This window comes from Pecten maximus, chromosome 3, assembly GCF_902652985.1.
Source record: "Pecten maximus chromosome 3, xPecMax1.1, whole genome shotgun sequence".
NCBI lineage: Eukaryota > Metazoa > Mollusca > Bivalvia > Pectinida > Pectinidae > Pecten > Pecten maximus.
Genome location: NC_047017.1, coordinates 3,633,512 through 3,705,600, shown reverse-complemented (window position 1 = coordinate 3,705,600; position 72,089 = coordinate 3,633,512).

The window sequence follows — 72,089 nt, the reverse complement described above, 5'->3', positions numbered from 1 at the left end:
AACGTCAACATAATGGGCAAAAGAGGTCACAACGTCAACATAATGGGCAAAAGACATCACAACGTCAACATAATGGGCAAAAGACATCACAACGTCAACATAATGGGCAAAAGAGGTCACAACGTCAACATAATGGGCAAAAGACATCACAACGTCAACATAATGGGCAAAAGAGGTCACAACGTCAACATAATGGGCAAAAGAGGTCACAACGTCAACATAATGGGCAAAAGAGGTCACAACGTCAACATAATGGGCAAAAGAGGTCACAACGTCAACATAATGGGCAAAATAGTTCACAACGTCAACATAATGGACAAAAGAGGTCACAACGTCAACATAATGGACAAAATAGATCACAACGTCAACATAATTGGCAAAAGAGGTCACAACGTCAACATAATTGGCAAAAGAGGTCACAACGTCAACATAATGGGCAAAAGAGGTCACAACGTCAACATAATGGGCAAAAGAGGTCACAACGACAATATAAAAAGAAAAAAATAGTTCACAGCGTCAACATGAAAAAAAAAACAAAATGGACCACACTGTCAACATAAAAAGACAAATTATACATCATGGCGACAACAAAAAAGGCAAATTCTACCATGTTTGCTATGCAACGCCAGTTTTGATTGGTTTAAAACCATGTATTATTTTCCAATAACCTACGCTCGTGCCAATAATACACGGTCGGGAGTCACGGCTGTAACAATTTTATATATCTAATATTCACCCGTTTTTTTAAGGTTGTCATAGCCGAGTGGGCTAATGGGTTAGTCTTTCATAAATTTTTATCACGACGCGAGTTCGAATCCTGCGGAGGCCCACCTTTTTTCTTTTTTTCTTTTTTTTTATCCTTTTTTTATTTTAAAAATCAATGCCATATGAAAGATGCTCTTGATCGTAGTACTGTATTGCCTGTATATTTTATCAACAAATAATGCAATACTCAAGAAATAAATTACAAGATTTTCTCGGGGTTTCTTTGCTGTTTTTCTATTAGAAAGAGGTCGATTTTGGTTTGTTTTTGTTTAACGTCCTATTAACAGCCAGGGTCATTTAAGGACGTGCCAGGTTTTGGTGGTGGAGGAAAGCCGGAGTACCCGGAGAAAAACCACCGGCCTACGGTCAGTACCTGGCAACTGCCCCACGTAGGTTTCGAACTCGCAACCCAGTGGTGGAGGGCTAGTGTTAAAGTGTTAAAGAAAGAGGTCGATCTAAGAACTAAACAGGACATGGTAGAATAGAAATAATCAACTTTGACTCGTGTATTGTTGCAGGATATACAACGAGGACGAGGATATTTTGCAATTGAATTAATAACGAAGGCCGTAGGCCTGAATTATTAATTAAAATTGCAAAATATCCGAGTCCTCGTTGTATATCCTGCAATGATAGACGAATCATCGTTAATTATTTCTTAAATATATCACAGCGTCGGCATAAAAAGACAAACTATATCACATCATTCCGATAAACAAGAAAAAATCATCACGGCGTCTACATACAAAGACAACATAAAACACATCACTTCGATAAACAACAAGTATATCATATCATCAACAAAAAACAATTGCAACACACAATGACAAATTAAACATCACAGTTCTAACAATAGATACAAGTGAGCTACGATCATATGTTTCGGAAGAGTGAGCGAAAATTAAACATACCCCAGGATTAAAGAAAGAAAAACGCTATTTTGAATCACCTATTTAATATCTATATACAAAATAATTAATAACTGATATTTTATTATGATCATCCTCAAATTTCTTTTTTCTCTAGCTTTATGTTGGTATCGTCTTATTACCCCCGTATTTCTTTATTAAATATTTTCCCAGTCTAATTAGCTTTTAAGCAAATGATCTTAATACCTGAATTGGTATATGTAATGGTTAATATATTTTGTTCAAGCATACATTCAAGTATCTAAAAATTAGAAAAAGTCAATTTATAATTATCTATGAAAATAAAAACCTCCTCAAATAGTTTTAAATCATTTATCTCAGCCCTGCTGGCGGGCTTCTGTCCAATGTCATAGCCATTAACCTGTCAGCCACTTTTAAATTCTTTGTACAAGTATATAATTCACAGTCGCATTTCATGTTCCTTTTAAAGAAATCCAATATTTGAAAAATAAGACATGGTTTAAATAATGACATTACATGAATATGTTATACGCCTCTCCTATAACCGAACACTTTTTTTGACACTAGATATATTACAATCGGACTAAATTGCTTCGATAGACCTGTCGATTTGTTTATTTGATATAGTCATTTAGGAAATATTGGTATACCACACATTGTCCTGTAGCTCTACCCGATAATTATGAGACCTTACATTAATCTTTTTCACACGAACTTACGAATGAAATTCAGCAATACCTTCACTCTTGCGCAAAGAAATATTCGTGTATACATCGATATGATATTGATTTCACATGTCGATTACACAGAAATAAACATAAATGATTACTCGATGACATACATAGCTTGACTTAAGATAAGAATTTTCTAGTATATTTATTTATCTAGAAATCCAATGAAATAATCTAAACATATATACAATTCAGCAATCTGTCTTACACAATTTTACTGTTTATAATCAAAACGCTAATCGACAGATGTGTCGAACTTTTAGATGCATTTTATTGATAGTGGTTGACTGTTAAATGTTCTAGGTGGCAAAAAGAACAATAGCTTCTATTATTATCGAGTTTGACCTGACATTCGATCTATGACGTATCAACGAGGTTGGTATTTACCTGGCCTCCGTTAATTACACTAGATGGCAATGCAATACCTGTACATTTTTACGGAAAAGAATCCGTGGGACCTTTTATCTGGTATTTCAGTTTAACCTCGCCACACTGTGGGAGTCTCATTTGACACTTCTATATAAACAAATATGTTATAAATGACACCTTTTTGTCACTTAACTTTTTTTTTTTAATTTTATTTTCTAATTTTACATCCTGATTTTCGGTATCGTATCGAAGTATCTTCAGTGGTTTTTTTAATTATTATTAAATAAGGCATTTTATTGTTAAATAAAAGAAATATTTAAATAACACTTAAAGATAAGTATCACATTTTTTTTCTTTATTAGAAAACAAAAAACAGAATCTTGTTTACGCACGCTGATCAGCTGTAACTTGGCGGGCGATTATTGTGAATATGGGCGGAGAAGCGTCTTTGGTGGTCTTTGGTTCTCTTAATCACCCTAGAATCAGTCACGCTTACCATCCGTTTTTTTGCGCTAGCTGAGTACCACATAGTGACCAGGAGAACTCTCTAATGTTTTAGCCACGTGAACCATGGTGGGAAAAATACCAACATCGCTTGGGGAACTCTTTAGTAAAGGAGGCGAGTATTGATGATGCAGACAGAAAACAGACGTTTTTCATGAAAGGTGCTTCATTGACAGTACTAATTCGTACATCTCTGTAAGACGATTGGCTTGATCTTGTTAAAAAGAAAAGAATGTAAATTTGAATGAAAGATGAGTCTTCTTTGAAAGGGGAAATTATATACAAGCCGATTTCTAAACGATAACCAAGAGAGTGTCATAATTAAAGATCTGAGGTCTGGATAATGTCTGATGGGTCCTACCCTACATCATTATCACCAATATAGTTTATAGTCTTTAAACCAGAAAACAGTACGTAAAGTTTAAATATCGCCTGCTAGAAGTTCTCCATCAAAACTAAGAAAATGAAAATACTGGTATACCAAAAAAATAATGAGAATGGTCTTTTGTACTCAAGGAAAAAATCGAGAGATATGCAATTAAGTTTTATACCAAATTAGTGTAATTAGCTTAAAATTATACGTAATTCATTTATTTATTTACATTAATTTTTTGAAAATTGCCAGGCAAAAAAAGTTTTTTTTTCTTGCAGCACATGTTTTGGTGATGGTATGGAGAGTCGCAAGCCCTTCTAGTTGTATCAAAAAGCGAAAATAATTTCCCGAAGAATATTGTTTACCAATCATTTAAATGTCAACGGCATGCTTTTTTTTTTAAACAAATTGCGAATACGTCAAAATTGTCAACAAAAACGACATGAAATGTAATCATAAAAGCAAATACCAACTGTTTACCTGAGCAATGAGATAAAAGGACATCGGTATTTATGTAATATTAAAATTTGTTTCCTGCAAATCCATGTGTTTAATATCAACTTTATGCAGAACATGGATGTTTACCTACGAAAATTTGTGTGAGCGTTTACTTCACTCATCTTTTTTATTTCCATTTACGAAATTTATATTCAAACAGCTGTAACAAATGATACAATGATACAATTTTTTAATGAATATGAAAATATGAAGGTACATAGAAATTGATTCATTGTAACTGTTGATATCAAATAGAAGTTAACGTTTACTTTGGCTTTGATGCATGCATAGAATTGAAGGATACTCTAATTTTGATGTAATTTAAATATTATACAGGTGAATAGTTCCATCAGGACTTTCGTGAAATTATTACAACTAACTTTTAGCATACCTGTTTACACGACGACTTATTCAATTAGGTTTTTTGACGACGATGCATATATTATCGCCCAACTGTTTATGGATTATTATCTCTGCAAAATAGATGTTTTGTCATTAAATTGTTAATAAAAAGCTGTTTAAAACGTTGTATGTAGATTGATTTTCTTTAAGCCTTGTTGTGAGCTGGGCAGTTACGAACCCACAAACATAACATTTTTGAATATGATTTCCTCAATGGAGATGAGATGGAGTGGAGTCGCCTTTCTGAGCACACAAACTTGTTTCAAATTGATATTTGCGAAATGATATCCACGTATTGTATAAATTCTAAACAAAACGGACAATAGCTAAACTTAAAAACAATAAACAAAAACAAGAGAATCAGACCAGGTGGTCCGGGAGAGAAAGCGCCTTCTGCTCAATCAGCGACAACCGGCATGCGAATCTAGGTCAAATCTGGATTAAGCCACAATTTCAAAATGAGAACAAAGAAATGAAATATTTCAATATTTAATCATGATGTTGATCATAAAACGTTCCCATGGTCTTCACCAAATAATTGTATTTCCTTGTGGACATTTTTATGAGTTTGATGCCCATCAATATGTGAGGTTGCCACTAATCCGGTTTTCACTTTGATAACGCAGCACCACTTGAGCTGGGCCTAAGTTTACAGAACGCTCATGCTTTCTGATCGCCTGGTCCTGATACCTAGTCTCCGTATAAACCGCTATTCTGATGATGATTTGCGCTCTCTAGCTTTCCAGTTTAATTGTCGTTTTGTCTAAGCGTTGGTATTCTGTCATTATATTTGAACGTTTAGATCTGAAGCTTTGTCCACACTCCCTACGAAATCAGTGTCAAGGTACACAAAGCTGAAAAGAAAAAGTAACAAAGTAAATGTATGTCCAAGTGAGTTAAAAATACTATGCTCATTATATATATATATATATATAAGATTGTGTCGGATGTAGGTAACATATTCAGATTATTTATCTTTGATCTTTTTATCTATTTATCTTTATTTATTTATTCATTCATTTTAATTTCTATTTTTTTTCAGGGTTTATATTTCATTTGGCGCACTGAGAAGTAAACTAATATTTAAAACAAGTTGTGGATGAGTTATTCTTCAAATTTGTATATCTTAGCCACAACAATAAACATTTTAGCGTATACATCGCCATATTGACTCCTCTTTTGATTAACAGGATATTAGTTACTTTATTTTGTGTCCTGGCTACAGTGCAAAAAAATATGGGTCTGTGAAGTAAATCAACATCCCATTTATTGATGGTAACATTACTTGTTACTTATCTAATTTGTTTGTAGTAGTGAATAGTACAGACGCGTATATATTCAGCATCTCTATATATTCGTAAACGTTAAATCACATTGCAGTGATTTCATAGAAAATAACGTTAAATCACATTGCAATAATTTCATAGACATTTTTTCACACAATGTCACAACATAAAAACAAATATCTTAAGCATAAGCCTGAAATTAATGTGTTAATTGGTAGGTACATATATGATCAGATAGTCCACGTTTTGACTTTATGACATTGTAAGATACATTAAAAAAAAAAAAAACAATCGGAAAGTTTACCTAATGTAGTCATCTTGTCACATTCTTTGTAATTAAAATGAAAGTAGACAATTTTAAATAAACCAAAATACACATTGATTTATTTTCCACACGCTTATACATATAAATTAGTATGAAAACGAGATATGCATAGTTAATTTTGAAAATATTACATTTGTAAGCTAGTAATACAGATATACCTTCTCATGACGTAAAACAGCACTGTATGAGGTTGGAAGGGGATTTCAATTCTTTGCTTTGACAAGTCGGCAAATTCGGATATATATTTCATGGCCTGGGTTTTACCTAAGATGCTTGGTACTACAATATGTGCTGATTGGTGAGATAAGATGCGTGAGAGTGGTAGCACTCGGACAACTTCTTTTTTACTTTCAGCCCGTAATGCCAGGGCAATGTCGTGCAAGGCGATCTCACCGTGCTAACTGTTTGATAATTGATCAATATTACAGCGGATTCTTGACAGTTTACAGACAAAAATGTAGCCATGCGCAAAGGCCAAAGTGACAAACCCCGAGTCTTATCTTTCATCCATCTTAAATTCATTATCCTACACGGAATGCGTTGCACCAATGATAACGAATCTCAGACGAAAATAGTGCAGGGCCTTGTCACAAAATTCAAGATACGCAAAATTCTCATCCTCCCAGCTTCCAATCGCATACTAAAGTCTTTTTTAGCATCCAATTTAAAAAGAAATAATAAATTGAACTTTGTATTAACCTTTTTGTCTCGTCTTTACTGTGATCGGAATTTCAAATAAATTCCGAATGACGCGGGATTGATGCTATGATTTAATGACTGTTCTGAAATGTAAATATAATCAGGATTTTTGTTATAAAATTCGTCACCTGGAAACTTTCTTGATGTTTTAAACTTGAAAAACAACTGAAACCTAAAACAGATGTATTTAAGAATGGATTTGTTTAAATCCTTGTGGATATTTTCCTATCAATTAATATAATATATGATTATATATATATATATCATTGCATTCGCAAGCAAGAACATTTCAAGTTTCCATGAGGATATATGAGGGTATACCTTTAAGATAAAAGGATATACTGATAGCCTAAATATTAAGTATCTCGATAAAGAGTTATGAGGACATTCATTGATCATATGGCAGATTTTATCAGCAGCAAAAATTATGATATCAAAAACATAATCAATATCTTCTAAATGAAGTATACTACCTACTGTTTGATTAATGTTGATTTCACGTGTCAAATCTACCTGTTTTCCTAACAAAAGCATAGGGATATATACATACATGTAAGATAATCCAGATATTTGTATCTCCGGTGAATTCAACCCGCTGATGTTTGCAATTTTACCTATATTGTGACATCTGGTAAAACGCAGATGGGACGCGTGGCTGGTGTAAGGTAAACACAAAGCCACGTCACCGTAACCAGCTTTCCGGATGAGGTTGTATTATTTGTAATGGAGAATCTTCGAACATCACTATTTTGGATACATGATTACATTTCCCCTGTCAATAAGGTAACGGAAGGGTGGTTTTGGGTATCATTTAGTAATAAACATTGTCAATAATATATCTTGTATACAAAAAAAACATTTACAAAAACACACACATATGCATATCTGACACTTGTTTTATAAAGCAATGTTCAAACATCCGTACTACATATGTTCAGTAGAAAATATGTTTTCTGATACAATGTACCTTAATCTACCTAAAAAGATGTGTCAGTTATGCGATATGGTATTTAGAAATTAATTATAATTCTGTACACAACGATTTTTCGTTCTGGTGCAGTTTATTTATGACATAAGTAAAAACATCTAATATGTTCAAATGGTGAATAGCTTTAATTATACTTTGTTTTAAAACTCGTAACAAACTAAGGAGCTATGGGAATCTTATTAGATATTATATAAATTCAAAACCATCGCTTATTATTGTTCTCTCCTCCGCATATTCCGAATTGTTTAGAAGAATAAAGAGTTCACTGGCCGGCGGTCATATCTGAAATCATATCACGAATCAATGTAAAATAATAGTTTTGTCTATTTTGTTCATTTTTTGAAAAAAATAAAATGATAAGGCATGATTTTGTTCGAAGAAATGTGTGATAAGAGAAGTATGATATCTAAGATAGCCTCATTGTCTTTCAAGAAAAAAACAATAGTTGTAAACAAACAATATTAGAGAATAGAGGGGGAATGGAGAACTGTACAATTTAATGATAATTGTCTTTCCGTGAAAATATTTCTGATTTATGAATCAGCCCGACAAGAGAATTATAACTGATTTCTATCACATCAATTTCAAAATGTTTATGTTTTATTTCTCCGATACTTTTAAAATGTAATTACTTCAAAACAATAACTCATTTTCAATGTTTACGATGATGTCGTCGATTTCAAAAGAAGATAAGATACTTTTGGCTTTATTTGATTTTAAGTAAAAACACCCCTTGTTAAAGAATTGTATAGATAGAAAGACGAATACAATCTTTTAAATGATTAAATTAAAATATACAATATTCGGAAATAATTTTCAACTATACTGGGAATATTAAGCTTTTTCCTGTATGAGAGCCAACATTTGGCGATCGTGTGTCAAACACATTTATTTTCTGTTATTTATATATTTTCTCGATAATGATTATTTGATATAGTTTCGACCGAATTTGTCAATCTACATACACTGACAAGAAAGAAGACATTACTTACCTTAATATATATATTAAACTCGATGTCAAACACAATCATGGCTGATCCCACAGAACCATATGGTTTCGTTTAATTTGATATCTCCTAATCAAATGGCTGACATTTTGAATCCGGTGATACATTGAATACACTGGATAAATCCATTTCTATAATATCAAGCGCATAAGTGTTCGTTTTATTGGGGGGGGGGGGGTGTGTGCAATATTCTATCAAATCATCGTCTCGCCTTGAGGAAATGAAGATAATCTCATAATAGTTGTTGGAAATGTAATTGTTTAATAAGTAATTCTTCCCTGTGAAATTTTATATCAAAACAAACGTTTGTCATGCGCAAGTTTCGGAGCAATATAATTGTATTTGCTTTAATGTCTGCAATGTATTTTTATAATAATACGAGATGTTTAATACTATTGATAAGTATTAAAGTGATATACATTTCACTGACTCAGCGTCTGTCCAGTATCATCAAAACAGATTAATTTCAATATTTTTACAACAGCTGGCTTATGTCAGCGTTCTTTTCCAGTAATTCACCGTTCAATCAGTTTTCATTTTAACTTACGAGGCTAGCCCTTACAGCTTCGATAGATTGAAATAGAATATAAATTGTCAAGATAAATAACGCTTATTGTCATACAAATATAACTTAAACTTGGGAATAATAGTCGTTTTCATCTCTCTGACCTTACTCTGGTGGTATTTAATGCAGTGCTGCAGTATAAAAGAAAATATATTTATATGTGTTTTAGTATTTCTAGTATATTCATTTCAGAACTCAAAAATAGATAGCTGAGTGCTAAAATTATCACCCTATATATTAAGACAACGCAAACATAGGAATCAATATATGCTTCATATATAAAACGACTTAACTTACATATTCTCCAATTAAACTGCATCAATGCAAAACGTATATTATCAATTTGACATATCCTTTTCCACAATGGGAAATTCCAATTGTTACGTAATGTTTAGAGGGACACAAATAGTTTTAGAAAATAGAGGCCGAACTCACCATTAACAATGCGTGACTCTCTAAATTGTAGGCTCTAGACCTTATGACCCTCCTAGGCTGTGCATCGTGTTTTCTACAGATACTTTTATATTCAGCTATATCCAATTCAACCTAGAATACAATGGAAAATGTCTTTCAAATGCAACAAGACAAAATGAAGAATACAATTACAACGAGGTTTAAAGCGAATTAAGATTGATATATACTAATATATGGTCGTTATAGAAACCAATACAAAGGACTTCACGGGTGATCTTATTTGCTATAATGTCAGGTTTTCAATGTGTGGTGCTATACATTTTTAAGATTTTGAATCTCAGTCAGGTTAATTTGCTTATAAACATTAAACTGGTTATATTAAAATGTATTTCATTTGGAATATATTTTGACCTGTCCCCTTTTGAGCCTTCCGGAAGCCTTCGATGACAATTGCCTATCTTGGTCACTCTAGTGGTTGACGTGACGTTAGGTACCGTGAGTCCAGCAGGGGCCGAGGTGGCCGAGAGGTTTAGGTGTCCTAAATTACCCTGGCTGTTAATAGGACGTTAAATAAAAATAATGGTACAGCATTCGAAGGACTGACACAACTGCAAATGAGTCTGCCGTAGATTGGGGGGGGGGGGGAGGGGGGGGGGAGGGGAGGGGACAGATTGGTTCTGATTTATATAGTTGCTCTCAAATCGCTGGACTATTCTTGTCCCAATATGATGTTGTTCCATGTTGGCGTTTGAGTTGTATCGTGTCGGCTTTGTCTCATTTATGACTGTTGCCTTGCTATTAGTGTCATCAGCGAGCTTTGACAATATTGCAGTCACGCTATTATTTCTATATTTACATTGACATCGATCTAAAATGTTCTCTTGCAGTTTTAAGTCAGATTATATCCGAAATGTCACGTCCCAGACGTGATATTCGAGAACTTCAATCTAAGCGATGTTGTTATAATTGATCATGTAATCTAATCTATTTTGATAGCAAGTAAAACGTATTGGGGAGGGCTATATATATCTATATAGAATGTCCATCTACCCCTTCCATCCGGAGGCAAAACAGTGCATATATGCTGAATTCAAAATACCTTCTTCGTGTGTGCTACCGGCTGGACATAATTAAGGCATAAACGAATTTGATCTCGTTTTATATTTGTATGTGAAAACTATTTCTAGATGCATGATATGCTGTTTTTTGCTTTTGTTTTTGTGTTTGTTTGTTTTTTGGCATTTGTCATGGATTGTCTAACGAGGTGTTGTAACTTGCAGAACTCCATATTCTACCTGTAACGACCTGTATGTAGGATTCAATGCTTTCGCAACAAACGACCAGTTAGACAATACATGTGTCCTTCACCTGAAATAGCATAGATGTTTAAGGTGTTATTGAACGGTAAACGTTTGATCAAATTACGAGAAAAACCTTGTTTAAAGCATTTTCTTGTTTGTTTTGTCGCAGATGTAAAATAATTGAACTGCGATTCATTTTTATTGAATATATGCTGATTTCAAACATCTTCTTCGTGTGTGCTACCGGCTGGACACCATTAAGGCATTAAACAAATTTGATCTCGTTTTATATTTGTATGTGAAAAAATATTCATAGATGCATGATATGTCGTTTTTTGTTTTTGTTTTTTTTTTTGGTTTTTTTTTTGGTTTTTTTTTTAGGTTTTGTGTTTGTTTGGGTTGGGGTTTTTTTCGGGTTTTTTTTTCATGGATTGTCTAACGAGGCGTTGTAACTTGCAGAACTCCGTATTCTACCATATCCCTTGTAACGACTTATATGTAGGATTCAATGTTTTCTCAACAAACGACCAGTTTGACCATACACGTGTACTTCACCTGAGATAGAGTAGAATTTTAAGATTTTATTGAACGGTAAACATTTGATTAAATCATCAGAAAAACCTTTGTTTAAAGCATTTACTCATTTGTTTTGTCGCAGATGTAGAATAAATAAACAGGGAATCATTTTTGCTTTCGGCATTCCCATACAAACCTCACTGATTTAACTTAAACCCATCAAATATATTTCAATAAAACATTTTGTTCAACAAGGTAAACAACAAAGAAAAGGTAGCACATATGTCGTTGCTGAAGTCATTTATTTAACAGAGGCGTTTAGGTGTTTGTCATCAGAGGTGGGCAAAGGGAGATAACTCCAACTTTAAATTTAATATTGACAGTGATTTTATTTATGAATCGTTTTTGTTTTTGTTTTTGTTTTTATTTTTTATTCAAATAGTCCTTAAATAACCATAAAGGCTTGAGAAGAAGCATATTCCGCCGGTTAGCATATTGCTATATCCCTATAACTAAATTATGCATATAGAGTTTCATTGGGACGATAAGACTCTGGGTTTGACTACCGCGGATGATTTAGTTTTATGTCCAGTGCAGTAAACGGAAGAAAAGATACATATGGAGTAAAAACATAATAAACAACGGCGACGCAATCATAATATAATGTCGAAAACAGAGTTTTAATTCGAATAGATAATTTCTGGTACTTGGAAGACTCACCAAAATTGATGGCGCGGTGATTAAGCTCCTCTTATCGCTGCAATCTCCTATAGTTTATGGTGGCATAATTCTGCTTTGGTGGCATTGCAGCGGAACGTTGAACAGTATATACCACGTGATGTAATGTTAATATATACCCATAACCTTTCCAGACGTCTATTATCGTCATCAGCAAACTTATTAAACGGAACAGCCACTCCATACTGTTTCACTGGTCAATTTAGAGAGTTGAGTCCCCTTAAATGTTTATAACAATATTTAAGAGATTTGTACAAGCTAACGCCACAAAGACTCATAATTCTCTTTGTCTTCAAACCGTACTTAGTATATATCATCATATTTCTGACCTGATATATTGTAATACGTCATACAATTTGTAAATCGCTTTGATACATCTATGTTGCTATGGTATAGCGGTGCCCTTTGATTATATAGTTAAATAAGTGTTAATTATGAAGCAAATGCAAGTGTATCATCGCTATATCATCTTGCATACTTGATATTAATAATCAACCCTTAGTAATATGTACAGTGAGATGCTATATATTTCGGCTACTCATATGATACAATCTATTTCGATTTCTGTATTTTGGATGTATCATTGTATCTTTACTCTGTTACCCTGGCTGCTATCTACAATATATTCAGTTTTCTGTATTTTGTATGTACCATTGCATCTTAATTTACCCTGTCTACTATCTACAATGTATTTAGTTTTCTGTATTTTGGATGTATTATTGTATCTTTACTCTGATACCTGTCTGCTATCTACAATGTATTTCGTTTTCTGTATTGTGTATGTATCATTGTATCTTAAAAAAGAATATAAAATCTTGAATCTTGGTATATAAAACTCTTAATTATTATCAATTAGTTATAGTACTGAAGCTATTCGATACTTGACAACTCAGATCACCAATAACATACATGTAACCCGATTGTTATTGAAAAATTTCTTCATGTTTTTGAAATATTTTTCATCCTCATTAGCAGTACCAAGACACCATCACATGATCGCCACGAAAATCAACAACAAACGTGCCCATTTGAAATTACAGTCCTAAACAGCTTTCGCTAGAAAAACAGTTCTCTACTAACCCTCAAATGTTCTTAACAAACTTGTTCCAAAATTTTAACATGTACATGTCATACTGTTGTTTCCGGTGTAATATTTCGACAGAATGTGCCTTGATGAATTTTATTTGTGATTTTATTATCAAATATGATTCATATGTAAAAATATTTATGATAATCCTTCCATTTAGAAGCTCAGATTAGCAACATCATTACAATTTCTACATGTGCCTCTATTTTCCTGAATTATGTGGGTCTCCTTTAAGCATTACATGATTAATCTTTAACATTTAGTTGATGAAAGAACAATATTCATTTGGGACACCATATTTATTAAACTGATGAAGTTATTTATCAGAATAATGTAAGTTCTTAAAAAAAACATGAATTACTTTATATTTCGCTTTGTGTCGATATATCACGATGTAGATGTACGCATGCTTCATCTTCCTTAAAGAATGTTTCCTTTATAAGAAAAACAGAACTTTTTTGCTTATTGATAAAACTCTGTCTGTTCAGTGAACGGCGTTGTCGGTCAAATTTTGAAATACACCAGATAAGGTTTCATATACTGCAACAATAAATGTATCAGATGTTCTCTTCAATCATATATACCTCCTAGATATACTGACATGTTACTAGATAGGGCCGGTGTGAGTTTCTCCTGTATGCTTCCTATATCAAAGGGATGTTTAATAGTTGTTTATTCGCTATTTTTTAATATATCATGAACATGTTTACAAAATTTATAACAGCAAACATCCACCGGGCTTCTTTTTATCTAAATTTATTTCTACATCACTAAGAGATAAGAAACTACTGCAAAAATATGTTATTGACTTCCTACATGTATGTCTTTAAAAATGAAAAACGAAAGAATGAATGTTTGTAGCTTGACTATAAAACATAACATTCCTAGCACAATTAAGAGGTACGTATGCTCATCTTCCTGAATTGAATTAAACATTTTGGCAGTTAGGAGAACACATATGCATGAATATGTAAAATATGTCCATGCTTGTAGGTTTAGTAAGCTTGTTTATTTGAATTACATTTCCATCTACAATGGAATATCACTTTTCTATATATATCATAAATGTATATTGTGTAAAATGCACGAGAATGTGAAAGCATCTCAATCTCAGATAATTTAACCTGTTAGAAAAAATTTAACTGGCTATCGAAATTAAACTGATCAGAGAAATCTAATTGGCCAGAGAAATTTAACTGGCCACCGAAATTCAACTGGCAGTAAAATTAAACTGGCGGAGAAATGGACAGAGCAATTTAACTGGCAAGAGAATTTAAACTGGCTAGATAAATCTAACTGGACAGAGAAATTAAACTGGCCCGATAAGTTTAACAGGGCAGAGAAATTTAATAGGAGGAGACATTCAAGTGTCCAGATAAATTTAACTGGACAGAGGAGTTTAACTGGACAGAGAAAATGCTTGGTCATTGTCTGCCATTCATCCAAAAATTATATAATCATCTCTCCTAAATATTGCTGCACGTTTTGAACTTCCAGAAGTATTAAATGAATTTAAATAACGCTTCCAACAGTTTGATATTTGCCGGTAACATCTGTCATTTACGTCCCAATTTGGACAATCGGAAACAACATTGGAATGGAAATTGCAACACTCTGTATTCTGTATGTAAATTTGGAAGTAATTTGAATTCTGTATACAAATTGTCTTTTCATGTAAATGGAAATTATACATTTATAATATACATGAGCGGTGACACGTCCTCAATATACATGTATGGATATTGACACTCTTGACACCAGACGTGTGTTACAGACAGCTGAAAATGACTTAGGTAACTACATGTGACTTAAATGGACCAATCAAATGACCTGTGACATTCTCGTATGACATATACGTATGCGTAAACGTTATCAATTGGTTATCAGATCCGGCTTGAAAGGGAAAGTCTGTATAATATATACCATGGAATGTTAGACCAAATGGTCTGTCAAATTCATTTCAACAAATTCATTTCATTGTTGTGATTTGTGATGACAGAAAAACATATATTTGTAGACCTCTTTATGTGTGGTAGAAACGTGCAATAGAACTAAATCTGTTATCATAACAAATATGAATATTAAGCCTTTTTTCATTGCTAATATTAAAGTCAAAATAAAAAAATAATCAAATTAATAATGTATTTTCGACATGGATTTTTCAAAAATATTTTATGTAGATAATATATTCAATTATTGAAGAGACAACCGTAATCACTGTTAAAAAGAATACTTAGGGATTCTTATTATATCTTGATACAAAAACTCCCTTACGAATGAAGTTCGAAATATTTACATATATATGTATTCATTTATTTATTTTTGATGCAAGGTTTTGAAATTGTAATGCTAAGTGTAAAATTGTATCGGGAGATATTAGTTGTATAACTTGTGTCCTAGTCTTTTGTATATTTAAGTTACAGATAAAAATATGTTTAAATCAAATCAAATAGAAGGAATAATTATCAAAGCGCGATGTATATTATCGAAATTATCTTTTACATCATTATTCTTACCACGGTTTCGTTGTGGGGCATTTAAGATTATGAAAATACAAAAAAGTGTCTGAAAACAACGTTGGAACTGGATAATGCGGAAATAAAACGGAAAAAGAGAGAAGAAAACGCCATTAATCAGTAACGTATTTGCGTTTCATATAAAAAAGTGTTATAAGTCATTTTCATTGTAATAGTAAACTTATTCCATTAATATTCATCAAATGCTACTAGTCGTGGTTGTTTATTAGTTGCCCGTATTGCATGACATTTTGGCTGACGTTGTTTTTGTTTCTAACATTTATTCCTATGGCCCATTTGAAAATAATGAGAGAATAGCGTGTCGCTGCCGCAGGATCTATGATAGACTCCCAAAGGTATGGAAAAACGTTACGTGATACCTAGTAAAGATCCAATAAAAGTATCATCAAGGTAGCCAAGTCTTTGAAGTATGCACTGTTTGACCAGCTGTAAAGAAAGAAGTGTTTGGATTAACTAGATGTGACAAACGGAAGAGATACAGAAACCAGTCCTGGTAACACAATATACTATTATCGCATAAGTAGACTTTCTCTTCAGAAAATTCCAAATGAGGGTTTCCTAATATTTCATTTCTCCTAAGTGTATGACGGGTTCATGTTTTTAACAATTTAGTTTTAGTTTAAATTTTGTTTTATTTGTCAATTTTCATTTAATGATATATATACAACATATAAATGATACGAAAAGGAATCAGAAACAAGTGTCAAGACACTTTATATATCTGATTTATATGGGCTGACGTTACATAACAGCATAGACATGATAAAACACAACATCGTATCATAATGACAATATAGTCTTATGTGAAAACTTCAGTTGGAATTTGATAAAATAAGTAAATATATTGTAGTTAATAAAAAGAGAGAATAACATGAATATGGTAATCAAATTTATTTGTTATTTTATTACAAATTCTACACGTCGGATTGAAATTGATCTGTATACTTTGTCAGTCTTCTCTTCTGTTTTTGATCAAATTGATTTACGTTTTGGCTACTTTGTTTCTATTTAACAATAGATAAAAAATATATAATATTATGCATAAATGTTTCGAAGGAATATGTAGCTTACATTTATTACATTCGGATAGAGTAACATAAGTTAGTTATTTTTGTGATGTGATTGTGTCCATATTCTGTCACTTTCCTTAGGCAAAAGGACATTAACCGAAGCATGGAACTACAGATGTTAAATTCGAAGAAAGATAATCATAGTGTAATATTATTTTATTATTCGACATGTTTCAATGTCAATATTCCATTTACAAATGTATTCCGCACGAATGAAAAGCCATCGCTCCATACAACATATGAAAAGAATACTAAAATTACGCAAAGATAGAATATCATTTTTGCAATACATAGATAATCAAATGAAAATGAGTCTTTGTTGTACATTAACTTCACATTTTACTCACAAACGAAAGGAAATGCACATTTTTGCCACAGTCAAAAAATAATTTTTTTGTACGTGGGAATTTTTTTTTCTTTTCTTTTTTTAAATTTTATTTATTTATCTTTCTTTTTTTTTTTTATTAATGTTTGTTTCAGAATACATTTACAACAAAACATGATAATATGTATGAATATTACAGCATTGCAACGTGGGATAAGCATGTGTTTATCAATTTTCAACTACAATATAAGACTCAATCGCATGAATTATCCATAACCAAAATGTTTTCATAAATATTTAAAGAAATAGTGATTGTTTGTTACAGAAATGCAAACAAACAAATAGACCATCTTAGGCGATTGGACTAGATCTCATTGGCGATTGAGTGATTTGTGTGGGAAAAGAGCATTCTGTTTACGTAAAATAACGTTTGAAGACATGATATTTGACAAGGGTTGAACCAATCACAGATAAGGGAATAAAAGTGAGAAAACGTAAATATAGCAAACATGCACGCGCATTTTATTGGGGACTTGACGAACTCTGTATTTAAAAGAATTTGATTTTATTTTGTTAATTTATTTAAACGGTTTTTGAGATAGAAATAGAAATAGAAATGCTGAACGTATTGATAAAGAAAATCTCTTCTATCTTTTAACTTTTTTAGATGTTTATAATTATAATTATCGCTTAAATTAATGTACCAAAGACTTTATTGAAATGTGTTTTTAAATGGTCCTAGTATGAAGTTATCTATCAGGATGAACCCTTTTAATTGCTACAGAACGCTTTATACTAGGGCAACATCTAGTTTTTATATGTGATAGCCGCTGTATGACTGAGTGATAAGATGAAGTTTTGAAGAAAATTACTAAATGTTTATCGTTGAGCATCTTTTCACAGCCTAAGATATGAAGAAAATAGTTCAAACCCTACGTCATTCTGTCTTTAAATATATGAGGTTTATAGCAACTAAAACACATTAAATGAGTTTTAGAATTTTACAACGTATAGATACTAAATGCAAATAATAAAATGTAGACTAAAATTGTTGTGAAATATTATCTTTTCAATTTCAGTTTATTTTGTTTATTATATCTAATAGTTAAAGATTATTTCAAACTAACAATTCTTTACAAGACTTGTCTCATATTGAAATTTTGACCACCCAGAAGTTGTAACGATTAAGCAGATTCTTGATTAATCTGCTGTGTGCCTCTCGAGGCAAATTAAGAGTAAATCTCTTTAAAATACACTTGTTTATCCTCCAATCCAACTTATAAAGATGATTCGTTGGTATTATATTGGTTCCATTGAAATATACGCCAAAAACAACTCTTCGATAATCTTCAGCAATAGTGGAATAGACGAAATGATTAAATCCTTACGTAAGTGGGTGAATGAAGATTATGAATTAATCAACATTCCTACAATCTATGTAAACGTAAATAATAACATACACACAAATACATATGATAAGGAAATAAACCAACTAACAAGGAAAACGAGATGACATACTTTTCTGTAATGGGAATTTTTGAAGTACGGTAATTTCAAAATTATTACTGTAAATTGTATACGTTTTGAATTGCAATTAATCCAGCGGTATGTATATGTACATATGTTTGTATATATATTATATTGGATATAAAGTAGGGCCGGGGATATGTCATTTATATATAAAATTTAATAATATATTTCAAAATAAAATTGCTGTTCTTGTAGTTTGATAAAGTCATTGAGTTTAGTTTAGTAATATATATATATGTGGCAAGATTTCAAAATATAATCAACTTGAAATATAAAGTGTTTCTACATTTTTGGCGAAATGACTCGCTCTAGATAATAATGATTTGTTACAAATTTCAAACATACCTCCCATTTAAGGTAAACTTGGATTTGTATAATAATAATTTGGAATATATTTGTGTCTAAACTCTGTCACTGAAGCATTATTACATTGAAATGAATAGTAGTATTCATCGTTAACACAGTTATGACATAATAAACAATCGCAATAATAAAGGATGCAGAAACTCGTTGTTCTATAATAAATCATGAATACAACTATTTCAACAAAAAGTATAATAAATTGATTAGAAATTCACAAAACAATGTACTTCATGAAATGTTACTTAACTAGTACAAATATACTAAATTGTAAAATATCTACCTATTTCATTTTCCCTTTGATCTGCTTTTTAAAAATATCGATTTTTTGTTCGTGTGTTGATTACTGATTTGTTATTTTTATTGATATTATCATTATTATGAATATAATATAAAAGTTTTTAACTTGTAAATGTCTATCAGAGGTTGAGGATGATGAAATTTACATCAAAACCGAACATCAAACGTCATAACCGTTTTCATTTGGTAGCTTACTAATTACTGCGATAAGGTAAACTTCGTTATTGCTATAAAACGTAAATAATTTGTATGCAGAGTTTGCAGAAAATATGCAGATCATTAATATGTGGAGAACATCCTTATCTCAAAATATACGAAATGCCTTTTGTATCAATTACCTGACTCTGATACAACGTAAGCTCATAATGCAAGCAGCAAACATTTGCTAATCGCTCATGTACTTGTTCGGTTTGGAGATATCTATATCAAAAAATTCGGATCGGTTCTGATCTCCCCTGAAATCCGTCCCGTTGTAGTTGTTTTGAATTTATCGCATGATCTAACAGAGGGAAAGGCGATAAAGTTATTTTATTGTTAATTAGCATTAAAGGTTTTGACTCGACCTGCATATTCGCACACTATAGATGTGAATTTGCAATATCATCTTCAACGAGCGTATAATATGATACTTTCACCGCAGTCTTTGTATTTTATCTTTGTTAAACAGATAAAGCACTACGTTTCCAAATTGACTTTCTTTAGAGTGTTTATCTTTTTTTCGTTTTTACCTCTACCCTCGAAAATAGCTTAATGTAAATCCCCTTGTAAAAACACCTTTACAATTCACAAACAAGTGTTCTCGCAAAAATGTAATGCGCTGTAAAATAATCTATTTGGCATTTTGTGAGACTTTTTGGCCTGATGTATTTTATGACAAGGTGACCATATTTTCCTACCATTGCTTCAACATTATTAGATTATGGTATTAATTTTCCTGATACTCCTTATATCTGGCGGAGTAGAACATATTGAGATTCAAAGATTTCATTTTAACTTACGGGAGGATAACAGTATTGTACATGTATATCTTTAAAAGCTAACAAACGACTTTCCTATATTGCTCTTTTACATTCTATAGAATTCAAGTTGGGGACAATTTTGAAAGTTTTCGTGACATTATGAGAAATATATCACATTTTTCTATTCCTTCACGCCAATACGACGAATGTGTTCAGTAGTTCCGCCGAGCCTTCCAAGTCGGTTTCCTTTACAGGATCCCGTCAAGGCAAATAGGGGAGATCTTAAGAGGCTGCTTCTGGCGTTACCTCAAGAATCTTGTCGTTTGGATTATGAGGTGATTCCTGTAAATAATACACAAAAATATGGATTATTTCTATTTCAACATCCATATAGGTATATTTAAGTAATGGATTCCTCATTTAGGCGATCTCTGTAGGTTATGTTATCTGGAGACGTCTCTTTGATGTAAACTCCTAAACACAGATGGTTCCCCAACATTACTTATTAGTAGGGATTGCGCAAAAGACACAAGATATTAACACATTTCAAAACCAATTGACAGTTACATTCAGCCAAACATAGAGCCAAACTTTATTTTGTATGATACGTTATGAGGCCGCTTACCTTAAATCTTACAACGTAGCAAGCAGTGACAACTAACAACTGCATAATATGATGTTAATGGGTTTTTTTCGTTTTCTTTTTTTTTGGGGGGGGGGGGTTTGGGGGGGGGATATATATTTATATATTAATTTGTTTATTTATATATTTGTTTATATATATATTTTTTTTAATTATTGATTTTTAATTTCATTATTTATCTTTTTATCAATTCCCTACTTGCTAATACTCCATCTCTGGATAGCGACACGCCTGCTCTACATTCCAACATTTCCAAATTTCCAAGTTAATTCGATATTCACCGACTTTTTCCGATTAATATGATTTTCGTGGTATATGTCGATCTACTGACTGAATTGATAGTCACATAGCACGATCGCATTAGGAAATCTTATATTCCCTGATACGAAGTCAGGCGCGTTCGATGGTCGTTATAATGCCATAACGTTCCGTTGTTGTCAGCACTCCAATTCTCATTTAGGGTATTCTGGGTCTCCGAAGCCGATGTCGTGGGTCTCCATGCAGAATATGTTTTTGTTCGTATTTTAAGTTAAATTTTCGGTTTCATTTGCATGTTGGTAATTTGTCCTTTTCTTAAAATAAATCTATCTTGTGTTATGTGATATTGATAGAAATGAGTTCAATGAAACGAGTGATTTTGTATATGACATTTTCTAATGAATAAATGGTAGTGTTTCATTTATAGAATAGTGTATTTAGTACAAAACATAGTGTTTTTGTCTTGTCTATAAATAGAACACGATTTTGTATGTACATATCAACGCGTTTTATGTATGCAATAAGCGGTTAATGGATGCACTTGTATATGCATTAAATGATTTTTGATGTTTATGTCAAAACGTTACATGAACACAATATAGTGTTATAGTGTTTTAAAATACTATGTTTCATCTTGACACCATAGTGCTTTATATTACGAAATTGTGTAATATATATAGTAATGTCAAGAAGTGTATCTGATCACCTTTGAAATTTTGATAGTCTTGGTTTTCTGTTGTTGTTGTTTTTTTGGGGGGGGGGGGGGGGGGGGGGGGTTCTTAGTTTTTAGGGGAGTTTTTGGCGTTTTTTGTGTTAATTTTTTTTTTTTTTTTTTTTTCTTGTGTGTTTTGTTTTAGGTTGAGCAGGTTCCAGACATGACCAGATACGACATGGATGGAGGAAGAATAAAATGATCCCTCTGAGAGGTCTGCTCAGTCTAATGTTCCCCCGGCCAGCCAACCTGATCGACATCTCTGACCAAACGAGTTGCAGGCACCACATTGAACCACGAAAAACTTAACTTGACATGCACATAAAAAAATCAAATTCATCACAACATAGCCCTTAATACAATTTTTTTTTTTTTTTTTTTTTTGTATATCTTGGTAAGATTGTAATGGCTGTATATATATATATCACTCTCTTTATGGTTTCTGGCTCCGTGTGCTATCTCGTTAAACAGTATGGCTTTGCCTTCAGGATCTAACCAGCTAGTGATTGGGATCTTGGTATATACACCACCGAAAGCGTTAACATCAGGATATGTATTGTATGTGAATGAGGCTGTAGAGACTGTACCATCACATGAACATACTTGTCCTAATTCTAATGGGCAGAGACTATTACAGCAATGAACGAAATGGCTCGTTCGTGTACCTGGCATAATGCATTTACTTAATATTTCACATTTGGAAAAAATGCTATTTGGTTAAGATCGCAATATGCTTCACATCTGCCGTCACATCGCTTCAGTCAAAAAACCCGGAGCATGTAATATCATTAAATACGCATTTTTTGAAAATGAACACACAATATCCGTCAAATTGAAAGAATAATATTTGTAAATTATCTCAACTGTTTTGTTAATTATAATTTTTGTATCATTGTCTTAAAATCACCGACGTATCACGTCATGTATTTTGATGACAAGCATTCTTTGTACAGTTCCGAGAGTACAGTGATCCAGTGAGGAATTGCTTTGCACTAAGAAGGCGGGGTGAGCAATACGTTTATAATAACCAATTCTAACAACGGAAGAACAATAACTATTGTCACCACATGCGAGCAGACGTAAATGATAGACACCGCTGTTCCAACACGCTGTTGGGTTTAAAAAGTGACAGATTTATTGGAAATTGCAACAGTTTCACCATCTGACTTCATGACGTAGCGTGCATAGTAACCAAGATTCTACTTATCCCGAGATTTCGAAAGGAGATATGCATTAGCGCGACAGACATATCGGTGCGGGAGATTGTATTGCTAAAGTATGATGTGTTTCTGATAGCAAGCACACTTGTATATAATGGGTATAGGTATTAATATGTTTTAATTGCTTTTCAAACACACAACTTCAGAATTAATATTAAAGACACGCGGGACATCAATGACAATTAATGGACAATAGAGCTGCACTTTAATTCAGGAAAAAAAACATTCAGGATGTAAACAATACAGAAAGGTCTAAAGCATTGATCCGCCATATGAGGTTCGTCACATCATATGAAATGCTATCTTTCAGGTATATGTATTGTGTCCAAGGGGGCGAAAGTCCGAAACGTATTAAGTTGCAGCATCCAATAGCTGACGGTTAAACTTTAATATTGTTTTCTATTAACCCACATTTGCAAGAAACCAACCCCAATAAAATAAAAGGCAACGCAAACAAGACGTCGGAAATTGGACGAGTAGACGAGAAAAGAAGAAGTTGATTTGTATTTTAAAAACGGGAATGTAAAGACATATGTATGGACGCCACTTTTTAATATATGACTGTATTTAGATACAAGACTTGTCGAACAATGATTATATCAAAAAAATAGCACAATATAATAGTGTTTTTTGTCCTTTTCAGGCTTGTCAGTTTGTCGGTGATACTAGGTGAACACAATGAAAAAAAAAATGTCTAGTGCGATTATAAATGGAGGTGGAGGTAGTGTGTATTGGCCGCATAATGTAACTATTACGTTAATCGCCCCCTCAACAGGCAGGGCCATGTTAAGGCGGAGTCTGCTTGTAGTAGTCGGTGACTACCTCACTGAACAACATACTGGAGGTATGTTGCATGCTATCCAGAGCAATTAAGGGTATAGTGTCTTGACCAAGGACACAACCATGACAAAACAGATCAGTCCATTCCTCAGCTTCCCTAAGAAACACAAATCACAAGGGTGTAGGGAGCTTTTGAACAATGCTCCTCGGATCTTCACACTGGGGTTACGTGGTCGGCGCTCTAACCGTCTGGGCTCTCTACATGTAAGTTCCCATAAAGAAATCCATTAGTTTTTGAAGTTGAATATCTTAATCATCATGAATACGAATACAATCTAATTAAAATCTAGATGGTCATTCTCAATACGTTACATGAACATCTAACAACATCCCATAAGGGGTCACGTCGGGGTGACCTTTTGGATTAGTCAATCAAATGACTACTTCCAGAATCTTGGAAGTGAACTTTATTTGTCCGAATTAGCCCGGCTAGAATTCATAGCTTGCATAATCTGTCAATTTGTTTCAAGACATTTCGTCCCAGAAAGCACATACTACATTTATATACATGCTGTAACGAAAGTGTTTGCTTCAGATGCATACTGTGACGAAATGGTTTGCGTCGTTGACATCGATAAATTGACGATTCGCGCTGAAAGTGAAATACATATCTCAAAGGTTATCAGAACGTGACCCATTATGCGATGTCGTTAGATGTGCATGTAACGTAGTGAGAATGACCATCTAGATTTTAATCAGATTGATACGAATATATATTCTGAGCTTCTGTTGATTAGAAATGTTCAACATTACATTTACAGATGAGCATTCCGAGCCATGGGTATAAATATTAACTATAAAGATAGTTTGACGATGGTTCAAAATGTACAAGATTTTACCAACATAAGTATACAATGTAGGCCAAGCACCATGGCTTTACAATAGCGCTTAATTGCTAATGGATTTGCCTTGTCATAGCTGGCCGCTTAGCTAAGATTTTTGCATTATACATCAATTTCTCCTAGACACTTGTCAACCTTTACATGACACAACCAGTGTTGTTTATACAAATGCCTCCATCTATACTTGATTAGTAAATGTTGTAATATTCACGATAACTCTATTTCAAATCGAGTAATTTCAGTTTTTACCATGGTACTTGTTTAGACACATGGGCATAAGTCACTTGATTTCAAGGGAAGACGAGTGCAACTTTTGGTATAAGAAACGCTAGCCCTTCCGGAACTCCTTGCTTTTTTCCTTAGATTGTTTATCTTAAAGTGTCCCTAGGGCCTGTTGTTTCGGGGTCCTTACAACTCTTTGTATCGTACCAAAATGAGTGTAAACAAATTCATCAAATTGCAAAGTATAAATAAATGAATCTGATTCAATATTTTGTCACTGTCCTCATCACAAGGATTAAAATGATGCGTGTCACTATTTCGCTGTGAAATCACAAACGATTAGAACTGGTGTAGGCTCGGCTGTCGTTGTCAAGACTACCACGGATCGGATGTCACAACGGATACGGGCATGGTTGAAATATTATGGTCCTTTTAACTGGCGTCTGTCAACGTCTGTAAAATACACATCTTAGAATGCCATGCTACATTAACATAAACATAACAATAAGTCAAACTTTATTATTATAAGTATCATTGATACATCTTTACGAGTAAAGAGTAAACAAGTTAATTGCTTATAGTATTTTACTCTTTGCTGTCGTTAATGGGAAATTTGGTTTAGTTTGTTTTGTTAAACGTCCTATTAACAGCCAGGGTCATTTAAGGACGAGCCAGCTTTTGGAGGTGGAGGAAAGCCTGAGTACCCGGGGGAAAACCACCGGCCTACGGTTAGTACCTGGCAACTGCCCCACGTAGGTTTCGAACTCGTAACCCTGAGGTGGAGGGCTAGTGATAAAGTGTCGGGACATCTTGACCATTCGGCCACCGCGGCAAATGGGAAAGGGCGTTGTTGTGTAGAGTTACAGTACATAAAAAGCCGATTTTCTTTTTAAAAACAACAACAACAACAACAACAACAACAACACAACAGAAATGGCGTTGGAAATGTTTCTCATTGACTGTCTTCTAAACAACTAAATCTTCTTTATATTAATTGAAAATGGTATATTCTTAATTTGGCTTTGGCAACTAGCGCGTCCAGCAATAACTGCATCCAAATAAACAATTAATGCAATTAGTCAAAAACTCTTGTGTAGAGATCCGAAAAGAGTTCTCCTCCATATTGTGAATCAGGCCCCAATCTAAAAGGCTAAATGTATATTTGGTATTATCAAGAAACACATGAACGGTCTTTTTTTTTTATCTTAGCTGTGCTTCCACAAAGAGTAGGCCATCTGTAGGAATGAGATCATATGGCGAAGTGATTACTGGAATTTCTCTTCCATCTTTATCAAATTATGTAGAAATTTTTAAAACCTGGTCAGAATATAAACGTGCCATCATTTGAAATTTTTGTTGAAGCTATAAATTTTCTTGATTCTTTCAGTACTAGTGACGTTGTGAATAAACTTTGGACGGCGTACAGAGCCTACCGCACAGCTTTGGAAACAAGAAGCTCAAAGCACAGCAGAGGTCAACTTGAAGACCATTCCAAACAGTTTGAGACGAGGGTAATGTTTCAATTTACGTATCCCAACAGATGCTCTGAAACTTTATATATCAAATGATATATCTTAAACCCATCAAACGTGTGCTAACCAGCTGTATAGGAACTTCAGTTTCTGACTTGTTTTCATGGTGAGATTCAGTTTTTATTACCAATATGTGTTTCTTGTTAAATTAATGGCCAAAATAAGATACGAGCGACATATCTAATCTAAACCACATTTCCATAAACCAATCGTACGAAATTTCAAATACGACATGTTATGGCCCTCACGTCAATTCTAAAAGCAAAAATATCTCTGGAAAACCATAGATCCGGATTTAAGATCCCGAAGTGGCAGAAAAGCATTTCAGACGAGGTGGTCATCAACTTGAATCTTTGGCAATTCGTTGTTTGTAAATTAGATTTTTTGTTTGTTGTCATTATGCAAAGACAATAAACAATTATAAAGCTTGATTGATATATAAAACCTCAACAAACAGAGCCTTATTTTCAAGTATGATATGAGTGAGATCTTTCAAAACATTGCCTTTTTACTGGTAAGCTCATAATACTTTCAATGCCCTGTTTCCTGTAACTCGTGGTATGTATCAAATTCCCCTATAAGTACATGGTAGAACGAATTCGGATATTTTCTTCCTTCTTTTCCTGCTTTCTCCTTTCGATGAGTTTAATTTTGACAATATAAGTTGTCAAGGAAGCGACTGATATTATTTTTTTTCGCTTAACATATTAATTTTGAACAAGGCAATATATCTCCCTTATTTTTGAACGAATATAAAAATAGCATAAACCGATGAATAAGTTTAAATCAGACTATTTGCATGAACCACCTGTTTCATCAACATTAGTTTGAAATATCCCTGCTATTGGGAATTAACAATTGTCCCACAAATGTCACAATACATTCAAATATCCCTGGTTAAGGATTTACTCCGACTTTCAAATCACAATACAATCAAATATCCCTGGTCTAGAAATACATGTCTCTTCAATATCAGAATAAAATAAATTTTTAATGGTTTAGAAACAATCAAATTTTCCTGGTTTGGGATTATCTGCCGAATCAATATCACAAAACAATACATTTTTTTCTGGTTTAGGATTATTGGTCTCATCAAGATCACAATACAGTCAGATGTCTCTAGTTTGGGAATACTTGTTTCATTGATATCAAATTACGGTCAAATATCACAGATTTAAAACATACATTGATATTCAGACGATTTGCACATGGATATATTTGGAATACATTTCGAGGAATTTTATCTAAAACTCATACAACTTGTGCAACCTGTGTCGCCTGGGTATAAATACTACAATACTATACTTTACATTAAGCATTATACAAATTATTAAGAGATCAGTATGTGGGTGGCCGAGTGGTTAAGGTGTCCCGACACTTTATCACTAGCCCTCCACCTCCGGGTTGCGAGTTCGAAACCTACGTGGGGCAGTTGCCAGGTACTGGCCCTAGGTCGGTGGTTTTTCTCCGGGTAGTCCGGCTTTCCTCGATCCACCTCCAAACGTGGCACGTCCTTAAATGACCCTGGCGGCTGTTTATAGGACTTTAAACAAAATAAACCAAACCAAACATAAACCAAGATTATCATTACATGCTATTTACACATACAACACATTTAACTCTTTCTAACATGAAATGAATACCAAGGTTTGTTCGTGTAATACGTCTCCTGGATACGAATAAAATATCTTTTATACCTTCTTGTTTTCTTAAAAAAAAAACTCTGCAGCACTTATGTATCATAAACATATTTCATACTAACGTGGTAAATTCAAACCAGGATACAAACTACCTGGAATAGAATACTATAAAGAGTTATTCAACCAGAGCTTGTTGTAAGGGAAACAACTCGTGCTTCACTAATAGTTTTACCAGACGAAGGGAAATAATACGTTCGAATTTGAATTCAAAATAAATTGTATGGAATAGATAAAATAAAATAAATTGAAAATCATGAAATCTTGTCAATGTCCTCACCAAAATTGTATGTTTATAAAATATAGACAAAAGCAACGTCACATATGTTCTATTTTAACTATGTATTTAAATAACAGAACACACACAGTATAAAAGGCGTCAAGGAAATTACAACCACTACATGACAGTTTTATTAACACTTTGAGGAACGCAACTGAATAGATAGAATGTTTTAAACGAGAATGAAAATATAATGTTAACTTTATTTTCCTGATAATCAATAATGGTAATGTAGTTTTCGGTCATTTATTACGATATCTAACACAAATTGTATTTAACGCAGGCTTAAAGTCTCAATGTTAACACCATCACATGCTACTTCTGAAATCATAAATTATAGATAGTTCGTATATTCGTTTGTTTGTTTGTTCCTTTTGTTGTTGTTGTTGTTGTTGTTGTTGTTGTTGTTGTTGTTGTTTTTTGTTGTTGTTGTTTTTTGTTTTATTTATTGCTGTTATTTATTTGTTTTTATTATTATTTATTTAGTTATTCATTATCTTTATTATTTTTTCTTCGTCAATGTTTAGAGGAGGGAGGCGTGGTGGTAGAGAAAGAAGGAAGTAGATCCTCTTGTTTTGTTGCCAATCCAAACAAATATGAAGGGATTCCACCATAATATAGGCCTATATTATTATTCATTCTATCTCTCACTCTTCTATGCTCCAGCGATGGAGGGTTGAAACGGTTCTACCGTTCAATGTACGTTCGATCTTTAAAATCAGGTACAACTTTTGTTACTCTGCGTTAAACATTTCAAAGAGAATCTATATGTTTATAATGATGATAATGATGTTGACGATGATAATAATAAATGGATATCATATGCGTTATGGAAATGATGATGATGATGATGATGATGATGATGATGATGATGATGATGATGATATGTAATGGTGGTGATGTATGATTATGATGATTATGATGATGCTGATGATGATGATGATGAGTATGTGTGTGTATGGGTTTTTTTTACCTTTGTCGTTTATGTCTATTATATTGTTTTAAAATATGTGAAAAATCGTCAAAAAATTAAAAAAAATATATATATAAAAAGAGATTTTGTATGATTTGTTTTATTGTTGTTCCACACCCCGGCATTTTATTCCTGGTGTGACCGGACTGGATCTTAAAACAGCATTTTTAACATACATTTATCGAGATATACCATTTATTCATCAGGCCTGCTATACTGTTTACCTTGCTAGCACAAAGAGTACAAAAATTCACATCTTCATCAAATGTTATCCCTAAATTATTTTCTCCTCCTGATCCTTGTCGTTTAGTCGTCACATTTTATATAGAGAACCCTACAATGATTTAGATGGAGCAACAGTAAAAATGTTGCTGTACATTTTTGAATTTTTTTTTTTTTTTTTTTTTTGATAATGAAATCATTTTATATATTTTATATTAAAATAAGTCCCTCATTTCGTTCAGGTAGGAAACTCCTGCATTCTGTGTATATTTAAAAATGTTAGAATAACGATATAAGTATATACTATTTTAGAGCAAGAATTCTTGAACGGCTTAATTGGTATTTAAACGAAACATTAATTGCGATTCCAACGTTACTTCTTAACAAGAAATATCTTTCGAAAAGATAAACAGCTTAGTTTTAATACTGGTGGTTGTAATGTAAAACTGCTGGTGGAAGAAATTAACGATCTAATGCGTTTCAGCACGGGTAACAAAATTATATCAGTTTGAATCATTTTTGGTGGTAATAAGACTGTATTTGAATCAGGAATGTAATTTTATCAATGTGTCATTTGAATAGATTCGTGATTATCCACGTATTCAGCTTGCTTTCAATCTTAACTTTGTTTCGTTTTTAACTCATATCTGCATTTTGCATTTACCGCTACATTGACCAATCACATAGTTCATCTTGACCAGTAACACCACCTGTCTCGTCATATCCCGGGCAAAAAGATAAGTATACGGTTATGCTGAAAAATAATTACAGCAGAATTTGGCAAATTGTTTGCCTCCTCCTTCCCGAATGTATTTGCTGGGCGCATTTTGAATATTCGATAGTGATGCTTAATTAATAGATAATATTACAAATAACCAAATTGATCATGAAAATCTTATGAAAATAATTAATCTTTTAGATGGATAAACGCTTGGTAATCGCCTTGGTTTTCCTGAGCTACTGAAAAAACATCCATTCTCATATCGATTCTCGGTCCCATCGTCTGAGAGCGTAAACGAAGGGAAGCAACTCTGGTAGCTCATAATTGAAAGCACAGAGCACGATTTTTTATGGAATTGGAAACTAAGAATTGTATACAGTAAATATGTTTTACAGCTACTTAAATAAAGCTTCATAGATACATTTACAGTACAGTACAGTACAGTACAGTACAGTACAGTCGTCATTGTCGTCGTTGTTGTCATCGTTGGTGTCATCGTTGTTCTTTTATTAAGCATTCCATATTAAACATTGAAATTACTCATTTAAGGAAATTATCACTTTATTATTGCTCCAGACAAAATGAATAGATAAATAAACTACATGATATATCGTCATGAAAGAAAAAGCTTTTGTATATATAACAGCAATGCAGTAGAGGTACGGTGACGATTGGGCTTCGAAGGTCAAATGACGACAAGACAGTCAAGGTCAACCAAAAGACAACGAGTCCACACGTTATGGTCACTTATCTATGTAGATCGCCTTTTTCATTTTTTTCATGTTGTAATGTTATTTGTTAATCTCCCTTAGTTACAGATTGTTTTCCCGTTTCCGATATAGGTTGCGATTTAAAATGAATTAAAAATATAATCAAACGGCGCAATTATTATACACCATCCTGTGAATTTGTAACGTATTTGGACCTTTCCTAGTGTGTTAAGTTCTGTTTCATTTTTAAGGGGTTTTATTTGTTTGTTTTTTTTTGTTTTTTTTTTAATTTATTTATTTATTCATTTAAGGGTTGGGGGGTTAGGCGTTGGGGGGGGTACCCGAATGTTAATTAAGCCCCTAATTCGTCTGAAAACAAAACTATACACACTATAGAAACATCCAAATGGTCTCCCTGCAAAAAATACAAAATGTCATTGAGAGTTGTCTTTCTTTGGTCATTTACCATTGGTTAAGTGGGAAAAGTTTGGTGAAATCAAAATAGCTTTATAGATTTAAATTAATGAGCTCAATGCAATTTAAAAATAAAACAGTATTTGACGAGGCATGTCTTTTTTTTTTATTTTGTGTAAAGATATCAAGCCGATGATGTTAATTGCATATTAAAGTTCATGTTCTTTGCGGAATTAAAATATTTGCCGTTTAACCATACTCTGCATGGCGGGTTGACATGTATAAGGGGAATCCCAAGTTCCTAACATTTTAGAGAACAATTATTAAGTATAAATAAAGTTTACAACAAAAGAAATTAGCTCATATCTATGAGACAATGGCAAGGCATATAAATACATAAGATACTGTCTCCATGTTCTTTATTTGGATTGTACAGTAAAACTCACTTGTGTCGAACACGCTTGAATCGAATACATCGGATGAGTCGAGCGTTTCGTTCGGTCCCGATTTTTTCTCTTCTGTATCGTGGCAAATTAAACACGGATGATTCGAACACTGTTGAATCAAATACTACGGTTGTGTCGAATATATTTTGTGGTTCCTCCCTTCTAAACTATACCAAAATTTGTATGTCGTGATCTGTAACGTTTACCATAACACTTTTCAAAAATGATCTTGTGAAGATTTGCAATTCTTCAAGCGGATTGCCAACACCTTTACATAACTAATGTACTCTCGCCTGTGACGAAAAAGAAATTGTGTTATCTTAATTCCCCTTGGCAGCAGTATTAACAACAGTTCAATTTAAAAAATTGTTCAGGGAATATACATAGATCAAAATTTTTTATTGAACATACATTTATTACAAAATTTTGGTAATAACAGTGAGGGAGTAAGAAGTATATTGGTTAATTTCAGCATTGTCGCGCTGTCTCATTGGCGACACAACCAAGAGAGGAACAAGGAACAATAGTGCGGCATTGCGCAATGCAAAGATTTACTGCGCTATATGCGAAGAGCGAGAATGCGCCAATCGAAGAGTGACAGTCCGCCGAGCGAAGAGTGACATTGCGCTATAACAAAGAGCGACAATGCGATATGCGACAAAAGTATCCAATGTACTATGCCTAATGCGACAGGACGACATAGTTTTTATTTCACATTGTCGCGTAACTTCGTCGCTTTGCGTGTTCATTTTGTTTCATTGGGTGTTGTCGCTTTTCGCATGGCACAATATCGCACTGTTGGTCTTCGCTTTGTGACGGTGCCTTGTCGTGGACAGGACGTCAGTTTAGCTATCAAATCTCGCTTTGGCGACAACACACCAAAGCGCCAACATGAGAGGGCCGTAAACAGCCATCATACATAAGGCAGTGCGAAACAGTCTTTTGATGTAAACAGGATTACTGAAAGAAAACGAGTAATAAAAACGACAGCTATATTCCAACAAAATAAAGATAGAAAATAATAATGGAATATATCAAATATGAAGATATGTGGAATGGCAAAGAGATTGCTGTCCACTCGTTTTTTTTTATATAGGTCGTTGCACTAGTTTGTAGGCCAGGCTATTTTTAGGCATTTTCACTAAAGTTTGTAGACCATGCTACTTTTAGGTATTTTTCACAAAAGTTTGTAGACCAAGCTTTTTGAAATTTTGTTTGTTTTTTTTTGTTTTTGTTCATTTAAGGACGTGCCAGGTTTTGGAGGTGGAGGAAAGCCGGAGTACCCGGAGAAAAACCGCCGGCCTACGGTCAGTACCTGGCAACTGTCCCACATAGGTTTCGAACTCGCAACCCAATGGTGGAGGGCTAGTGATAAAGTGTCGGGACACCTTAACCACTCGGCCACCGCGGCCCTTCTATTTGAAAGTATTTCAAACGTATTTTCCTCACCAAGCTGGACACCCGATCGTTTAATGAACCCAGTGAGTGGCATTTTATTGTTCAAATATTTCATAACGTTAGTGGTGACAATCTTTCACAGAGGTATGACATACATTTGTGCTACTATTTTCCTTGGTATTGCAAAACATTTATATGAGGGTTCAAAGAGGAAGACATTATCCGACACGTGTAAAGCGTAGTCAGGTTAACAATCATATCCAGGGGCCAACATAAACGACTCGGAGGCATCGCCTTCTCTAGCCACGAGAATCCCATAGATACTCCCCTTAAATAAATAAAATGAGAATATCGTATTGAACACCCACGGCTAGTGCAATTGACAAAAAGCAAGTCACACAATTAAATAAATAATATTTCTCTTCTTTGAAATACAATGCAAGGGCCATAACTCCGGTTAATCAGGTCAGGAATAAGCTTGAAAGTGTCGGATACTTCTGTTGCCGATATTAAAGCTCCTTATTACAGCTTCAGCTAGTGTCATTTTTATGGTGAAATTTTAAAGAATTGCTGTTCCGTCCATGAACCGAATGAATAAAAGCTGATTGTTGCAGCACTGAATACCAATGTATTAAAGACCTGAAATATGTTTGAATAATCTTAATAACGAATTGAAATAAGAGAACACCGACATAGTAACGAAAATTGTAACTCAAAATTGATTAAACGAGACCAAATCATCTTCATCATGGAGCTATTTCATCTTCCAAGGAAGCTTCAGTCATGATAGGGCCGAAGGTGGCAGAACAAAGGAAGGAAGATAGGCAAATCAAGACCTAATCAGTGGCGTAGCTGTACCATATTTGATGCGCAAGCACCAGTAATCGGACCATGCGAGCGTTCTAGCGGGTTCCGAAAACGTTTGATGTTTGAACTTAAAAATGTGCCATTTGGTCATTATTTGTCTACACAAATACCAGAAACGACAAAGAATATCCGTGTCAGTAGATTTTTCGGCCTACACGTAAAACATGAAACGTACTGGTAGGTTGAATGACACAAAAGGTTAAAAGTATTCGGAACAAACGTCAAATGTTAAAATTTCTTGTTTTTAATACATCTATTTTTTGTAATATGATGTGCAAACACGGGCTTATGTGCTTCCATGGCAGCTACGCGCCTGCTAATGTAATTACATTGTAGGCTATCGAAATACCTGTTACCTGTCTTCGAGGTCTTCTATAGGCGTTTCGCCTCTCTGACCCATCACAATATGTGTTTCCGGTTCCGGTTGATTTTGATAGCAGTCTGGACAGACTTTAATGTTCAACTGAGTGTCGACAGCATAGTAAAAGTGCCGCGAACATGACCAGTTATGGTTCTTCTACTACGGTTCATAGTGTGAGCACAAACGTCATAGTTAGGCTAGGCAATACAACGGCCAAATATCACTGCCATGGCTTAGACAAAACATCTATATCGTCATACGGTTAGGAAAAAACAACAATACGGCCATAGTAAGGCAACCGATACAATTGTCACTATTACGCAAACAATACCACAGTCATACATGTAGTTAGTTAAACGAAACCGCAGTGACAGTTAAGCAAAACAAGATAAAGGTCATAGTATGGTATGCTAAACTATGCCACGGTCACAGTTAGCCAGTACAAAACTGCATCATCATCATCATCATCATCATCATTCTTTATTCCTCAAAAATGAGAGTACATGTATATAATAATAATATTTATAAAGAAATTATGTTGTTTTGGTAGTCGTAACTACAATGTCTCTTATTTCATAGACATATGTTTAGTTATCAATATTGAAGTATACGTTTGCAGCTTTTCGGAGGTAAAATGCACAGTCTAATATGAACTCTTGATGAAACGTTTCATTTTCAAAATATAGTTTTTCGTGGTTGCCCTTAAAAAGGGTCTTGACGAAATCCTCTTCCGAGTTAGGCAAAACAATACCGCGGTAATAGTTGGGCAAACAATACTGCGGTAAGAATTAGTCAAAACAATAACGCGATCATAGTTAGGCAAATACTAAGATAATAATAAGGCAAACAATACCATGGTGATAGTTAGGCAAACGATACTAAGATAATAATTAGGCAAACAATACTAAGGTAATAGTTAGGCAAACAATACCATGGTAATAGTTAGGCAAACAATACTAAGGTAATAGTTAGGCAAACAATACTAAGGTAATAATTAGGCAAACAATACTAAGGTAATAGTTAGGCAAAAAATACTAAGGTAATTGTTAGGCAAACAATACTAAGGTAATAGTTAGGCAAACAATATTAAGGTAATAGTTAGGCAAACAATGCTAAGGTAATAGTTAGGCAAACAATACTAAGGTAATAGTTAGGCAAACAATATCACGGTAATAGTTAGGCAAACAATATCACGGTAATAGTTAGGCAAACAATACTAAGGTAATAGTTAGGCAAACAATACTAAGGTAACAGTTAGGCAAACAATACCGCGGTAATAGTTAGGTAAACAATACTACGGTTATAGTTAGGCAAACAATACTAAGGTAATAGTTAGGCAAAACAATACTAAGGTAATAGTTAGGCAAACAATACTAAGGTAATAGTTAGGCAAACAATACTACGGCTTAGTTAGGCAAACAATACTAAGATAATAATTAGGCAAACAATACTAAGGTAATAGTTAGGCAAACAATACTAAGGTAATAGTTAGGTAAACAATACTAAGGTAATAGTTAGGCAAACAATACTAAGGTAATAGTTAGGCAAACAATACTACGGTAATAGTTAGGCAAACAATACTACGGTAATAGTTAGGCAAACAATACTAAGGTAATAGTTAGGCAAACAATACTAAGGTAATAGTTTGGCAAACAATACCGTAGAAATAGTTAGGTAAACAATACTAAGGTAATAGTTAGGCAAACAATACTAAGGTAATAGTTAGGCAAACAATACTAAGGTAATAGTTAGGCAAACAATACTAAGGTTATAGTTTGGCAAACAATACTAAGGTAATAGTTAGGCAAACAATACTAAGGTAATAGTTAGGCAAACAATACTATGGTAATAGTTAGGCAAACAATACCGTGGAAATAGTTAGGTAAACAATACTAAGGTAATAGTTAGGCAAAAATACCGTGTAAATAGTTAGGCAAACAATACTAAGGTAATAGTTAGGCAAACAATACCGTGTAAATAGTTAGGTAAACAATACTAAGGTAATAGTTAGGCAAACAATGCTAAGGTAATAGTTAGGCAAACAATACTAAGGTAATAGTTAGGCAAAACAATGCAGCAGTCCTATACTAGTTCAATATTATGTTTTATGCTGATGTGACTCTTATTGTTTTGTCAATAAAAAACGAGCCGGTAACTACAAGTTTATTGTAAACATGATACAGTGCATAACAATCAACCAGGCTAATTGCCTTAATTACCATATACAATGAACGTCGGTGCGCCCATCGCGGCCTGTTTAATGCTGAAGGTAAACAACTTCGCTTATAATTAGTTTAGTTTATTATTGTTTAACGTCCTATCAATAGCTGAGGTCATATAAGGATAACCTCCCGTGTGTGCGACATGCATGCGTATTTATAGGTATGAGAATTGAATCTTGGACAAGTTATCTTATATATTATCAATTATATCAGTTTGATTGATTTATTTGTTCATTTCTATACCAGTCTTGCGAATCATTTAACATATTTCTGCTCATTTTTTCATCACAAAAAAAAATAAAATAAAATAAAATAAAATCCTAGTAAACAATTTTACAAACAATGCCTTTTTATAGATAGATACCTTTGTTTGAAATTTGAGTATTGTAAAAATAGAAAACAAAAATTCCATGCGTCGAACCCGGTATTTGCTACAGTGGTACGGATTACAAAGCGAACTGTGTACCTTAATGGGGCTCTAAAGGTCCTGTAAATATATGGTATTGTCACCAAGCATTTCAATTCCCTACTTAGTCATATTCATAGGCCAATATTAAACACTGTCTTTCATTTCAGTTCATTCACCGGGGTGCGACACGCATGCGTGTGGTGAGCTGGGATGGGTGTTTAGGGAGGCTGCAGGTATCTTCGTGTTAAGTCTCCTTGTGGTAGCCCGGGACTTTTGCCGATTTATAGTGTTACCTCATTGAAGCATACTGCCGAAGACACCCAGCAGGACACCTCATCCAGTCAAATTATACTGACAACGGGCGAACCAGTCGTCCCACTCCTAATATGCCGAGCGCTAGCAGGAGTAGCAACTATCATTTTTAAAGACCTTGATATGTCTCGGCCAGGGGACAGAACCCAGACTTTTCCCATAAAGGCAAACGCTCAACTAAAAGCCAAAACTGAGGCATTGTCATGGGCGACATTAGGAAGAAGAAAATTGTTAAAAGATATTATTATACCTCATGTTTATAACAGTGCCTGTGATTAGCCGAAACGTATCACGTGGAATGGGGACAAAACATCATACATGTATCTCCCTGAGGCGCTTCAGCCAGGGAGACAAATATCATATCTCCCTGGACCGCGTGCCCCCATGGCGACCCCCACATTCTGTTGCGAGGAGTTGTCTCCCTTCCAATTATTTACAAATGGCAGACGAACAGAAATGCAAACGTTGTCGTGCAGTCGAAGAAGCAGAAATAGATAAAATTCTGTAAAACAAGATTGCTCAGAACACGAAAATATCAACAAATGTACACGCCAACTGTTTCCAAGAGTTTCTAAAAGAAACTGTCAATAACACATTCACTTGGAATCGTATCAATTGAGCGACCGGGATCACAGGGGTTTGTGATAAAAATGATTTTCATATCTTTTGAGCCTCATCATTACTTATTCTTTTTCGGTATAATAAACAATTTATGGCACTGGATGCAGGGTAATACGAAGGTTTGTTTACCCTCAGCTCTCATGTTTCCCTCGGTCAAGCCCTCGGGAAATATGATACCTTCGGGTAAACAAACCTTCATATTACCCTGCATCCAGGGCCATAAATACATAATATCCCAAATTTAGTCGCCTCTTAGGGTCACGCAATGGAGGCAGAAGGTACACTTCTTACGCCTTACCTGCAGGGTCTTTCGTTTATAACACGCCAAATACGGCCAATCCCTGTTATGAACAAAGAATATCATTGACGTAATAGACCGAGAAATGTATCAAAACAAACACTTGTCTGACATCTAGATCTGTAGTGAGAATGATGAAGGAAAGCCATCTGAAAAAAGGAAAGAAAACTGAAGAAAACATGAAACATATTTTCATATCATGGTTCTTCGTGGGTTGAGACATATATTGTACTGTGCAGTAAAACCCGGAAACATACCTGACAAAATATAACATTTCTATGTACATTTCTTTTGTAATATGTACTCCATCACACAGTCGATATGGTGACCTTTCACCTACACCCCATAATATGCTATCTATATATGTACCTGTTGACCATTTTACGTCAAATCAACTTTTCTTTAAAAAGGTCGCAGTGGTGTATATTTATAGGTATTTGAGAACTGGATATTGGACAAGTAATCTTATATATTATAAGTTGTCAGTTTGATTGATTTATTTGTTCATTTCTATTCCAGACTTGAGAATCATTTAGCATATTTCTGGGTTTTTTTCATACCAAAAAAAAATCAATTAAAATCCTAGGAAACAATTTTATCAGTAATTTAAAATACAATGCATTTTATAGATAGTTACCTTCGTTAGAAATTGGAGTATTTTAAAAATGAAAACACAAATTCCATGCGCAGAAGCCGGTATTTGCCACAGTGGTACGGATTACAAAGCCTACTGTGTACCTTAATGGGGCTCTAAAGGTCCTGTATATATACGGTATGGTCGCCAGGCATTTCAACTCCCTACTTAGTCATATCCATAGGCCAATATCAAAAACTGTCTTTCATTTCAGTTCAATCACCTAGTCTGAAATAAGCTGTCAAAGTGATTGTGTAATCAAGAAAAAGTCACCGCCTTTTACACATGACATTCTGTTTTGTAATCAACTGAATACTACAAAATAATTTTCTAAATGATGAATAGCACATTCAAACATAGATTTAACAGTAAACAAAATATTTAAAGCTGTATAATGAATTAAATGCTGGAAACCCGAAAAGAAAATTTTATTCGGCCTAAACAAATGTTAATAGCATATCGACCTCAAATTAAGATGAAAAAGAACAATATTCATTGTCAAATGCCAAAGTAATCAGCCATAGCGGCCATCGTCGTCGTTATCAACATAAAACAATACATCACGATAGCTTTACTGTTTTCAACCAATCATTAGCTTGTCCACAGCTGAATAGGCGATAGAAGATTTTCGGGACAATTGGGTTTCTAAAAGTTTCAGCTAGAAGCCAGACAGCGCCACATGTGGTAACTGCTACAAAACTTAACCTTAGGTGAAGGTCATTGTCTGGGGAGTTCAATACAACATTAGAATTCCGCGGAAGTGGATGTGTCGCCTGTACAGAAACTTCGGTGATTACGAAGAAATAGATACATTTTTTTCACTTCACGAAATAATATTAAAAGTAAGCAAAACCAGCATCAAATATGCATGAAATTCAGCAATACAGAGGAGGTTCTGTCGGTAAATGAGCACCTCAAGAAGTTTGAGTGGCCCAAGAGAACCTGAGTTATTGCATGATTTTCTATTGATAACAGTGACCTTGACCTTTTACCTTTGGGCCATTAAAAAAACATTACCAAGCAAGCACTCGTGATAAGGAAAAACTACATGCAAATTGAGTTTGATAGGCCCAAAGGAACTTGAGTTATCAAAAGGAAGCATATTTTCTATTTTTAGTAACAGTAACATTGACCTCTGACATTAAGACCTAAAACGCAATACCAAACGAACGCTTATGGTAAGGAAGAACTGCACCAAGCTTGAATTTGATCTGCTTGAGTTTTTCGGCTTAAGTTATCGCATGGAAACCTCTGTGAGGACGACGCCGACGCCGACACCGACGCCGATATATAAGTATATGGCTCTTGCTTATATATCATGTGAACAGTGATTACTATATCTATGCATCGAGTATACAGGTATTATCAACATTAAATATCATAGCTGAACTGCTTCGAAACATTGTAATGTTTTATCACTAAAAGAGGGCAAAAGTGAGTAATACCAGTACAAAAAGAAAGTTTAACATGAAAATGACATCATTAAAAGTTCCACAGACACCCACTGTATACGAAAACCAAAAATACCAAGACCGTTGATATATGTTTACACATCTTTGCCAATCCTCAGTTTTTTTCTGGCTGAAAGACAAAGCACTTCAATCATTACTGATTAAAAACTTGGTGTAGAAACGAAAATTAAAGAAGCAATGATAGGTATATTTATTTAAATGCCAAGAAATAGTAGCCATCATTAGTAAATTACAATGTTATTTATGCTTATAGTACAATGTTCTTTACGCTTATATTACAATGTTCTTTACGCTTATATTTCCCCTACAAGAAGACATGCAGTATAAATGTTTTATCAAAACGTGTGCTTCGAAAATCATACTTAAGCTTACAGATTAAGGAGATTACTTTTAAACGATTTTATGAATTTTCATTCTTACTTTCGGGTCAAAATTATCCTCCGATGAGCACGATATGTCTGTTTGCATACACAATTCAAATTCCATATAAGCACATCCCACAGACGCTTGACACCTATATCCATTAAAACGTTATCATATTACACAGTCTGGCGACTGCTGGTATATTTTGTGTCAGGTTGTTTTTATATTGACTTTGCCTTTTATAAAAATCTCAATTAATATCGGAGGAACGAGACGACAGCGGGGATGTTCCTACAGTAAACACTTACCACAATGATACGAATTTGTTATTGTACGCGACATGAGCCGGCCGTGTTTACCGGGTTCTATCTGGAAGTTGGCTCTATGTTTAGACACACACTGGAGTCCGTGTTACTGATACTGGGTGTCGATCCATCTATTGCTTTCCAACAGACACAGAGGTTTCTTTGGAACACCCTCACACGATGATGTGAGCGAGGCAATTACAATAATGTGTGGTGATAAAAACGGACAAATTAAATTTTGATCATGACAATCAAGAAGTAGTGAATGCTGTTCATACACAATGGCAGTGTTAGGAGATATAATCAGCTAATGGACGCTCTCGTCTGAGTCAAGCGAACGCTTGTCATCTTTTTGTAACTTCATCAAACGGTGAACTATAGTCGTTTAATCAACGTACTGTAATGATCCTGAATACAATAATGGGTTGGGGAATTCTGTTTGGGATCGGCTAATGATAGGCACAAAAGATTTGATGGGTAGAAAAATGGAAGGATAACGAGGTGAAAGCCGATGAATTGACTAGATCACCTTTCTTGTGCATCAACCGCCGCTGAACGGTCAGGGTATTGCGACAAGTGATCATGTTAGATTGTCTACCCCTTACACGGGTATTGATCGGGCAGCTTTCCTCATTACTAACTGAGCATAATGGCGTATTATATCATTGCTATATGTAACGTGTCACCTTAATCAGGCTATTTACTTGTACTGTACCAGGCTGCGCAGTTACATAATGTATTGATACCTGACCGATCTGTCACTGTCCAAAGAAGACAATGCATGAAATCAATGCTTTCTGTTTATTTGTATTTGGTGTCTTAAATTTGTTCAATATAGCAAATGTTGGGTTGTGAAGGGAGTTAATCTTGGTAATTACTCGATAAAACTATCGCAGATGTGAAAAACTACATCAACACCTCGAATGTTCAGATTGTCATTGCGTATTGGGATTTGCTAGGATAATGTAGCGGGATTTCTTTCACCTGCATGGTTTTCGTTTCTAAAAGAGATCTGGAAAAAATGCCATAAACTGAAGTCTAAACCACGTTTTTCCGAAACGTGGGATTGGCTAGGTGATTATACCATGCGTTCTCTCACCTGTATTTTGTTTCCAAAAGAGTTCCGGGAAAACTGCTACAAACTGTAGTCTAAACGAGGTGTTTCCGAAACGTGTCAGTTTCACCGTATGTGATGCCCACGTTTGAATTGACGTATGATCGCCAATCAAGGAACATGTATACCTTTAACAGGTGCTGAAACTGTTTTCAAATATATTTCGGAATCTATGTATACATCTGCCAGTTATATGAATTATTGTAATCGGCATCAATATGGTATCATAAGGCCATGTCCCTTTTCAATTGTTACTACAACAATGGGTTTCACTCTCAGAACATGAAATCAACTAGGTTTACATTTACACGGCGCGAATTGTCCATGAAAATCTATATTTTTGTTCATATTGTCCACAATTTTTATCGATTTTGGGGTTTGAACTTGGTTTTGGTCTACATGCCACTATTTTTTTTTTTTTTTTTTATTTTTTTTTTGTTATAGAAACAAAACAAATATTTTAAGACAGATTTATATTTAATGATAAATATAATCAAGTATTACAATGTAAACACGTTAATAAGTATTTAATGATACATTTAAAAAAAATCAACGGTAAAAGCATATCATTGGAAATGATAGGAAAAACAAAAACCTTTTTCAGGACGATTGACGAAATTCGACAAGCTATTACCGATAATGCAACGAAAACATCGGCATCTGAACAGTCCGATTTTACTTAAGGTAGTCATATACGTTGAGAAGATTTTTTTTTTATCCAGCATTGTAATAGTAAAATTAAAGATTTTGTTAAAAAAATAATACCAGAAACGTCGGCGTGATGTAGTTGATGTTGATTTTTGAATGTTTAATTATATAATGTTTTACCTATTGCAAGGCATTGTCATGTTGAAGAATTGTACAAATTACAACCGAGAAGATCTCACATTTGAATATAAATCATTATCAATCAATACAATATCAGTCATCCTAAGCACTATTCGTCTCCAGCATCAGTCGTCCTCAGCTTCATTTGTCCCAAGCATCAGTCGTCATCAGCATCAGTCGTCCCCAGCATCTGTCGTCCCCACCATCAGTCGTCCCCCGCATCAGTCGTCCCCAGCATCAGTCGTCCCCAGCATCAGTCGTCCCCAGCATCAGTCGTCCCCAGCATCAGTCGCCTCCAGCATCAGTCGTCATCAGCATCAGTCGTCCCCAGCATCAGTCGTCATCAGCATCAATTGTTCCTAACACCAGTCGTCCCAGCATCAATTTTACCTGCATTACCTGAATCGTTGTTGAATTTCAAAACAAACCAATGCATTCTCTAAATTTACATCATGAAACTAATTTATAAGGAAAAGAAAATTGCACACATTTAGCTTTGAAATAATATCATAAATATTCATAAATATCATTACCATGCATGTTTAAAAAAATCACTTTATTCGCAATTTTGTTGTAACAGGAAAACTCCAGGGGGGATCACAATTATCAAAATTAAAATCATAAAGATACAGTTATGAGATAAAGAATTTGGTTGTTTCATTCATATGTTATATGGATGTCATCTGAAGTTATTAAGATTACATTTTATGCAATGGTATGTACGTATTTGTACACATCTTTTTCAAAGTTAGAAAAACCAGGAAAACACACTCGTGGGCAAACCGGTCGTTTTGAATATCTGGACAAGATCAACCAGGACAATGTCAACAAAATAAAAAATATCATATTCAAACTTTTTAATATTCATGGCATGTTTGTTCATTGAAGTACAATGTGAATGCTATTGTCAGCGGTTTTGATGACATTTCAGACTTCTGGCATAGCAAATTCTGTATATGTCAAAATTCGGATTCAAGCTCACCACACTCAAACAACGAGTTAGAATTATATTTCCGGGCTAATCGGCTGATCAGTCGATGAAGACAGAAAGCTGTCTCTTCCGATAACACCGGTTACGGTATTATGTGGCTGTCTCTGAAAGCCGATCCAGATCTTATAATACACTTTAATACTTCCCTTCTATAATTTAGTTAGATTATAAAGCAATAATTGACAGCTAATCCAAGCCGATTAGAATAAATATCTGAATTGGACATTGATTTCATATTAAATTTCAGTGTCATGGTAGCATTTCATTGATTTGTGTTTGCCATGGGACTGTTGTCGCTAAATTTCTCTTTTATTTTCATAAAATCTGCTGAGACTCATATTTCAGTATCAAATTGATACAAAAGTTTAGTCTGCGCTTTTCAAGAAAGATATCCGCTAGAGAGAAATTGCAGACATACCAATTACATAAACTGAATTATAAGAGAACTCTCCAATTCCTTGTCACATCGAAACATGGAATGCTAACTTCATTTGATGAAAAGTTACAAGTATCCGCAACGTTATTCAGGCCAATCAAATGCAGAAAAATTGCATTGATATATTCAATTGTGTGCATTGTCATCTTTTTCATTATGTTAGTAGAAATCAAACTACTATATTAAATGGATATATTCAGTCGCAAATTGACATAAGAAGCTCTGAATGGGTTTTACAGTAACTTTTCATTTTACAATTCCCAGGTCATTTATTCAATAAAATTACCATAAAATAAAGCTAGTTGTATCTATATTGGATTTGGTGTTTTTTAGTTTATTGTTTTTTTTAATTTTTTTTATTTATTTATTTATTTTTTTTTTTTTTTTTTTTTAGCTTTTTGTTGATTCCCCCCCCCCCCCCCCCCCCCTCCCGATTCACAGGCACTTATATATAATAAAATGAATTTACCTATAGTTTATATATGTTTCTTGTTTTTGTGCAAATCGTTTCAGCTGTATATTTGTAATAAAAAACAAGGATTTCTCTTTAATGTCTAAATGTCGTCTGTATATGGTATGACCATCAAATAGTGATTGCATATCGGGTATCACCTGTATATAATGTTAATTATTTTATATGCAATTTATTCTACCTTTTTGTTTATGTATATAATTAAAACTGTTTCTTCCATAGAGATGTCTTCATTGTGATATATATCATTAAATTACTGCTTTGATAACTAGTAGATAATTGTCATCTGAAAAAAGCAAGACAGTCTAGATATCAAGTGTATTACATATTGTTGGTTATGTAGATACTTAAAAAAAGTATGAAATGCTATCAATTTAGTTTTATTATATATACATAACAGTTATAACTACCTGATTTGATAGCTACATCATGTAGTGACTAATTGTCACTTGTATAACAACAAAACAAATGTTTTAGATAATGATTAAATATAACCTATATATATACCACATAAGTATATAAAACACTTATTTTATATCCAACGGCTATTCTGTTATTTGGCTTTTTGATTGATTGAAATCAAATTAAATACTAGCAGACAAGTATGAGGGTTGAGAGAAGGGACATTTAGGACAGTGTAAATGCAATATACCACTTGTAATTCTATCATATTGCAAGCTTAAGGTTTACTTAAGATATATGTGATTATTATTTTTCTTATTTTTGGTGGGTTTTTTTTTTGGACAATTCTCATTAGTCAAAACAGGTCACATGATCACATAAGAAAATAATATTGACCGCTTCTTCAAGAAAAACAGTTTACAGGAAAAGTATACTTCACTGAATGTTTAGATATCTGCTTCATCTAACTCAAGAGCGCGCTCAATGCATCTGGCCGTTTGAAACAAACGTTTCGCCGACCTAGAAATAGTATAAAATAATGGCAATGGCAGCTAGACTACGATGTCAAACATAGGTTTTTTAATCAAAGATGTCGACAAGATTTTAGACAATGCGGACTCGACAAAGACAAAGCGGGAGACTAGTGTAACTGTTAAAGTCGCCAGTCAGTACCTGGGTTCAGAAATATACAGAGTCTGATGTTCATCCCAATGATACGGAAGCCGAATAGGACCAATGAAAACAATAAACATAGTTGGTATCATTAAAAAATAAATAAAAAATCTCGTATATACGAGATTCTTTTCGTATATACGAGTTTATTTCTCGTAATAACGAGTTTATATCTCGTATATACGAGATGATTTCTCGTATGTACGAGTTCATATCTCGTATATATGAGTTTATTTCTGGTATATACGAGTTTATTTATTTATTTTTAATGACAGTAAACTAAGTTTATTGTTTTCATTTCTCCTATTCGGCTTCCGTACAATGAAGACATGGCTGCGAATTTTTTTAAGTGAAATGTTTATAGGGCAGTTATACAAACATATCTGTAGGTAACCAGAAGTGGTTTTCGACAACATTTTAAGAAAGGAAATCTGGATATTAAGCCCAGTAAATATAAATTGAGTAACATGTTATCTCAAACTTGAGTCAAATGTAAGCGCGACAACAATTTACCTACCCACTTCATTAGTGTAGATGGACTTAGTCAAAACCTACATGCACATGATTTGAATTCAACACACAAGTGTGATTATCCATTACATTATAATCTTAGTTTCACTATTTGATCATTAATTTGTGATGGTTTTCCTTAAACAAACGAGTATAAGGTAATAGTGATTTTTAATCTGACATCATCCAACCAATTCCACTGCCATTTTTCTCCACAAAATTAAGATTTTTTTTTATTATTATAGCATTTAAATTTCGGTCGATACACGGTTATATGGACCTAAGAAAAAAAGAGACCTCGACCTCAGTTAATACTTTTCTTGGGTGGATAAAACTATGTATCGACCTCATGAACATGCTATAGCTGTAAAGTATATCATACCCAGCTTTCGGATTAAGTGGTGGTTTAAGTTAATACTTATTCCAAAAGATAGACATGTATTTTAATAAATAATAGTATATGTTAATTTAATGACAGTTTTTCGTCGTAAATTACAACCTTAGTTATATATCGCCTTGATGAACAATCCTATGAATTGAGTGCATACTTTAAATGAAACATCAAGATAATACATCAACGATACATCACACATGAAACAACGATATTAATCATATCATAATTTTTCTAAGTCTTATAGAGCAACATAGCTTTCTCAAAACGGACTGTATATCATTTACGAGGCTCTTGGACATTTCCAACCCAGCCATCGTCTTCTTCAACTCCTTGGGCGATTTACAGCCGGAGCTGCCATTCAAACAGCATGTACACACATAACCATTTACATCAGGAGTAAATGAAACACAGTGTTCGTACCGTGAATCGAACTAGCGACCCTTCAATCGCTAGAGGGGCATGTTTGCGAGTGTGTCCGGAGCAGAACCAAACGTTATGTTTCATTTTTTGGGGGTGCTCTATTGCAACACTTTATATTGATGGTTAAGTGTCGAATTTCATATAACAGATATATAGTTATATTACTACAATTATATATAATAAGTTTAGAATACCATCGCAAATGCAAAACCATTATTCTTACTTAGAATCCATGAAACACGGGCAACGAATCGACAGACACACACAACCAGAAGTTTTGTAGGAATAAAAATGTTCTATTTCATCTATAATACCAGCTATGTAAGTTAAAGTCGAACCATTTAATGACACATTCAGCATTTACTCATCTGGAGCTACCAGGTGTTTTAATGAAAATCGAAGGTGTCAAGTTATTTAGTCAAATGATTGCAGGTTAATATGTTTTGCTAGTGTCTATACACATTTTGAATTGTTTGTGATCCCCGGGTCTGCTTTCAGGTTTGTAGGATAGACTTAGTTAACCATTGGTAAGAACTGATGAGTCAATGATCAAAATAGCATTTTTAAACGATCAATATCACATTTTATCCTCGTCCTTTTATGTTTTGAAACTCGTGGGTAGACAAATCAGTGCCTACAAGTCTAAAAATAAAAATATGAATAAAAATTCTACAGGGCATAGAACGGATCCTTGCGATACAGCCACGAATACATATTTAACAAATATATCGATATTTATTCGCTCACTTTCAAATTGTTGATAATCAATTTAATCAAATATCGAATCTAGATAATGTGGTAAATGAGGAAGTGTGATCCACAGTTCTTTATGATGAAATATATTCATGTCTAAATATTGATAAGAATACAACTTAAATTGCTATTAAGTATGTATATATGAACATACTACAGTACCTCACGAAAAAGGCCTCGAATATTACCATTGGTTTTATCTCGATTTGTTAAGGTTTTATTTGTGTGAGTAAAATGTTTTTGTCGGTTTTGATATTGATTTTATTATTTGATTTCCGGTTACGTTTTAGTCATATATATATTTTTTAATTTTGTTTTCGGTTACATTTAAATCATTTTTCATTTATTTATTTTTTTATTTCGGCTTCCGGCTACATTTTAGTTATATTATTTCAAAATTTAGTTTCCGTTTATATTTTACTGGTATTGTCAGTGAAACTAACCTATCGACGGAAACCACATTTTAGTGCTTAAAAGTTTATGCTGTTCTTTCCAATGTTAAATAACTGTTGATGAATTAAATAAGTATCGAAGTGATACAGTTTATATAAAACCATAATTTCGGACTGAAGCCTATTTCTACTAAACATATATTCAAATCTTTTGTATTATTCACAACACAAAGACAATACGATATGTTGTTAGTAACGATTTAAATGCAAGAACGATTCGTTCCCTCCAATATTAAATCTTCTGACAGGAAAGAGTCAGCACTTGAATAACAATGACAGTATCTATTGATAAGAAGCGAATTATTGTCGCTGAATGAGATTTATTTCTCCAGTTTTTATACTGCTAACACCATATCCACTATCTCTGCATTGATGTTTTTGTTTTAGACAAAAAGTCATATATTCCTTTTCGGAGTATTGCGAATCCCAACCCATCTAGTCGGACTTTGAAGAAAAATACTCAAATATTCATAAATACAATTGAAAGGATGATTTATATAATGTGTTTTGACAAATATATCCTTATATGACAACTGGACGCAAAAGCATTAGCGAAATTTGTCCTATCTAAAAGTTAATTATCATTCAATGATTTTTCGAAAGTTTAAGACAAAGAATAACTATTGAATACATGAATGATAATTGAATCTACGAAAGCCCACATTTTCCTAAACCAAACATTTCTAATTCTAAGGACAATGCTGTTATCAACGATTTACGTTTGTGTGTTTAACCATTGTACAAAACCTACGTAATATTTGGAGAAAATATAAACAATTCTAATGTTTCCCTTTTTCATTACTTTCCTTCAGCATGAATTCAAATAACATTAACCCGACCTTGACGACCTGTATTTCACGCTTCAGTGAATTTGATGAGACGATACCAGTGACCGCAAACCTCAACCGCAGACATTAATACTGCTGGATTACTCTATCAGCAACATCAATCAACCACATTTCTTAACCGACTCCGTCAACCGAGCAATCTTAGAATGTCATGGCGGCCTGACACACAAATGACTGATTCCACGCAATCCAATCACAGCTAGACAAATGACATATGTAAATAACATAAATCTTCGATCCGCCCTGCATAATTATTATAAATCCTATTTAGAAAAGAATAATGATATGTACGTATATAATCATATCTTTTTTTTTTTTATTTCAGCAGTGTTTCCTCAAAATTTCCAGAGGAGGTTTACCGAAGGTCAAGTATGATTATGTTTAACGCTTCAATTGTTAAGAAAGAATTTTGAACAAGTATTGTAGAATCTTCTAGAAAAAACCTCTTAATTGAACCAAAACATAGCAGTGGTGTTACCCTTATGTTCCTTGTTTAATCAATATTCAATTTAAAAGCAAGACAATGAGAAACAGGAAGAAAGTGTAGAAAATGGCAAAAGTATCCGATATCTACTTCCGGGATTTGAACTTCCGGGTTATATCTTCTTAATTGTGTTTTAAAATTAATATTTCATCCTATATGTGGAATAATTGTTTTGTTCATAAAACAATATCAACAAAGAATGTAGAATTCAACATTCAATATTCCTGTATTTATAGAGCATTACAATTAAAACATGAGGAAACACCTTTGCAACTAAACAATGTATTGTCCAAAAACAATAGAACAAAGCATTATCATTATTGTCTGAAAAAAAGGTCAAAACCTGATTAAAGATAGGATTTCAGTTTTATTTTGAATTTAGCATACACAATTAAATTAAATATTGTTATGTCATGATATTGGGGGATATGTATGAATTTATTTAAAACAATAATGTTTTTATAAAAAAAAAATAATAATGATAAGAAAACATTTTTTAACATTCATGACATAATTAGTTTTAATAAATATGAACACTTATGATTTGGGCACAGATTTTGACGAGGTGAAAATCATCCTCTCCTCCATAAAATGATTAATCATTGTAGTATACCAAAGTGCAACGAAAAAGGAAGGAAATTAACCAATAAAATGAATCATCCTAGCCATTCATAGAAATTCAAACGATCACAAAGATGTATTTGTTCTTTAAACTTACTAAAGTATGTGAGTGACGCATTTTTCAATCCTTCGGGACGTCACAGCAATATTAAGTTATCTGTTGTCACTAGAGTCTATTATTGTTCAACGTCATATGACTGTATTATGTGGACGCGTGGGGCCTTTGTAAGGGCTATCTGGATAATTAATTCCCTATTTTCCAATTTCTTCTGGAATTCGGAAAATTCTTTAAGCGTATGCTTTATTAAATTCCTCTGCCTATATACTGATTCGTCAGATCGTCCTCCCGTAAACAAATCATATAATATTGTGTATGTTTGAGGGATGACAGTTTCGATGCCCTATGTACTGTTTATACTGGCCTTATAAGATTACCTGTAAATGCTATACGATTAGGGTATAAAGCAACAAATTGCTGGCTTCATTTCCTTTCATGAGCAGTGAGAAAATGTTTAGGATATCTGAAAAGAATTTCCTTAATTTTAACCAACAAGAATCAATACAGCCGTTCATATGATCTATTATGAATCTATCTCAATTAACAGTGCGCCCGGTATGTTCACAGTGGGTTATTTCCACATACAATAACGCTAGGATGACACTAATGGTACACTACAATAGAACTGTAATGAGCAACAAACCGGGGCATTCATACAAAGTTTGATCATGGAGCAATTGACAGATGTCACTGCTATATGAAATAGTTCACCGCTTGATACACAATGGATGGGGAGGAGTGGAAAACGACAGAGACACCCGAATGTACCGATAGACCTTATGTATACATAAGTTTGTCCGCACGTATTTCAGGAATTGACATTATATAGAATATAACACCATTAATTAAAGTTTAGGAATAGATCAGGGTATTGGTTTGTTATCCGAGCGGGTTAAACATCACTTCGATTGGCCATATGATATGTCATCAATTTATTTACACACACCAATTTGTTTTTGTAATCGGGAGTCAAGATGATAAAATAAAATAATGATTTTATCCTTACCGAAACCTAATCACTTATGAAAGTTTTTCAAATGTTAAGTTTTATTTGAAAGCCCCGAGAGTGGTTCATTTGCGAATAATAATAGAAATGAGTAATACAGTTATCGGATGAAGTCACCGAACGTTTAATTGAAATTTGAAATTTGGACGATGCTTTACAACATTACGAAAAGCACCATCGAACTTCTGTAGACTTTACCGCTTAATCTAATTGAGAACATGTATTTAGTCATTTTTACAATTCTCAAAAAGTTCCTATCGTCAAGCGCTTCCATTCTCTGTATGAGTTGAAGATTGATCTTGGTCGTTGTCAGTCACTTTCAATCATGCAGTTTTTTGAAGATTTTTTTTTTTTAAATCAAATTATGTAAACAAAAAAGTAAATAAAAAAAACTTTAAACATGAAATGTAATACTTGTATATATGTTTATATATATAATCATATATAAGTAAATAGTTCACTTTTGAAGTACAATAATTTTAAATGATATCAATTACACTCCTTCTAACACCATAATATGTACATAATTATGTTATTCGACATGTATTCTATTTTAAGTATTATCATTCCATTATATTCTTACATGATAATGCCCAGGTATATCGCATGTCCTCGTGTTCGTCCAGCAGCATAAATGTATCCCATGGCATATTCCTAAAATAGCAATGTTTTCTTTAGTTTGCATGTATCAAATATATTTTTCGACTTTCTTCATTTTGAAATGAAATGTATGAATGTATTTTTAAAGATAATTCTTTAATCAAAACATATTATAAGCAGGGAATATGGATGTTGTTCAATGAAAAATAAAAATGTGTCCACTCGCTGACTTTTTTCAATAATTTTAATTTCGGCTATTAAGTTTATGATTAAGAAAAGATAATTTATTACATTTTACATTTCAACCAGTGGAATTACTCGAGCTACAGAAGTGAAAAATATTGCATCTTTTGATTTGACCAATCAGAACACTACTTACAAACAACAATGGGGAAAATTAAGATGTGATTATAGCTATCTGTCATGTTACATGACGTCATAATGCAAGATAGAATGCATAACGTAGTATCTTCAATTAGACTTATTGTATTTTACAAGAGTAACTACGCACTCGTGAAAAATATCAAAATATTAACCACACCCGTGAAGTATATTTGATATTACTGAAGATACTGTTAGATATCATCTATATATTCATGAATTCATATATTGTTCTGCTTGTCCCTTTATATAATACAGAAACAGCCACAAATACTGAACTGGCATTTGGAAGATGGATTAGTTGCTTTTGTTTAGTGCCCTTTCTAGGTATATGATGAAAGAAATAAGATGGATTTTAAGGACAATAAATGAAGTTTGCAGTATATGCTATTTAATGAATTAACATATCTACGATAATAAACCTTACCTTAGAGTCCTGAAACAGTAGCAAAAAAAACGCAACAGTATAGCTTTTCAAAGAGTTTTTTTATCTTCCTCTTTGAAATCAGTTTAACTGCTTTTCAGAATTTCTAAATAAATGATTGAAATGATTGAATGATGGGAATATCATACCTCATCTTTCCGCATTTTAGCGTTTGCTCAGATCTATTGTGATGTTCTAGGTCCCTGCTTTAGATTTTAAGGCCCTAGAAGGATGAGAAAGCTGTATGATGAATTAATATTCATTATTTCAGTATAATTGCAGAATTTGTGTTTTATATGCCTTTGGACAATATCCTATATTGATTATTGACAACATGCATATGTATAAAACCCCTATTTTGAGGCGGATTGTAGTTTTTACTATATCCTTATTGAATATATGTTCGAAAGAGAATTAATGGACAAAACATCTTTTTAAATATAATGAAATGTGTTCAAGATAACACGTTTTATGTTGCGAAGTTTTTATTTTCGTTTTCTTCTTTCGTCTTTCATTCTTGGTTCTCGTACACATTGCTCTATTGCAGTGCAATGAGACTAGATAATGAAAAATAAAAACAATGAATCAATATATAAATAAGTCTTAACCTAATATTTATTCATTGGGTGTCTATACTAGCGAAGTGCATCATGGTCTCTGTAATTTTCATGACGTTCGTTAGTGGTTGTTGGCATCATACGAACTATGCACTTAGTTGCCTTTCAATCTACTTTGTAATTCGAAACTCGTTCTGCACATATTCCTGGGTGGCATTCTGAATGCCGCCACGTCTGTTGGTATTTTAAAGATTTTAAGATTGCACTTGAAACATTATTGACTTTTTCATAAATATATATATATATTTTCTATTTCAAGCATCAGGTTGGTACATATATACATATATATATATTCTTAGATTATGAAAGCTAGTTATATATATTTTTACACAGAATGTCATACGTTTCAATTTTACAATTCTGAATATAAGCATCCAAGCACGCAATGGTTTGCTATTTTACAATGTCTTTTTTGGACTGTGGCATCACTGACGGGTCCTAGAAGGACATAACAGCTGTATGATGTCCGGTTCAACACTGAGGAATCCTAGAAGAATATAATAAATACTATCCATTATTCAGCTATACTCTATCCTATCTACTACTTTACTATTATTTAAATCGAATTTATAGTTGCTGTTCACGTCTTTCTAGCAAAGACTTTGAGACAAATGAAAAACAAATCACATTTTACTTGTTTACCACTGTTGATTCTCGACCAGAAAATATTTTTATATTACAGGTCAATATCCTGAGATGTCCGATCTGTACCAAGGGGAGGACGTGATGTCTTGTCAACAACAGCTTGGTGTCTCTCCTAGGGAGGATGCTGTAAGGTGAGAATGGCAATGGTCGAGGTTATATGAGGGAATCGACACTGACGAACTCCGTGTGTGGTTTGCAGTAGGCGTCAAGCACAACGCAAATATTGGCCTCGTTATAAACTGATTCATATCATATTAGCTAGATAAATTGCAATTTGCACTAAAAACTCCTGTTCATAGTGTAAAGTTCAAACATGTTTACAACAACTTTGAAGCAAAGATATCAGGCACAATTTTGAAATTTTCATATAGCCTTTTTACTAACTGTACCGGATGGAAGTGTAAGGCAATTTTCTGATCAATACAATTTGTTTAATAAGTCACGTCTTAAACTAAGTTTCCTCGTGCAGGATTATTTTCATCTTTTGCTCGAAGTTATCATAATCATTACTTTAACAGAATATAAAAACATCTTTATATTGTGATATTGAATCTGATATATTACGCATTAAGAGGGCTCTAACAGATTGAGCCCAATTATTTCTATTGTTGGATTTTATTTTTTTTTTTTTTTTTTTTGAGCACGTGTCCATCAAAATAAAGATATACAGGTCTCACACAGCTAATTCAGCCAGCCATTTAGATGCTATTTCACCCGAACCAAGTCCGAAGCGAAAATGTTTCTTCCTAAGGTGTTAAGCTATTTTCGTCAAGGTAACCGTCTTTTGGGTACCGATGTGTTCTTATATGCAATGGAACATATACAATCCCATAATTCTTCACTAATTTGATCTAAGTTTTGCATCATTTGAACTTTAAAGAGCGATTGTAAAGACACAATTCGTTGTGTGAGACCTACAAATAATTGCATGTCATTTCATTTAAAGTTTCAGCGATAATTGTATATCTTATATTCTTCTTGGGATTAATCATTTTTATCTTAACATGATTTCCGTCTAAATTAATTACATATAAAATAACATAAAATATTTACATAGGATCTTTAACGAATTTCCATTTTCAAATAAAATTGACAAAGCGATTATTGGAAGTTGCCATGGTGAGCAAAATCTGAAATATCAAGACGAGTTTAATAAAATTTCTCATGAAATGAAAACATTTTTAAGATAATACTTTCGATAACATAACTGACATTTTGACAATTTCGACAGGCATTTAAGTAAAAAATATGGACGACAATATCAAAAGGCGACAGCCATTTTGTATTTTTAAATTCCTTTGTCCATATTATGACGTCACAATAAACTTCTGACTCGCGAAGCCAATGGAAAATGGTCAATGGCTTATTACACAAGTAACATAAGAAAAAAATACATGGGCAAATTACCTGGGTTCCATGTCGATCATGTGATGAAAATCAATATTTGTTTCCAATGGTATGTGAAGCATGGTAACTCATAGTTTATAATTTTTTTACTAATATCAATCAAGGTTACATATTCTAAACTGTCATTTAACCATAAATGGGCTCCTTTAGTTTTGATATTAAAATACAAATAAAAGAAAAACACTCTTTCGGAACTCCTCTGGCATGTTTTAACACGAGTAACATTCCAGAGTTCTTAGTGTTTTTGACTGGTTTTATTAACTTCTTCACGTTTTCTTAAAAAAAAGCAATTTTGAAAATACAGCGGTTTTGGGCGGCAACATATAATTGTTTATATATATATATTTCTGTTTTAACAATATTTATTTGCGAATGCAATTTATTGTGTTGATTAATTAAATGACATATACAGTATATATTAGATAATTGATATATGAAATGGAATATAAAACTGTGTCATAGCTTCAGTAATGCTATAAAATCTTAAAGTATGGACTACCATTTTCTTTCTTTTTTCTCCGCGGTAGTAGTTTAATAAGAAATATCAGTTTATTTCCTTCTTATATGGTACCTACTCTCATATCCCCGAAGCTTTACAGAAATAACAAAATCCATCCTGATAGTTTTATCGAATGATAAGGAACTGTAACACACAATAGATAGTCTTTTGTCATTTCTTGTTGTGTAAACATCTTATATATAATACTGCTTGTTATGAATTCATTCCGACCATTGTAATCTTTGCTTTGCAAGATGCGGGGATTTCTGCCGATACCTTGTCAATCCCACGCAAAATCTATTGACGTTATAAATTATCATTTTCGTGGAAGATTTAAGGGTCATTCACATATATGTTATCTTGAGCTCTAATATTCACCTTTAATCAAATTTGGTTATTTTTTTTAACTTTCATGCTGTGGGATATAATTATCACCAGGATATAATTAGTTGATAATTGTTTCTATATACACTCTAACATATATGTTATCTTGAGCTTTAATATTCACCTTTAATCAATTTTTTTAACTTTCATCCGGTGGGATATAATTGTCACCAGGATGAAAGTAGTTAATAATTGTTTCTATATACACTTTAACATATATCTGAGATCCGATTGGTTGATGTCTTTGTCTAGAGGATAGGTAGGATACTCCAACCACAGGTATGACCTATATCGATACTTATCAACATAATGATAATCTAGCATGATACCTACCTACAGATATATACCGAAATCATACATATATATTCTACGTTATAAAAATATTACTCTGATATCATTGAATTGTTGACTGACAGTTATACTGATAGTACTCTCATGAGGCTATTGGTGATCTAATGAAAAACACCCCCTCCCTCCTCCCCCCCCCCCCCCCCCCCCCCCCCCTCAAAAAAAAGTGTTCAATATCCATTTTGCTAATATAAATATTACAATGTCTCAGTATCTGTAAGTACTTGTTATTTTCTACAATATATAATTCTGAAATTATTATTCTTCAAAAAATAATATTTTCTAAATAATTTTGCTAGTTATTATGTATATACAATAACGTAACATTTAAAACAATTTTAAAAAATAAAAGCGAAAAAAATAAACAGAGAGATTAATCCTTGTATAAACAGGAAATCACATTAATGAAATCAGTTAATAATTAGTCAATTCATATTATTCTGAGGTTAGATTAATCTTGATATTCGCTATGTGTTTATATTTTATTTAACTACAAAAACATGAATTATTCAGATGCAAATTGTGATGAATTTGAATGTGTTTTCAGAGCTTAAGCTCCTGTATTATTTGTTCCCTGTCTACGGATGTTTAGCATGTAGACATGGAGTGTTTTTAAGCTGCAACCATTATTGTAGGACGACTCGATTGTTGTTTCACATATCGATAGTAAATTGATGATATAATTATATAGTCTGCCCCACAGCCCTGGGAGAAACACTATTATGTTGATCGATCTATCTAAAATATAGCTGACATAACTGTGAACAAATAAATTACAATATTCAATATTTGTCTCGTTTTGTTGTATTTTATAAATAGATATTATTTAATGTTCATTTTCATTACTTATTAACAAATGTAACATGTTAAGATCATACTACGAAACAAACACATTTTTAAATATTCGAAAATAAACCCTCTTTTTTATTTCTTTTTGAATACTTTATACGATTTTAAACTTTTATTTAACTAATATCATTGAAATTCGCGAAAACATTTAAACCATTTGCAGCAACTACAAAGTCATTTTGATAATGATATTTTACAGAATAGGTTTCGAAGAGTTACTGCCCCTGCATCATTTCGCACAGCACTATTGATTCAATTCTGGAAAATAGTAAAGCATATCTTTTGCTGAAATAATAAAGCGCAATCTAGTGTTATCCAATGACCTACGTATTTATTTATTCATTGCATTGTCAAATCAGGCCTTTTCTATTTCTTGAATTCGTTTTGTTAAAACACATTAGACTACATTTTTATCGCCTATGATCTGTTTAACAGAAGATAATTAATAGAGAATATTTCTATGTTGTATATTATCATAAATATATCTCTGGGGAAATTTGTTGAAATTGAAGTGACAAGTCAGTGGATTGTCGATTAAACGAAATTTCTGAGTTTTAAGGTATCAAAATCTTGTCATGTACTGTCGCTCTGCCTGTAAAGCAAGCTACCATTAATTTGTGATACGTTAGACGCCATTACGACCAGCGGAATACTGATTCAAAAATCGATATTTGATAAACATTTGCTGGAATTTCAGATTGTTCATGTTTGTAATTAATTTCGTGCATACAGTGAGGAAATGATTTACTAGCATATAAACTTTTCTCTTATTTTTTTTATTATTATTTTGGTTACAGTTGTTTCCTATTTTAAACGTACGTAAATGTTCATAATTTCTTGGCTCAAAATAATATAATTTTTACTGATAAATTTCTCACTGTATTAAATTCCATCGCGCTCTCCTATTCGCGAAAGTATAACCTTCATCAAAATTCAATTATATATATATATATATATAGGTTTATGTATAGGCAGATAAAACCTTCAGAGTATGTGATATTAAGTCTTCTGGAAACTGCAATAAACACGGAATAACTAAAATCAGACGTTCGTTATTATTATTTTGTTTAATATATTTTCCTTGCTTATATAACTAGATTTTTACAGTTATTATACACTTACGACATAACTTTTACAAGGTTTATATAACACTTATATAATAATATACAACTGTAGTAATATAATTTTGCAGTTAAAGCGTACATATAAAAATGATACTAATTTGAAATGTAACCAAACTATAAAGGTATGATATATGCTTTCATTATCATAACTTTATAGTTTGGTTACATTTCAAATTAGTATCATTTTTATATGTACGCTTTTACGTATGTTTGAATGTACGCTCCCTAATCAATAAATGTTTAATGTTCAGCTATATAACAAACAACAGTAAATAAGGCTACTGAGAATATGATACACGTAAAAACATGCGCATTTTTTATTATTGGATATATAAAAGAAAATGAGAAGCATTGCAAAAACAAAAACAAAATCAAAACTAAATGAAAAAACTACACACAAAAAAATTAAACAAAAAATTAAACAAACAAAAAACAACAGAAATAAACTAAAAAACAGAACAAAAAATCGTAATATATGAACATAAACTTTCACTACAAGAAGGTTAATTAGATTACATAATGTGTGCTTTATCGAAAAGAATGCCGAAACAAGGAATTTCGATTTGTATAGATAGTGATTTTGTCAACGTATCACATGGTTTGTGTTCATTTCACCAACACACCAATATAATAATCAATATAATAAACGTACAAATGATGAAGATGTTAAATGGAAATATATATCAAACTATAGATTTATTAACGAAACAAATATTTGTAACACAAAAAATTACACAAGGCATTACACGCATGTATCAACGTCCGAGAGAACATCATATCAACCAGTGATGTTATATCGCTGTTTATAAGACAAATGATATATGAACCGACATGCTAAGAAAAGTAATAGAGCTGACGTTGCAATAATACTTTTACAGAAAGGTTAGTGACAAATATATGAACATCGAAACATGCAACAATAACCGGACCAGGTGTTCCAGAAAGTCAAGCGTCTTTTGCTTTTATATGACACCTGTAATCATAGTATGTAATGAAACCAGTTTCTATAACGTTCTCAAAGCAATAATTTGCGAGGAAAACAAAAGAGCTAAACATAAAGTGGGTGCCGTGAATATCACTGATATCGTTATGATGTTTATACAGCTTCTGCTAGACACCATCAACTTGCATCTATTGAAACCACGTGACGTAATTCTGTATTCGACTTCTGTTGAAGAAACTGTAACATAGCCTATATTGAATTGAAATTAAAATTGAAACAGATTAGCGGAATCAGGAATTTGCATACCAACAACGACTGTCATAGAAACCAATGTATATAAACTACAGTTAGCACAATCATAATGTAGAATGCTGGCATGTTGTTATCAATAAATGGAAATTCGTTCATTTTTTCAATTTTTTTTTTTTTTTTTTTTACTTTTATCACATAGCTATGTTTTGTCGCCTCATGGTTGCGGACATTGAGATAAGATTATGCAGAAAGGTGTATAGATTCCCTAGTTAAAATTGTAGGGGATACATAACTATATTATGATAAATTCATTGTATTTAATTGACAGAACATGACAGATATACCTACAAGTAATATTAATCTAAAAGAACTAGCCAGGTGTTTGAAAGCAAAAAAAAAATCAGATATTTAGTTTATTCTTATAAAACATACTCAAAAAATTGTCACGACTATATATTGGTAAGGAATTGCATTAGAAATTGAAGTCAACTATCTATGGTAGAAAAAAAGGTAAGGAGCTTGTGTTTATGGATGTACCGGTTTGATTTTATATATTGAGTTTGAAATGCTTATCATACTTTTTCCATTAGTATAAGCCTGCTAAACAATATCTCGACCAGAAATGATGCAAATATTGGCGCCGGTCATACAGTAATAGACAATAACACAAAAAACTGTTGGGGAACTAATATCGCAATGTAGACCTCAATATGATGCTCACAGTATTGGACAATAACGTCCATGGACAATTTCTTCTGAATCAGAAATACTGTGTAGTCTCTAAAGCAATTTCGCACGTTATCAAGTGGACGCAACCGCAGGCTGACTGTACAAAGTGAATTTTATCCAGCGTTTAATTCGTAAGCACTCAATACCGGTCTAGTTAATACCATCAAACCAGTAGAAATCAAACAAAATACGATTGCACGACTCATCCGGGCTAATTTCTGCCCTCATACCCCATCAAGGGCGATGGAAACAGCATCCATAAATTTGATTTCTGTTAAAGTGGAAGGAGATGCTAGCGGAGATGCGAAACTTGTTCAGACTAAATTGAATCAGTTCCGAAAAATATCACTATACCACAACTTATCCCATTCGACGAAATATCGCTGCATTGATTACATCTTTAGTGAATCCAAGAAAAATAGGAAAGACTTAACAAATGTGGAGTGTGTAGTCGTGTGGTTTATGTAGAAGAGCGGTAATCTATAAGTTGATCGCAAAACATGCGATTTAATTAGCATGCGGAAATAAAGGCACAATTACAAAACTTAGAGATGTGTAAATCAAATCCCGACGTCTCAGCGAATAAATCACTGCTAAATGAAAGAATGAATGAATGAATGAATGAATGAAAAAAATAAAGAATGAATGAATGAATGAATGAATATAACAGTTATTGATTGACAGCGTTGTTTAATTATTACTTGATTCATAAATAAATGAATGAATGAATGAATGAATGAATGAATGAATGAAAAAATGAAGGAATGAATGAATGAAAAAATGAAAGAATGAATGAATAAATATTACAGTTATTGATTGACAGCGTTGTTTAATTATTACTTGATTCATAAATAAATGAATGACTGAATGAATGAATGAATGAATGAAAAAATGAAGGAATGAATGACTGAAAAAATGAAAGAATGAATGAATAAATATTACAGTTATTGATTGACAGCGTTGTTTACTTATTTCTTGATTCATAAATAAATGAATGACTTAATGAATGAATGAATGAATGAATGAATGAATGAACGAACGAAAAAAGAATGAATGAATGAATTAATGAATATTACAGTTATTGATTGACAGCGTTGTTTAATTATTAATTGATTCATAAATAAATGAATGACTGAATGAATGAATGAATGAATGAATGAATGAAAAAAATAATGAATGAATGAATGAATGAATGAAAAAATGAAAGAATGAATGAATAAATATTACAGTTATTGATTGACAGCGTTGTTTAATTATTTCTTGATTCCTAAATAAATGACTGACTGACTGACTGAATGAATGAATGAATGAATGAATGAATGAATGAATGAATGAACGAAAAAAGAATGAATGAATGAATATTACAGTTATTGATTGACGGCGTTGTTTAATTATTAATTGATTCATAAATAAATGAATAAATAAATAAATAAATAAATAAATATATAAATAAATACATAAATAAATGAATTGGTATAAGAATTCTCTTCCGTGCATATCATTACTTTGGAATATAAACAAAAACGATTGTTAATTCAAGCATTGTACATGTACAGCTATCGCTATTAATATACGTTTACTATAAAACAATAATATTAAACCGTAATAAAATGCCTTTTTGTTTTATATCATATGATATCTGCAAATGTATGTCACCATTCTATTTATAGACGATCTTATACTCATTGCTATGTCATACGGAATTTATTAAACGAGTTTAATAATTCACAGTTGTTACGTGGCATAAACTTAAAGGCTCGTGGTGTATTAGATTAATAAACTCGGTAAGTAAATTCCATATGACGTAGCTAAGAGTGTAAGATTCTGTTTATGGCATAACTTATTTATCTACATGTACACGAATTTAATGAGAGTCGCAATTTGACTCCGGTGGTATGTATTTCTCCATAGAGTCAATCGTGTGTCGTCAAATGGTTTTATTGTGATGTCTTCAATTATTCCTATAAACACATCGTGTTATAACACGTGTCTTGCGATATGTATTACCTTGTCGTATTATATGACAGAACAGGCCAGTTATGCGATAAAAAAAACGATACAAAACTCGTTCTATTACACTATGCAATAATCACATGACGTCACGCATACCAGCACGCGTTTTTAATTATATTATAAATTAAATCAATTGCACACGTTGAATTTAGTAAACTTGTTAGATAATTTAATAACTTCAATATCACACGAAGTTTCTTGTTTCTTCTGCGGTATATATTGCACTTGCCTCGCCGTTATTATATAGACAATTCTGTGTTAAATTTGATATATATGTCATGTTGAAGGAACAGTTTCAATCAATTATAAATAAAAGATAATAATTAATCGAACATTTATATAACGCTCACGAACAAACACATTCAATTTGTCAAACAACAGAATGAAAACCTACAGCATATAAAATCTTTGTCTCCTGCCAGATTATAAACACTATGACCATGTCTAATTTACTGCACCTAACAAAATGAATTGGATAGCGTTCGAAATAAAACCTGTATATCATTTTATTCTAAAACCAAAGTCTTGGAGTTTATTTTTCATGCTTTGCGCAGTGACCGGTTAGCATCCGTCCCTATATGTAAGGAATATAATGACTGCAATTGGACACAAACAGGATGCATTTTCGAAATTTTATTATAAATAAAGAAAGAAAAATTCGTTCAGGTGTGGTTTTTTAACAAATACATGTTTTTGTAAATAGAGTTATTTAGATGTAATGTTGGGAGCAGTTGTCGAGTCGCAAAGCAGCAATTAAACATATCGCACGGGATTACAAACACAGATTACCGATAATAATTGCTGTCCGCTGTTGAGGTGTCTTGCCAAGCAAGAGTAGGTGTCATGTCTATATCATTAAAGTGTCTGTATCACTGCCTTGCTCAGCTCACAAAATGGCAGGCGCAAGGATAATTCGACACGGAAACCAAAACAGTACATGCAAATGCGCGAGAAGCACGAAGTTGGCTTAGTAATGTGTCCTGGTAAATGACGCCACATGAGGCCTCTCTGTTGGTGCCTTCAACATATATACAATTATCCCTTAGTTCGTGATATGTGGAGAAATAACTACCGATCTAATTACATCAAAACACCATACTAGTCTCAGTTTAAAACCGATCCTGTTCCCTTCGTGTTGTCGACGGTGCGGCTTCATCGCCACATGTGGCCTCTACTGGGATATATCGACCATGATTTACTGTCCGTATTAAAATCATAAATAACAATTATGATTTCAAGACGGTTGTTTTCCTCACATATCGATCTTTGATCACGCAAATATGAAATTATACCAGGTCTACGACGAAAGAGATATTACACTAATTACCGATTTGATGGAACACCTCAGTATCCCATTTTGAGTGTGATGAAGCAAGGTCTGTCACCCAATGCAGGCTTCCGAAAACGATTTCTGCACACGAGCCTTCGTCTTATAGATCTGTTTTACTGATCTTGGTGCCATAGGTTACCAAAGCGCTATAAACAATTGGTATTAACTATCTCATTTTTCTAGATCTATGTAGTAATATGAGCGTTATATATGGAATTTGTGCGAGACATTTTGAAAATGAAACAAACAAAAAAATCATACATAAACATTAAGATATCATTTTATCATGCTCGTTTAATTCTTTGCTTCCTTATTTTCGGAAACTATATATCTAGTTTTATAACAAAGTATGTGTCGTTTTGAGGTAATACATCTATCGAGAGTGACTAACCCGGTTCTCATTTTTGAACACAGTGCATTTTTATAAGAAGCAAAGAACGATTTCCTGGCCAAATAACTTAATTCTTTTCTCCTTTTACCTTTGATAATATAAAACACAATTCTCTTTTCCCTTGACTTTTTGTTCATTAAAAAACCTTATTCTGTTCTCAGTGTAGTTTTGTTCAAAAATTCAAAACATTGGAATTTCAGTAACGTGTTTCTTTAATAGTGGTCAATAATCAAATTGAAACTTAAAACAAAGCTGAACATTAAATGTATGTTCTCTATTACAGGAAATTTCGACAAATGTCATTCACTTAGGTCATTTATAATATTATATTATTGCATTTGAGTGGGCCATTTTAAACTGGTCAATTAAATTACATCAAATTCACTTGTCAGGTTTTTTTCAGGGGGAAATAATCTAGCATGGTGAAAGAATCAAGCAAAGGGAAATCATCTAGCATGGTGGAAAAAATTAGCATAGGGAAATCATCTAGCAGTGTGAGATCATCTAGCATGGTGAAATCATCTAGCATGGTGAAGTCATCTAGCATGGTGAAATCATCTAGCATGGTGAAGTCATCTAGCATGGTGAAATCATCTAGCAGGGTGAAATCATCTAGCAGGGTGAAATCATCAAGCAGGGTGAAGTCATCTAGCAGGGTGGAATCATCTAGCAGGGTGAAATCATCTAGCTGGTTGAATTCATCTAGCAGGGTGAAATCATCTAGCAGGGTGAAGTCATCTAGCATGGTTAAGTCATCTAGCAGGGTGAAATCATCTAGCATGGTGAAATCATCTAGCATGGTGAAGTCATTTAGCAGGTTGAAATCATCTAGCATGGTGAAATCATCTAGCAGGGTGAAATCATCTAGCATGGTGAAATCATCTAGCTGGTTGAATTCATCTAGCAGGGTGAAATCATCTAGCATGGTGAAGTCATCTAGCAAGGTGAAATCATCTAGCATGGTGAAATCATCTAGCATGGTGAAGTCATCTAGCAGGGTGAAATCATCTAGCATGGTGAAATCATCTAGCATGGTGAAATCAACTAACAGGGTGAAATCATCTAGCATGGTGAAATCATCTAGTAGGGTGAAGTCATCTAGCATGGTGAAATCATCTAGCATGGTGAAGTCATCTAGCAGGGTGAAGTCATCTGGCAGGGTGAAATCATCTAGCAGGGTGAAGTCATCTAGCATGGTGAAGTCATCTAGCAGGTCGAAGTCATCTAGCAGGGCGAAGTCATCTAGCAGGGTGAAATCATCTAGTATGGTGAAATCATCTAGTAGGGTGAAGTCATCTAGCATGGTGAAGTCATCTAGTAGGGTGAAGTCATCTAGCATGGTGAAGTCATCTAGCAGGTCGAAGTCATCTAGCAGGGCGAAGTCATCTAGCAGGGTGAAATCATCTAGCAGGGTGAAGTCATCTAGCAGTGTGAGATCATCTAGCATGGTGAAATCATCTAGCATGGTGAAATCATCTAGCATGGTGAAGTCATCTAGCAGTGTGAGATCATCTAGCATGGTGAAGTCATCTAGCATGGTGAAGTCATCTAGCATGGTGAGATCATCTAGCATGGTGAAGTCATCTAGTAGGGTGAAGTCATCTAGTAGGGTGATGTCATCTAGCATGGTGAAGTCATCTAGCATGGTGAAGTCATCTAGTATGGTGAAATCATCTAGCATGGTGAAATCATCTAGTAGGGTGAAATCATCTAGCATGGTGAAATCATCTAGCATGGTGAAATCATCTAGCATGGTGAAATCGTCAAGCATGGTGAAATCATCTAGCATGGTGAAATCATCTAGCATGGTGAAGTTATCTAGCATGGTGAAATCATCAAGTAGGGTGAAATCATCTAGCATGGTGAAATCATCTAGCATGGTGAAATCATATAGCATGGTGAAATCATCTAACAGGGTGAAATCATCTAGCATGGTGAAATCATCTAGCAGGGTGAAGTTATCTAGCATGGTGAAATCATCAAGTAGGGTGAAATCATCTAGCATGGTGAAATCATCTAGTAGGGTGAAGTCATCTAGCATGGTGAAGTCATCTAGCAGGGTGAAATCATCAAGCATGGTGAAATCATCTAGTAGGGTGAAGTTATCTAGCATGGTGAAGTCATCTAGTAGGGTGAAATCATCTAGCATGGTGAAATCATCTAGCATGGTGAAATCATCTAACAGGGTGAAATCATCTAGCATGGTGAAATCATCTAGCATGGTGAAGTCATCTAGCATGGTGAAGTCATCTATCAGGGTGAAATCATCTAGCATGGTGAAGTCATCTAGCATGGTGAAGTCATCTAGCATGGTGAAGTCATCTAGTAGGGTGAAGTCATCTAGCATGGTGAAACCATCTAGCATGGTGAAGTCATCTAGCATGGTGAAGTCATCTAGCATGGTGAAGTCATCTAGCATGGTAAAATCATCCAGCAGGGTGAAGTCATCTAGCATGGTGAAATCATCTAGCATGGTGAAGTCATCTAGCATGGTGAAGTCATCTAGTAGGGTGAAATCATCTAGCATGGTGAAGTCATCTAGCATGGTGAAGTCATCTAGTAGGGTGAAATCATCTAGCATGGTGAAATCATCTAGCATGGTGAAATCATCTAGCATGGTGAAATCATCTAACAGGGTGAAATCATCTAGCATGGTGAAATCATCTAGCATGGTGAAGTCATTCAGTAGGGTGAAATCATCTAGCATGGTGAAATCATCTAGTAGGGTGAAGTCATCTAGTAGGGTGAAGTCATCTAGCAGGGTGAAATCATCTAGCATGGTGAAGTCATCTAGCATGGTGAAGTCATCTAGCATGGTGAAATCATCTAGCAGGGTGAAATCATCTAGCATGGTGAAATCATCTAGCATGGTGAAATCATCTCGCATGGTGAAGTCATCTAGCATGGTGAAGTCATCTAGTAGGGTGAAATCATCTAGCATGGTGAAATCATCTAGCATGGTGAAATCATCTAACAGGGTGAAATCATCTAGCATGGTGAAATCATCTAGCATGGTGAAATCATCTAGCATGGTGAAGTCATTAAGTAGGGTGAAATCATCTAGCATGGTGAAATCATCTAGCATGGTGAAGTCATCTAGCATGGTGAAGTCATCTAGCATGGTGAAATCATCTAGCATGGTGAAGTCATAAAGTAGGGTGAAGTCATCTAGCATGGTGAAATCATCTAGCATGGTGAAGTCATCTAGTAGGGTGAAATCATCTAGCATGGTGAAATCATCTAGCATGGTGAAATCATCTAGCATGGTGAAATCATCTAACAGGGTGAAATCATCTAGCATGGTGAAATCATCTAGCATGGTGAAGTCATTCAGTAGGGTGAAATCATCTAGCATGGTGAAATCATCTAGTAGGGTGAAGTCATCTAGTAGGGTGAAGTCATCTAGCAGGGTGAAATCATCTAGCATGGTGAAGTCATCTAGCATGGTGAAGTCATCTAGCATGGTGAAATCATCTAGCAGGGTGAAATCATCTAGCATGGTGAAATCATCTAGCATGGTGAAATCATCTAGCATGGTGAAATCATCTCGCATGGTGAAGTCATCTAGCATGGTGAAGTCATCTAGTAGGGTGAAATCATCTAGCATGGTGAAATCATCTAGCATGGTGAAATCATCTAACAGGGTGAAATCATCTAGCATGGTGAAATCATCTAGCATGGTGAAATCATCTAGCATGGTGAAGTCATTAAGTAGGGTGAAATCATCTAGCATGGTGAAATCATCTAGCATGGTGAAGTCATCTAGCATGGTGAAGTCATCTAGCATGGTGAAATCATCTAGCATGGTGAAGTCATAAAGTAGGGTGAAGTCATCTAGCATGGTGAAATCATCTAGCATGGTGAAGTCATCTAGCAGGGTGAAGTCATCTATCATGGTGAAGTCATCTAGCATGGTGAAGTCATCTAGTAGGGTGAAGTTATCTAGCATGGTGAAGTCATCTAGCAGGGTGAAGTCATCTATCATGGTGAAGTCATCTAGCATGGTGAAGTCATCTAGCATGGTGAAGTCATCTAGCATGGTGAAGTCATTAAGTAGGGTGAAGTCATCTAGCAGGGTGAAATCATCTAGTAGGGTGAAGTCATTTAGCAGGGTGAAGTCATCTAGCAGGGTGAAATCATCTAGCATGGTGAAATCATCTAGTAAGGTGAAGTCATCTAGCATGGTGAAATTATCTAGCAGGGTGAACTCATCTAGCATGGTGAAGTCATCTAGCAGGGTGAAATTATCTAGCAGGGTGAACTCATCTAGCATGGTGAAGTCATCTAGCAGGGTGATGACATCTAGCATGGTGAAGTCATCTAGCATGGTGAAGTCATCTAGTATGGTAAAGTCATCTAGCATGGTGAAATCATCTAGCATGGTGAAATCATCTAGTAGGGTGAAGTCATCTAGCATGGTGAAGTCATCTAGCATGGTGAAATCATCTAGCATGGTGAAATCATCTAGTAGGGTGAAGTCATCTAGCATGGTGAAGTCATCTAGCATGGTGAAGTCATCTAGCAGGGTGAAGTCATCTAGCATGATGAAGTCATCTAGCATGGTGAAGTCATCTAGCAAGGTGAAATCATCTAGCATGGTGAAGTTATCTAGCAAGGTGAAATCATTTAGCATGGTGAAGTCATCTAGCATGGTGAAGTCATCTAGCAAGGTGAAATCATCTAGCATGGTGAAGTCATCTAGCATGGTGAAATCATCTAGCATGGTGTAGACATCTAGCATGGTGAAATCATCTAGCATGGTGAAATCATCTAGCATGGTGAAGTCATCTAGCATGGTGAAATCATCTAGCATGGTGAAATCATCTAGCAGGGTGTAGACATCTACCAGGGTGAAGTCATCTAGCATGGTGAAGTCATCTAGCATGGTGAAGTCATCTAGCATGGTGAAGTCATCTAGCATGGTGAAATCATCTAGCATGATGAAGTCATCTAGCAGGGTGAAGTCATCTAGCAAGGTGAAGTCATCTAGCATGGTGAAGTCATCTAGCATGGTGACATCATCTAGCAGGGTGGTGAAGCATCTAGCAGGGTGAAGTCATCTAGCATGGTAAAATCATCTAGCAGGGTGAAGCATCTAGCAGGGTAAAATCATCTAGCATGGTGAAGTGATCTAGCATGGTGAAGTCATCTAGCAGGGTGAAGTCATCTAGCAGGGTGAAGTCATCTAGCATGGTGAAATGGCTATCGGAATCACTAGGAAGACGAATGGAGTGAATATATCATTATATAGTTTATAGCACTTGGTTCAGTTTTCAAAATAGAGTAATTATGTGGGAAAAACGGAATTCAGTGTAATAGCTTTTCATCAAAAGAAAGAAAAATAAACCAGGTCACGTAGTTCTATGAACTAGCTTAATACAAACAAAATATCATAATAGAATGTGTGAGGAGGAATGTATTTTCGACATGCAATATTGAGATTTTTTTTATTTCTCAGTGAACACAAAGAATTTTAACCGTAAATAGATGAATTGCATTAAAAACATCTTAATGTTAAGATTATTTCATCATACCTACGGCATATAGGACGGTACAACCTACATCATATAGATATGTTATATTGGATATCTCATGCAAAGTGTGAAAAGGTTGTTTCTAACAATAGATTTTAACATAGCATGGAAAAGGTCTCCAGCTTTGGTTTGTTACTATAGTATATTGGTGTTCCATAACTATTATCGGGTTTCCGATCATCGCCAATGTAAATGGTCTTCCCTGAAACAGATCAATTGATGGAAAATATATCTCTCAACGCTACACCGGACGCCATTCATTCCCGACATCTGCGGTGTCAAATGTAGATATTGTCCGTCATAGTCCGGGTATAGGAAACTGGTCTGGTTTCGCCCACCTGAACCAAGTATGTTCGATGTCAAGTACAAATGTAGGATGCATGCTTCTTCGCTCTTTCTTTTGATTAACATTTTTGAAAACATACTGTCGATGAAACAAAATTTGTTGAAAATATTCATTAATTTAAACACTGTATAAATACACTGAAACATCGTCTTTAAAAATTAATTAAAAAGTAGAAAAGATAATTGCCGAATTGTTTAAAACTGTAATACACAGCTGACATTTTGCTTCTTAGACACGGCTTTAATGCCAGGGACCAACAAAAGTTTGAAAAATTATCATTGGTGAAAACAAATGTCCAACGTTTGATGGAAGGAGATATAATCCTACAATTTAGTCAATTCTGAACATTTGTAACTGGATATTTGAAATACATACCTGATCATGAACAAAAGTGAAAAGTCATGGACGTCCAATTAATAACATAGCGCTGATAAAACTATATTGCCAATTTTCAAATTATTGTGTCACTTCTCTAAGCAAACTAAAATGGCTGAAAAATCGAGGTTAAGGAAATAAAGGAAGGCGTCATGCGTACATGGAATTGAACTATTTGAAACCCAATTTTGAAGTTACTATTTACTGTATAAGAGACACGAACTGAAAAGCCGATTGCATAATCAAACTCCCGAGGCTAAGTTCTCCGTAAGTTTGACCTTTGCATCAAAAGACCGTGCGTTAATGCAAACTACTGCAATTTGAAGAAAAAGCTTAATGATTCAACCTTCTGTATTGTTAGAACTGAAATTTAGGTTCAAATTTTCAATATTGATTGAATAATGGGATTATTAAAAATTACATAAGAACTGGTTGCCTGTTAGGATAATAGCACCATTATGAAAAATATTTCCGTGAAATTTTTGTATAAAAGGATATGAAGTGTCAAAATAACACTGATTTTTATTTCTATGAACGCGATTTCGCCTGATAACTTGTTATTGTTTTTTGTTGTTCTTGTTTGTTTGTTTGTTGGGTTTTTTTTTTTTTTTTTTTTGTATGTTTTTTAACGACACAAAGGAGAAAAACATTCATTTTTAAAGTTTTAAATTCAAGTTTGAAGTGACACGTCAAATTGACAAAATCGTGACGGATTTTTGGAGATTGTAAGGTACCCGTTGTTACTATATTGGTCGTTTTTTTATTGGTTATACATAACGCAGGATAGCTTGTAATGAGTTTTTCAACAGTGTGAGTGCTAGGTAAATTCGAGGTAATTGACTTTTTAACTCCTTGTTGTATCAGACACCTTGTAGCTTTGTGCGAGTCTATTCAGGAACAGAAA